Source organism: Vicia villosa, unplaced genomic scaffold (genome assembly GCF_029867415.1).
Source record: "Vicia villosa cultivar HV-30 ecotype Madison, WI unplaced genomic scaffold, Vvil1.0 ctg.000509F_1_1, whole genome shotgun sequence".
Taxonomy (NCBI): domain Eukaryota; kingdom Viridiplantae; phylum Streptophyta; class Magnoliopsida; order Fabales; family Fabaceae; genus Vicia; species Vicia villosa.
In genome coordinates, this window is record NW_026705242.1 from 197199 (window position 1) to 269287 (window position 72089).

The window sequence follows — 72089 nt, forward strand, 5'->3', positions numbered from 1 at the left end:
TATGATGGAGATCGAAACGATTCTGAAGAACAGAGTTGTTGCAATTTGTCTCGGTGATTGTCGTTGAAGTCGTTGTGTTGTTGATATTCAGTGTTGAAGGGTGAATGAATGTTAGTGTTGGGGATGAATGTGTTGAGGAGCCTTTATGGTGGCTGCCGAGTTGTTATGAGGGAGGTCGATTGTTGGTGAGGTGTAATGAAGGTGTGTGGACAAAGGTTTGAAGGTAAGTTGCGGTTTTCAGAGAGGTGAGGTTCGGTTTCTGTGCAGAGGTTTTTGCATAGGTTGATGGCTTTGAGATTGAAGACAGATTTTAACAGAGTTTCTTATGTGATTTTTTCGTGTCCCTTTGTTACTGTGTTTTTGTTCTTCTTTTATAGAGGAATTAGAATGTGTTTGGGGAATTTTTTCCACACCTGCCACAGCTGGGAAATTATATTCCCCCACACTCTGAAATTAAATTCTCAGAATGCCACAGCGGAAATGTCGCCATTCAAGATGGAGAAAAGGATGGGCCCCATCTACTGAATGAACCATGTCCCCAATCAGGGTGGAGACATGGTGGGCCCCACCTACAAAGTGACGCATGTCTCCATTCAAAGTGGAGACATGGTATTTTCTGATTTTTTTTTCGTTTTTGTTAATTTAAATATTTTTGTTTTGTATAAATTATTTTTATCATATATATTTATATTATATAAATCCAATAAATTATTTAAATAGTTTAAAATCATTTTTTTTAATTAATTAAAAATTAAATTAATTCTTTTTTGTTTATTTAAATATTTTTGTTATATATTTAATATATAATTCGTTTTTTTTATTTAAATATTTTTGTTATAAATTATATAATTCGTTTTTGTTTATTTAAATATTTTTGTTATATATTTAATATATTTTTGTTATATAATTATGTTATTTGAATTCAATAAATTATTTAAATGGTATAAAATCATTTTTTTAATTAATTATAATTATAAATTAATTTTTTTTAACATAATTAATACTAGATATTATTTAATACGAAATCAACTTTAAAACAAAATATTAAATTAAAAACAAATATTATTAATGATAATTAATACTAAATAATACAACAAAATCTCTAAAGCACTCAAGAATGTCTAACTAGTTAGAAGGGCCTGCTGCATTTGGCCGATGCAGACATTTTTTCCGCATATCTAATCCTTGACAGATTCCACATCGTCTTTTTACTTTCTCAACGGTGTCCATTTCAGTCCTAATGCGAGTGCTGTTTGGGCGACCTTTTTTGTTTCATCGCATTCTTTCATTGTGTAAAAGAATATCACCTTGATAAGGAGTCCATTGATCTTCTTTGGGAACACCGATGAAGCTTTGTTCGTATACCTTGAAGATATTTCGAACTCTAAATACAGAAGGGATAAACATCTGATAATTGAGTCGGACATGAGAACAAGCTGCAATGGCATGCGAGCAGGGCACATGAAAAGTTTGAAATTTCCCACAGTCACATGTTTGTTTTTGGAGGTCGACGTTATAATAAGTAAGTGGCCGGCACTCGTTATTATTAACTGTCTCTTGGACGACGAAATAGTTTCTCTCACGATCAAAACTCGGGACATTATAATTGTGAGATTTTTCTACTTCTTTTTGCATCTTTTTCATGCAATTATCCGTGAAATCCTTCTTTGATGACAACATTTTTGTCCAATTATGACCTCGCCTCCCAAACAATGTGCCCATCTTGAAGTATGTTGACCTTACCAGTGCTGTAATAGGTAAATTCCCTGTTTCCTTCATCACCGAGTTCAATGACTCCACAAGGTTGGTTTTCATGTGACCCCATCGTCTTCCACCGTCATAAGCTCACGACCATTTTTCTCTTGGAAGATTCTCTATCCAGTTGAAAGCTTCCATGTCTGTTTGTCAGATTTCCTCCCGATAGTAAGCGTATGTAGACTCCGTCAGAGCATACCCTGTATATGCAATATTAAAAATATTAGTATAAAAAAATATGAGTTTAAAGGTTGAAGAACAAAACACTAAAAAATATAGAATAAATTACCCATGTTTACAACTTTCTTGCGGAGGTCTTTATCCTTGATCGCTCGCATAAAATTTTGTGCGATGTGCCTGATGCAATACACATGCACTGAAGGAGGATTTTGCCAGCCATTGTCTGGGTTGTTGTACGCACTCTTTATAGACTCGTGTCGATCAGATATCAAACATAGATCAGATTGAGGGGTCACGTGCAGCCGTAAATTTTTTAGAAAAAAACTCCAAGCCCCTCCTGTCTCATCTTGAACCAATGCGTAGGCGGTTGGGAAAATGTTACCGTTCCCATCTTGCGCAACAACCATTAGCAACGTTCCTCTATATTTTCCATACAACCATGTGCCATCGACTTGCACAATTGGTTTGCAATAGGCGAAACCTCTGATACTAGGTTGAAATGCCCAAAAAAGGCGATGAAAAATTCTTGCACCACTAATTTGTGTTCCATCATCTAAATATGCAGGCAATGTTTCCAGTTCTATTACGGTTTCAGGAAGATGCTCTCGCATGACTAACAACCATTCTGGTAGGTTGTTGTATGAAGCCTTCCAGTTTCCATAAATAGACTCGATTGCTTTGTTCTTTGCAAGCCATCCCTTTTTATAAGATATCGTGTAGTTGAAAACTGTACGAACATGAGCGATAATAGTTTTCACCTTGATTGAAGCGTCGTCGCTGACAAGATCTCTGATGCTTTGAGCGATAAGATTTGAGTCAAGCTTGTTGTGATCTTGTGACATAGCAGACGCCATGCAAGTGTGTAGTCCACCAATTCTACCAATAACCCATTTACCACGCCCCTTTTGTAATGATGCTCTACATGTGAAGCTGTATCCTTCGATCCGACATCTAACCAGGAAACGTTGCGTATCAGACTTATAAATCTCGTAATCAACATTATTTTTAATGTGATATTGACGGATTGCATACATACAACTTTCTTTGTTTTCAAAATTCATGCCCTCCTCTAAACCTCCACAATCATGACCGTCGTCTATGGAATCAAATACAGGCACATTAGAATCGAAGGAAACATGATTTCTCATGTAATATGGTGGGTTGTATAAATCAAGTACTGGAGAAGGTTGGGACACATGAATAATTTCGTCACCTGAATCGTCACTAGAACCACCAAACAAATCAAGTTGCCTGGGATCATCAGAGTCGCTATCATCATCAACCTCTTCTTCCGGAAACAATTGCTCGTAATGTTGGGTATGGGATGGCTCTCCGTGTAGGGAGGACTGGCTTTGTTGATATTGATGTGTTTGGGACGATTGCGTGGGATAAACTTCCTCTGCCTCGTGAAAACAAACATATAACTCCAATGGATGTCCACCACTGAACCTAGTGTGACAATTAAGCATTGAAGTAACATCTTCATCATCTTCGATCTTCACAGTATTGTATGTGACACTATCACGTGCTCCATCAATTATTGGATATCGATAAAATATATCTGATTTTTTTTTGCATTGTTTCTTCTATTTTTTTTGTCATGTGCGCTAAATCACATTTGCGATGAACTTTGACAAGAATGGTAGTTGTATTCTGAAAAACTACCCCAATATTCTCATGTGTAACGATATTTCCATTGAAATGAATAATAGAAGGTATTTTATTTTGTGCCATTGCAATTGATTGATATGGATTGTAAGTAAAGAAAGATGGTTATTTGTTGCATAAAAGATGGTTTGCATGCAAAGAAATAATGTTGCAACTATGTTATTTATTGTGCCATTTACTTTTCAACTATGTTATTTAATATAAATTTATGATTCAACTATGTTATTTATTGTGCCATTTACTTTTCACCCACCTACATTTATTTTTTACCCACCTATATTTACTATCCCAACCACCTACATTTTCCTATAAATACACCACAAACTCTTATCATTTCTCACACACTCAACCAACTTCTTATATCTCTGAAATTCTCTACACTTAAAAAATGTCAAACTTGCTTTGGATCGGTTCAAAACATAGAGGAACGAGAGAAAATATTGCTAGTGTAAGTATTTTAGTTTATGTTTAAGCGCTTAAATATTATTCGTAAACATTTATCATTTTAGTATTTTAGTTTATGTTTAAGTTCTTAAATATTATTCGTAAATATTTATCATTTTAGTATTTTAGTTTATGTTTAAGCGCTTAAATATTATTCGTAAATATTTATCATTTTAGTATTTTAGTTTATGCTTAAGTTCTTAAATATTATTCGTAAATATTTATCATTTTAGTATTTTAGTTTATGTTTAAGTTCTTAAATATTATTCGTAAATATTTATCATTTTAGTATTTTCGTTTATGTTTAAGCGCTTAAATATTATTCGTAAATATTTATCATTTTATTTTAGTTTATGTTTAAGCGCTTAAATATTATTCGTAAATATTTATCATTTTAGTGTTTTAGATGTAACGTTACTATTTTTTATTACAGCTAGATGATGAACATGTACAAGGGTTTAGATGTAGAAGTCACCAAAAGTTGGAGCCATATTCTGCAATCATCATGTATCTAGTTTCGTCAGGTTTATACCACGTAACAAATATACCCTCAACCCAAATCGACAATCGTTTAATTTTGGCGTTATTAGAAAGATGGAGGCCAGAAACTCACACTTTTCATCTTCCAACTGGTGAATGCACCATCACATTGGAGGATGTTAGCATGTTACTAGGCCTTCCTATTGAAGGTACGCAATTAAACGGTCCTTTTGAGCTAGATGATGTATGGCCTGCAATCGTAGGGGAAACACCACCACAAAATGCTTTACATGGTTCCGCTGTAAGATTGACATGACTTAAAGACAATTATCAAGCAGAAGCAAATAGACCAACAGAAGCTTCAACAGAAGAGCATAAAATGAGATATGCTCGAATTTATATAATGATTCTCATTTGACAACTTTTATTTCCCGACAAAAGCGGCAGCCACGTCCATCCAAAATGGTCACAATTCCTCTTTGATTTTAATCAGTGTGGCACATATGTTGGGGTTCTGCTGTTTTGTGTCACTTGTACAGGGAGATGTGCAAAGATTGTGAATTCAAAGTAAAAGAAATATCAGGATGTCTTTTACTTCTTCAAGCTTGGGCATTTACACGGATGCCTATTATTTCTCCTCAAACTGCGTTCGCTCCAACATTTCCTCATGCGTCGAGGTAAAATATTATTTAATTTCATTATTTAATTTTTTTAATTACTTTTGAATAATTTTTATATTTTTTAATTTTATTTAGATGGTGCGTTAAAGGCAAGAAATTCAATAACAACCCACGCAACTATCTCCAAGGATACATGTTTCAAATTGATCACATGCGGCCAGATCAGGTTTTTATTCATCAACTCTTTTGAGAATATATTTTGTTTTAACTCTATTTCGTTACACTAACTAATTTATTCAATTAATTATACTTGCCAGTTTATTTGGAGGTCGTATCTAGGATTTCCGCCCCCACGACTTGAAGATAGTTTGATTTGGAGTGCAAAAACGTATATAATTTGTTTCCATCTTGTTGAAATGCATCAAAGTGATCGAGTGAGACTTCAATTTGGCTATGTACAAAATATACCCGATACACCAGTGTGCCTCAAAGAACATCACAAGATGAAAACAAACAAGTCCCGCAAAACACCATGGACTGAATTCTATCGCGACGAGCAACAATGTTGGACTGATAGAGAATCATATACGTTGCAGGGAACTCAATTACAAGAGGAGACAAAACCATCAGCAGAGTACATGCATTGGTATATGTCGCTTCCATTCATATATGCATCGTACGAACACTATCTCACTGACCCCCGTTCAATTCTAAATTTGACAAACCATCCAAGTGGGTCTCAACAACAACAACCTCAACCCCAAGTATTTCAACAACAACCTCAACCTCAACCTCAATTCTTTCAACAACAACATCAACCCCAATTCTTTCAACAACAACTTTAACACCAATCCTTCCAACAACAACCTCAACCCCAACCCTTCCAACAACAACATCCTAACCCCATTTATTCCCAACAACATACTCCTAGCCCTTACGTTGACCCACAATACTCTTCCTACACACAATACACCCCATCTCGCTCTCAAACAAATTATAACTACCAAACCCAACACCAACAGACCTATATTCGTCCACCCATGCAATTCACACCTATTCCGAATTCAAACTTTGATTCCCCTTACATCCAACAAAACCCTTCAAACTCACACACCCAACCACCCACCACTTCTTACGTCCCAACCGTGATCCACCATGACCCGCCGCAAACACAATCCACCCCAAACTTAAACTTGGATCTTAATGTCAGTGATTATGTCGTCAATAATTTTGATATGATAAATCAAATTTGGTCTCCTCCTCCACCTCCAACACAAGAAACACAAGAACAAGACGACCCTGCTCAAGCTGAAGAAGAACAAAAATTACGTCATGGTGACCGTCAGCGACGAGCACCTCAATGTGGTACTGATGGTTATTTGGATCGTCACCGTCATCACTGATTTTTTATTTGTATGAAATGAGATGTATGAAATTCCGTATTTGTATTATTAGTATTAATTATGTTTAATAATATTTGCTTATAAATTAATATTTTGTATTCATCGTTGTATTAATATTATATTATTCAGTTTAAAAATATTTGTTTCTAAATTACTATTTTTTTATTTATTATACATATTAAGTTGTATTAATATTATTATTATGTTTTAAAAAAAATATTTTATAATTTTATTAATTAAAAATAATTATAACTAGTATTAAATATTAATTATGTTTAAAAGAATTAACATAATTTTTAATTAATTAAAAAAATGATTTTAAACTATTTAAATAATTTATTGGATTTATATAATATAAATATATATGATAAAAATAATTTATACAAAACAAAAATATTTAAATTAACAAAAACGAAAAAAATCAGAAAATACCATGTATCCACTTTGAATGGCGACATGCTTCACTTTGTAGGTGGGGCCCACCATGTCTCCACCCTGATTGGCGACATGGTCCATTCAGCAGATGGGGCCCACCATTTTCTCCATCTTGAATGGCGACATGGCCTTCAGCTGTGGCATTCTGGGAATTTAATTTCAGAGTGTGGCATTTGGGGAATATAATTTCCCAGCTATGGCAGGTGTGCAAAAAATTCGTGTTTGGGGGGGGGGGGGGGGGAATTTGTTGAATTTTGAACTGATTAGGTATACTGATTCATGGCTTTTTGATGCAGGGACCTGTTATGGCCAATTTGGTATAGTCTTTGGCATCTTTTGTGCAGGGTATTTGGAGTGTAATGGGGAAGGATACAAAGTGAAGTTGAGATGTGAGAAACCGTGGAAGACAAAAATTTTTTTTTGTTTATTTTTGTACTATTTTTTTGTTTGACTTGTAATAAAGCTAATAGAATAAAAATGAAATTGGACTTTTGCAAATTGGGCCAAACTGTATCTTCTTTTTTATATTATCAATAATAAACTAAAAAATGGATTTAACTAAAATAAATATATAAAAAAAGTAATAATCCTAAATAAAAATAAATAGATTAAATGATCTAAAAACCAATTTTTTTTATATATATATTTTTTATAACATTAAACTAAATTAAATCACACGTTTTTTTTATGATATCAAGAACTATGGAGTCTAAAATGAAACTTGGAAAAAAAGAAAAGAAAAAGGTAACTCGAATTAAAATATGCAAAAATGCGACAATTGAACCATGAATGCACACGAAATATGAGCGTGACATGTCAGAATGAAATGAATTTCGTAGGACAAAAATTGGGGTACGACACCCTCCCATATATTGTAAAATACTTTTTAACCACACTAACTCCTTCACTTGTAAGAATTTGTCGACAAAAAGAGACAGAATCTAGCGGCTAGCAAATGTATGCATGCTCCAAAATTGTATGTCATCAAGCTTAGCACTACAAGGGAAATCATCAACCCTGACACAAGTAATTACAAGAATAGTAAATTTAGCTAACATTTACATAAGCGCGTGAATGAAAGCAAACATAACCCAGTTATTGAAATACTACAACAACTTACACACAAAGGAATCAAAATAATGGGCCAATGTCCAGAGGAAAAATGAAAAAGACAACCATATCATATCCAGCTACTCCCTCCGTCTCAATTATAAGAGAAAAAAACAAAATCACGTTTATTAAGAAAAGTAAAAACACAATCATTTGACTTATAGTTTTCTTAAAATAAAGTGTTTTGGAAGATGTAAAAAAAATTCTAATTGGTTGTTGGTTATAGAAATGATGAGAGAGAATGTAAATTAAATGCAATTTGCATTTAATTTTACCTTGAAAGAAATGAAAGATGATTTTTTCTCTTATATTTTGGGACAAGAAAAATGCATTTTTTTCTCTTATATTTCGGGACGGAGGGAGTACATCACTAGTAGGTTCCGAAAATGTATTTCTACAGAAATTTCGAAAATGTATTTTTAGAATAAATTTAGTCATAAAAATTGAGACATGGTTAAAAAACAAATGAATTGTGTGTGTGTGTGAGGTGTGTTGATAACGGTGTATCAGTGCGCATCATTTAGCAAAAAAACCAATGAATTCGGATAAGAATTAAGCAAGTTAGAAGTATTTAAGTGAAAAAAGTTGAAAAGGTGCTTTTGGATGAAGGACTTGGTGAGAAAATTGCTAAAAAAGGATAAAAAGCAGGCTGAAGCCTTTGGAAAACATGCGCCCAAAACGTGCCCATGTTGTCTCTTACGCGTCCGCGCTAAAGTAATGATGATGCAGCACGCCCGCACTACAGCTTTTTGGTTACACATTTTCTAATTGCTTCATAAGGATAAGCAAGAGGAAAAATAAGGGGTTTAACTACCAAGACTTGAAAATAACGTTTTAGAATGATTTTGGAGCTTTTGGAGGCCATTGAAGCCATTAGAGAGCTTCTTCTTCAAGTATTCTTCATGTTCTTCGAATATACACTATTGGGATTGATTAATTTCAACATGAGTAGCTAGATTTCTCTTAGGTTATGTTTTATTTGAAGATGAACCTGTTTTGACTTGATTAAGACATATGATCAGATGATGTTAATGTCATTATTTTGAATCTTTGTTATTATTCAATTAATGATTGTGCACATTGTCTTTTGCTTGTTACGACATTCAAATTGATCTTGATATTAGTGACTACTGACAATAGGAATATTTATCTGACCTACAATGTTGCCTAGTCAGGCGTTACAATTTGCTTGAGGGATCGAGAATTGACATTTAGGATAGTGAGCTACACGCCAAGGGATTGGGTGTTGTGGTAGTGTTAATATGTCATATAATTTTGTATTCACTGTAAGTCTGTTAATGCAGGTTTCATCAATCAAGTAGTAATAGATGATTTTAATAATAAAACCTGATTGTTTTTCTCATCATCGTAATAAAACTCTTTTCTTGCATTTTTGACCAAAACAACCTGAAAAAACCCCTATTTACTGTTTTTAATTACATTGCACAACGTACCTTATTTAAAGTTTGCAATCACTATGGAGACAGATTTATTTTAATTACTTCTTTAACAACACTAGAATATTTGCTAGTAAATTGTCCATCAAGTTTTTGGCGCCGTTGTTGGAGATTGTTGATATTTTCAACAAGGCAACAGTGTGCGACGTTCGTAAATTTTGTATTTAGTTATTTTTAGTTTTTGAATTTTTGTAATTAGTTTTCCTTTTATTCATTTTAGTTTAATTTCCAAATTTATGTTCTTAACTAGTTTTATCAGCTAGTACTTTGCTACTAAGGTAATTGTCTTTTGATTGTAAGTGTTAGGTAAAGAAGGAATGTACAATGGAGATAATCTTTGACATGTGCTTTTTGTACAGCTTGATACCTTAAAAAAGCAAATTGCGAACTTGACTCTGAGTTCGGAAAATGATAATCATGTTGGATTTATACAATATGATTTATGTAGTGAAGGTTACCAAAATGGTCACTATACACCAGAGAGTTACGTTGAAGAGGTGAAAACCGGTCAGTTGTCGCGACAAATGGTAACTCATGCTAGTTAGAGTGAGGGATTTATCAGTAATATTGTGAATAACCCGAAGAATGAGAATCGTAGATCCATTGAGTCAAGAAGTGGAGTGACAAGTTCTATTCAAAAGACTAGTGGAGAGAGAAAAGAAGACACATGCACACCACTAGATGAAATTAATAAATCAGAAATAGAAAAATCTGAGGTGAAGAATAGCCTTGGGAAAAGAGGAAGAAGACCAAGAGAATATGGTCTAGTTATTAATGTAGTTTCAAAGGAAAAAATTTACTTAGGCATAGATATTCAACCTAAACATTTTCAACAACAACATATCCCCAAAAACTATTTTGGAAACAAAGTAGATGGAAGCGAAGAAATTGATATAGTATTGGACTACGTCTATGCTTTCGCTATTACTGAGTCGAAGAAGAATTGGGAACCACATCACAGATTCCTCAAGTTCATGGGAATCCAACCAAATAAGAGGAAGAAGAAGGATGATTTGTTCTTCCTATCATCCATGCCGCCCTAACTAGGAACAAACGGTTAAGTTGAGGATCTTAAATAAGCGCGACGTGGGAGGCAACCCACAATTTGGTAACATTTTTTATTTTTAGTCGAGTTAATTTAATTTTACTCAATTTTAAATTTTAGCATGTTTTGAGTTTTTAGGGTTTTGGAATTTTTAATGTGTGTGATGAATGTGTAGAAAATCTAAAGAGAAGTGGAAGTAGCAATCGACTTCGTGACTTCTGTTGCCCTGACGATAGTATATGATTTAGCAGTTTTATTTGTGTTTCTTTTTGTTTTGTTATGTATCTCGTATGTACCAAACTGATGAAGAGGGGAAGCTACTATAAATTGCTCTGCCCTTAATTTTGTACTATTTTGTTTTCCCTGATTAATGAATTATTTGTGTCTGTTTCTTTTTCGGTTGAGTTACTACCTTACCATTAAATAGAAAAGTAGTCACACAAAAAAGCGAATAAAGTGATCAAGATTGAAGTATCAAAATTGAGTGATGATTGATGAAGAAAAGGGACACCACTTATTGTACTCAACCTTCAAATATTTGAGCAAGTGAGGCTTAAGCCCAAATATTTCCATTGTTTACTTATTTCTTTTTCTTAGTGTATTCATGCAAATGTAAGTTAGCAACATTTAAGTTTGGGGCTGGGATACTAGAGAATTTGATCAAAGAAAAAGAAAAGGAAAGAGAAAAATAAGATGTCAAAAACATGGAATTTAAAAAAAAAAATGAGAAAGAAAAGGACCAGAACATTAGAAAATCTCTAGTACCCAATATGAATGAAGGAGTGATATGAAAGGAAAAAGATAATCAATAGACAAAGAGGTACCTAACTCCAAAGATTAAGCCAGTTATACAAAAGTTATCCTACCCAGACATAAGTCAAAATACAACCTTAAAAATCCTCAAATGTGTGTGCTTAAATATGATCTGCCTGATTTTGCATATAACTTACAAACTCATTGATTTTTACTCTTGTATGTGATTGAGTGAACACTCTTGCAATTGAGTGCATAGTGGTGAGTAGAGAGATATGTTGAGTATTGGTGCTGGATGAACTAAAATGAATTAGTTAAAGAAAAGCAGGGAACGGGCATCTCGATCAACAAAAGCAAGTAACATTCATGTGGTAAGGTTTCTAATTTATTTATGACAAAATTTCAATGAGGTTACTTGAGGACAAGCAACAATTCAAGTTTGGAATTGTGATGACGAGCTATCAGTGCACGTCATTTAGCAAGAAAAACCGACGAATTTTAACAAGAATTGAGCAAGTTAGAAGCATTTAAGTAAAAAAAAGCGTTTTTCGGTAAAAAAAAAGGACTTTGTGAGAAAAATGATATAAAGAAGGATCAAAAGCATGCTGAAGCCCCTGAAAATACGCACCCAGAACGCGCTCATGTTGTCTCTAACACGCCCACTTTGAAGTAATGATGACGCAACGCGCCCTCGTTGAAAGGCACTGCGCCCCCGTTGCATCTTTTCCGCTGACACATTTTTTGATTGCTTTATAAGGAGAAGAAAGAGGAAAAATAATGGGTTCGACTACCAATACCTGAAAGTGGCGTTTTAGAGCGATTTTGGAGCTTTTGAAGGCCATTGAAGTCATTGGAGAGCTTCTTCTTCCATGATTTTTCATGTTTTTCGAATATACATTATTGGTATTGATTAACTTCAACATGAGTAACTACATTCCTCTTAGGTTAGGTTTTATTTGATGATGAACGTGTTTTTAATTGTTTGGGGCATATGATTGAATGATGTTAATGTAATTGCTTTGAATCTTTGTTATTATTTCGTTAATGATTGTGCGCATTGTCTTTTGTTTGTTACGACATTTAAATTGATCTTGATATTAGTGACTACTGACCCTAGGGCTATTTATCTAACCTACTTTAACCGTTGAATTCTCGAATTGACTAGGGGATAGTATGATTAGAAATTGTGACTTAGGAATTTAAGAGCTCTGTTGTCTAGCCAGACGTTACAATTAGCCTGAGGAATCGAGAATTGACGTTTAGGATAGTGAACTACACACCAAGGAATTAGGTGTAGTGGTAGTATTAATCTATCGTATAATTATGTATTCACTGCATGTCTGTTAATGCGTGTTTCATCAATCAAGTAGAAATAGGAGATTCTGATAATAAAACCTGGTCGTTTTTCTCATCAATGTAATAATAACACTATTCTGTTGCATTTTCGACCAAAACAACTTGAAAAACCCTCTGTTTATTGTTTTTAATTACATTGCACAATGTACCTTGTTTTAAATTGCAATCTTGTAGAGACGGATTTATTTTTATTATTTCATTAACACTAGTACACTTGCTAGCAAATTGTCCATCACATGTTCGAAGATACATCTTCGTAATCTAGAAGTCTTTTTTATTTTTTTCGAGGGTGTGATAACAATCCAAAGAATGCCTTATGCAATTCCCTCTCTTCAATAATGACACCTTCATAGGTCTACTACTTCGATGCCCCATTGTATGTATGCCTGATGGTGATGAGAGTGTTTTTGACAAAGACACCTTTCGATTCAAGTTTAATTTTACGACGATGATGATAAAAATTAATTTATAAAATTGATTCAGTATAAAAATAAATTGAATGTAAATTGTTTTAGGTTTAAATATATTTATATAAAAAGTGGTTGGACAATAAATATGTATGTAAAAATCAAACATAAATTTTGAAGCTGCCATTTTTAACTTCAAATAAATATAATTCTAAAGACAACTTATTCTACTTTACAAAAATCAAACATACTAAAACTAATTATATACCTCTAAAATTACTTCTTATCTTGAATCTAATATAACACAAGTATTTGCTTAAAAACGATATGATACTTATATATATTAAAGTAAATTAATAAAAAAGATTTAATTGAAACAACTAGGTTAAAACAAAAAATTCGTAACTAAAATCACGTATAATGAATACTAAAAGATCACACACATTCTACGGTAATTCATTAAGGATGGTAGCATATGTTTTTACAACAAACTCATCTTTATGGATGTCTTTATTATGGAACAATGATGGAAGTTGAGATTTCAAGTGCTGAAATTAAATAGAAAAAAAAAAAACTGAAAATTCAAGACTTTAAGGAAAGGTAACTGCCATATAGTAGAGATCATTTTTAATATTAGATGGAAAAATATATATACCAAGAAAGAATGAAATTTCCAAGTCCTAATCAGAATACATTTATGACTACACAACTATGAAACCAAATAATAATAGTTAGAAATAATCTATACACGCCGCAACCAAGCTAAAGCCTCAAAAAGATCAACCAGGATTATTAACATCCAGGCTCTAGCAAAAAATGATCAAACAATCCAAAGAGAAAGAAACCAAAAGGAATCATCAGAACTCAAAACTTTCAATGAAGAAATCTGTAATCATTGGATAAGTAGTACCAGACTAGAAGGGATATCTTTGGTTGCCACCATGCCAGATTCTTAAAAACCCTAAAGAAGTCACCTTGAATGCAAAAATGAAATATTCTAAACTATCCAGCTTCGCCAAGAATATTTATGCCGAAATTCTCTGCTCTGTTGTTAATTGAGAGATCAGTAGCCCATTGGAGGCAAGCCATAAGGAGGCATAGGCGGCATCCCCATTCCACCCATGGGCGGTTGTGGTGGGGGAGGGGCATACCCTCCTCCTCCTCCTCCCATTCCTGGCATTGGTGGTGCTGGCAAAGCAAGTGGTAGCAACTGGGCATACATATTCTGGAGATCATTGAAAACATTGTTAATTTCATAATCAAACAAAGTAAAACTGATTGCCATTTAAAAGGAAATTTGAAAAGGGTACCTGTTGAGCAATTACATCCTTCTCTTCCTTCTCCTTAGCTTTCTCCTCATTTTGTGCTTCAATTCTATCCTTGATAAGCTCATCTACCTTGCCTGTATACTCTCGGATAAACTATAGAGCATTTTTAAAAACAGATAGTCAAAAACAAAGTGTCTGTTAATAAATTTAATTAAAAGATTCCCAAGAAAAAAACATACTTGCAAGAGATATGGGAAACAAAAATCAATCATGTTATTCATCCAAGCCAATTCAAGAGCAACATCTGGCCGTATAATATCATAGCAGACAAAGAGACATGATGCAAAACACTCTTTCTTTCCCTGCAAATATATCAAAGTTATTCCATTGTTAAAATTAATAGTGAAGACTTAATCTGGTAGAAGCAAAGATACATCAAAGTGAAGCAGGAATCAAACTCCACCTTGACAAAAGGACCAATGTAATTAGTATCTAATCTTAAAAAACAGAGTTTGATGATTTTAAGGATAAAAAGATAAACACCTTCTCAATAAAGTAGACAAGCAAATCCTCTGAGAGTTCACGGTCACCAGATTGAGAGCAAGTTTCCATACAGTCCTTGTAAAGATTGTCTTTCTTTGACAAAGCAATGGATTGCTTCCATCTTCCTGCTTTCTTATAGATGTATGCAGCAACACGCCTCATTTCAAGAAGTTCGTGCTTCTCAATCTGCACATTTGTATTGTAGAAGGCAGTAAATAATAATTCAAAAATATATACTTCCCACTAACATTTGAATCTCAAAATTTGTTAGTTCCCAAAATATGACAGAAGATAGGTGGGTGGGATTCTCAAATTCACCTTCTGTGCAAGACCTATTTGATCAAAGTTGTCATGCAGGTCTATTGATTCTCGAAGTCTGTCATAGTCCTCTTCCTCAACATAAATTTCATTTAGAGCTTCATTGACAGCAGATACATTATTGCTTTGGACGGCAATCATATAAGGCTTGATCAATTTGAGGTGGCCAGCCTAAGAACCGAAAATAAACAGATATTATTACAGAACAACATTGAAAGCCAAGTAATTATATCAGTAAGATTAAAACTGAATGGATTCGACCATTGGGAATGAGAAATGCAAACCTTCCGCATTATGTCTACTACACGAGTATGGTCCACACGAAGAGCAATCACATTTAGAAGATCATTTACTACTTCAGGATGTTCTTGCAAGTAGAAGTGAACAGCTTTATAGTAGAGTTCCACACTTGCAACTTTAACTATAATATCTTTAAATTGCATGTGGTCCCATGCTTCAGGAGAGTGATTCATAACAGTAGTTGCAGCATTATCATACTCATCATATTGGATGTACAAGTATGTAAGTTCTTTCCAGTGCTGCTGCTCATCACATGCTCGAATAACCTTTGGAATATTAAGCCGGCTTGAGAACAACTTAATGTGTTCCATTAGCTTCTCAGAGCGATATCTTGCGTAAAGAACGCCCAATTCAGTAAAGATTCCCATATGTGCACGCTCCAATCCTAGCCCACTTTCCATTAGAGAAATAAGTTCATTGAAGCATCCTCTGTTTTGATAAAACTCACTAACTTCTTCCAAATCATCCACCTACATAAAATATAGTAATTAATCAGACAACAGAAAGTTAGAGAAAGCAATCTACAGTTTCTGCCACTAGTTTATACTTTCTAGTATTTACTAGTACTTACATCCTTCAACTCGTACTTAAAAAATTACAATTTCTATAACTTTCCCATAGTGAAGTCAGGAAAATCAATCCTCATGTGGAGAAATTTCAAATGTTAAATTCTATAATAGAAAAGCATATTACCTGAATGATGACATTGAGACCACAAATCTGAGCTAAGCGGAATTCCTCAGCATCAACACAGGCGAAACAAACTTCCTTCCAAGTTTTTGAACTGTTTGCTTTTCTGGCAGCATCAACTGCACCCTGAAACTGTTGAAGCTTAACCAATGTGACTGCTAACTTAGCCCAGTTAGAGATAAAAGCAAATATAATTTTTGCAGCCTCATATAGAGCTTCATCATACAAACGGTCTCCAACAACTGGTAAATTGGCAACGTTTGGCATCAGTATAAACTCTTCAATCTCACCAAGCCGGTCAATCTTTGCATAGGCATAAATGAGCTCACTGTCCACTTTGGGCTCTTTGGTTTTCTGCCTAACCATGAGAAGATACTTTACCAGATCATGGTATGCCTCTCCATCTTCAGCGGCCTTTATAACCTCTAAGAAATGAGTTGAATCATCTGCGCGAATGAACGACTCAATTGCATCACTTACTAATCCTTCTCTCAGTTGTGCCTTTGCCACCTGGCTCCAAACAGCATCTTCTTCAACCCGGAAAGCAAATTCCACAGCACGATCGATAGTCTTAAGATTATCTAGCAGAACATTAACAGCCTGAACATTCAAATTAAATTTCTTGAAAATAATAAATGCTTCTTCATATAATTGTGCTTCCACTGCCACCTCCCCAACTGCAGGTCCATCAAAGTTATCCAACCTATTTATGTAGTCCATAACTCTTGAAGGATCTGCCTTTATAGCAGTGAGGATCAGTAAATTTTGCAGATTAAAGTTTCCATTAAAAGCAGAATTTTGTAGCACAATCTTTTCAAGAAGCTCAATTAACTCATGGGGAAGATCGGCAGTCATAAAAGCTTTCACTGCAGCTGAAACTTGTTCAGGACTCTTGCTTTCAGGCAAAGCAGTGGACACCACTTGATCAATCAACTGTCTTCTGAACTCATTTTCAGGATCAAGAACTTTCTCCCAGAGGTCAGCATCCATCCTTTCCACAACATATCTGATACAAACATAAGGAAATAAAGTTAGTGCCTTGTACCAGCGTTATAAAATATACAGCGATATCTTCCTTATAAAGGGAATTCCATGACTATGTACCTTGCTTGGAGTTTGAACAGGGAATTTTTATTAGTAACATTAACAAGCTCATCATCGCATTGCCCTCTTCGGTAAGCAACAACAGCAAGAGTAGGATCTCGCTTCTCACAATATTTGCCAACAACACGAGAATCATAATATGGGTTGGTTGTGAGAAAATGCTCAGGATTGTTGTTGCTGTCGATGATGATTTTACCCAAGGCATTATGCACATGTACATCCTGGCTTCCTTCACTCACAAGATGCTCCAAGAACTGAGTCAGCAAGCGGAGACGATTCCTATACATAAAAGGTGAAATCAGGAAAGGATATTTGCAATGCTACTGGAGAAAGAAGGTACGAAAAACTAGCACACCTCTTCTCACACTCTTCAACTAAAGGCTCAACAGGCAGAAGAGAACGAACTGAAAGTATGAGACCTTTAATGAAATCTTCCGGGCATTCATCATCTAACAACTGTCCTACAACTAGAGGAGCATTTCCAGGATTGACCTAAAAGCAAGAAGTAAAATTAAGTCTCATTTTTAAAAACCACTAAGAAATATTTAAAACATACATATGCTAAGAATCACAAATTAAATAAAACTCTGAAAACAAAGTTACCTTTTGAACATAACCTTCAATATAGCGAAGCATATTGCTGGTATAAAGATAATGTGTGAGATCTGGAACAAAACCAAACCGATCACACACATTAATCAATGGGCGTGCATCAGGAAGTTTAGCCTCCATTAGAAAATTTTTGGTCTTCTCGGCATCATAGAAGTTTGATTCCCTAGTCACGCGCTCTACCTCCTTAATTTGTCCAGTTTTAGCAGCGGCTTCAATGTACTTGAAGTGAATCTCCGGATCCTCACTACGAAAGACAACAACCAAAATTACAATAATTGATACAAAACTAGAAAAGCAGAGCAAACTGTCCAGCGAACACGCGAAATAAGGACATGTTCATTCTCAAATAAGAAAGAAATACCTGGAGCTCAAGTATGAACCCAAGAAAAAATACAGTCCTTCATAGGATTTAAATTGCTCAAAGAGTTTAATGCATGCATCAGCTCCCAGCTGTTCAGAATATTCCTTAGCAGTCTACAAATCACGCACAAGCAAGATTCTCTTATTAACAACTTCCTTGGGAGAAATAAAAATCTTAAAGGCAACATTGTCCATGAATAGTACCTGAACAATTATCTGAAGATTTCCCCTAAGATTCACCAGTAAAAGATCTTTCATACACTCAAGTGCCCATTCTCGAGAAAGGGTTCCAAAGAACTCAACTAAAGACTGGAAAGAATCATATAGTAAGAATCCAAACAACTTTATGAAGGATTAAGACGTTGGAGTAATTGCAATCCAAACCTGTGGCTCAATGGCATGTGTATTCACAATGACACGTTTGATATCTGGCAACTCGCCATAATGCTGCAAATGACACGGACACAAAGATCTTAGAAATCAATTGGACAAGAGAGGTTTACTAAGTAATCAGAAAATTAGAAACTAGGAACCTGAAGAGCACGTATGAAAAGGCCAGCCTTTTCACAGAGTTGTCCAATACGTGGGCGATCGTAATGACTGAACATGCCATTGGCCAATATAGCATCAGCAACATTTGGAAACGTCACAAGATTAATCTCCAGAACCTAAAAATAATACAAAAAATCGCCATTTTTATATAAGTAAAAAAAAACTACATATAATACCATTGAGTTCAGAGACACAGACAACATGACATTAAATATAAAAACCTTTGTTTGAAGATATCCATGTTCAGGTAGGTTTGGCTTCAGCACATCCAACAAAAATGCTGTTGCCTCGCGGATCAAATTCCTCTGAAAATTAACATTAGAAATATATAAACAAAATTTCCAGCACTCAAATAAAATTGTCAGTTATTGAAATTAGAGGAAAATAAATTGGCCAAACCAAGATATTGTAAGTAGTATTACCAAAGGCAATTTCAGGATAGTAAGGAATGGTTTCATATCATTATTAGCATTTCTAGTTTTAAATTATCCAAAAAGAAACAAAAAGAATACAATGGAAAGAAAAGAGTAAAGGTTGTAGACATGATTCTGTGTTTTTAAAATCACATCTGACTTATAAATGATACGAGCACCACAAACCAGGCATCTTTCTAAGTTTAAACAATAACAGTAAAATGCAAATAAACCTGAAGAAAGAGATCAGTTATTGTGTTGTAGTCCACTGGGCAACCTCCCTCCATTTGAGACATCATGAGAGCAAAATTTACAGCACCCTGCAATCAAGCAAATTTATAAAAAAAAACAATGATGCTGAAAAGAGAAACAATTCAGAGTGGATTAGCTGGATATAAATGTTGCTGAAAGGAAAACATCATAAGCATGAAGAAACCATTTCCAATTTGGACTATTATTTTGAGCAAGTTCGGGTATGCTCAAACTTTAGAACAAAAATCACTATATCACAAAAGTGAAGCAACTCAGATGGTAAGGCATCAGTTAATAAATTTTGTTCAGAAAAACCCTGCTTACCTGCGGGTCTGTCCGTAAAATTGTTTGCAGAAGGAACATGTAATCAGGTGTATATCCAACCTTCAGCAAAGAAAAAGAAATACTACATTAGAAATATACTACAAAACAAAAAAGACAACATTAAACTGTGGTAAAGTATTATATAAGAATAAAATTATAGTACCTCTAGTTTTATGTTTCTACTTGGCCTAATAAAAAATTACCTGCTTGGAATAAATCAGGATCTTGTCAAACTCCCTCCTCTCCGCAAAAGCTGCAACAACTTTCGGTGTAGCTCTAGCTTTAATATAGATTTTCAGTGCAAGGTCATTATCAACTGTCTGCATTATATGCAAGCCTTATACAAATTAGGAAGGCAAAAGAAAATAAGTACAAAAAGAAATCAGCAAGGTCAGCAATTTAAATTATAAGTTCAAATGAAAAAGAGATAATCAATTTAAATTTCTGTCAGGACCTTCACAAGGTCACCAAGCTCCTCGCTGCATTCCAATTTGTCCTCTGCTAGCCAATTTTCTAACAGATTCTTTTTGTTCTGATTTACGACCAGGCGTGATAGTTCCAACGACTCAAAACCATTCAGTTTACCCCTGGTTAACAGAGTTCCAAAGTACTGCAACAGTGGTGGTGTTTGTCCAGCTTGCACAGGTACACTCTGAAGCAAATTACAGAGGCAAATAAAAAAAAAAGATATAAAGGCAGACTCCAAACCAAATGCATTAACTTGAACAAAGCGACGAATATAAATGTAATTGTGTGGCATGATCATATGTTTATAAGTGGTGACAATTCTCCCTTTACAAGCAGGCAGGTTTTGTAGGGATAAGTTAGGTCCAATTACAATTCTAAGATGGTATCAGAGCCAAGTTCAAGACTCGGATCTCACATCAGACAATATGTCACAAGATCCGGTGAGGGGGTGAGTTAGGTCCAACCACAATTCTAAGAGTAACGATAGTTTAGTGCAAGATATACCTGAAATTTAGCAACTGTATCAGGAGTTCGAAGTATTCCACGTGGAGATTCTGCAGCAAGCTCTGCAGCTTCCTTATACTTGGTCTGAGCAAATAACTCTTGAAAACGCTGAACAACCTGGAAAAGAAAAAGAGAAATTTTACAATCACTAGTGGATAAAATGAAAAGAATATCTATGTTTTTCATTGTTCAAATTAACTAGGTGGAAAAGAAAGTGCATAAAAATATATCTACTGTACATATATTATATTTCACCAACATTAAACTTTTCTGCACGTGCTTTTGATCAAATTTCACTCTTTAAACTGTCAAGAGTGCATTTCAGATACTCTCTATAAGAATAACATCTATGCAAGATACCACATGATGGATAATATATTGTTCAATCATTATCTTGTACTTTTATGTTAATCTCCTTGCTGATATTTGTTCTATTCTGAACAACACTTCTGAAACGCTTTAAGAGCAGCTACAATCTATTGAAACAATAGAAAATGGAACAAACAATATAATAGTTAAGTTACCAATTCTTCTGCACCCGGGAGGTTTCCTCTTTTAGCAAGATTAACAGCAAGTTCCAAATTGTTTAGCTGCAAAATGCCCAAAAAAGTATTAAGTAGATACAAAAAGAAAAGCATTCTTATTTAATCAAAAACACGGTGTAACACATGAAATACCTGGCCACTAACAAAAGGTACAATGGTTGCCTCATTCACAGTAGCTAGCAATACTTGGCCACGTCTATTTATGGCATAAAATCCCCCTTCTGATGATGCTTCTGAGGTCAAAAATATAGGATCGGGACTGATTCGATTTCTGTAAACTGCGGTGGCAGTCTCCATATCATAGACAAATAAAAGACCAAGTTTTGTGATAACATATATCAAGCCATATTTATTTGAAATCTGCACAATAAAAAATAAATAAATATTCAACATAATATCTATTGGGAGTAGAGAATCCTAAATGAAGTTTACACTTATACCTGCATTGATACAGGAAAGTCATCAGCAAAGTCTGGAGGAAAGAACAGATCTGCTTGTTTTTTACTAAATGATGGCTTGCCTGATATCAAACGCCACAATACACCCAGAAGGTGGCAAGAAAAGCATAAGAAGGAGGTACTAATAACGTATACTTATAATAATAGACAATCCATGGAAATCTTATAACAGTATTTTATGTTAGTCTATTTGAAAAACATCTTTACCCCATTTAGAAAGGGTGTTCATATATGTATGATATTTAATGATTCTAAATTAAAGTCACTTAATATCCATTATCTCGTATTTATTAAGTAAATTGATGATAAAAAATCTCTTTTTGTTTTATTTTTATACCAAGTAGGAATGTGCCATTTTGTTGTTAATTGATAATCTAGCCATACTTATACCTGGCTGGGCACCAAGTTCAATGACATGCATCTTTGATGTAACCTGTCCAGCATTAATGCTCTTGGATGCAAAACAGATAAGAATCGAATCCTTATCATTTCCGGTAACCTGCATATTGCATGAATTACAATACAAAATAACATTCAACCTACAAGCCACAGAATTGCAATCAAAATAAATGAATCATAAAGACAGGCGTACTCTAAAAGAGGCAAATGAGGCAGCATGTGCTTCAAGAGCCTGACTCCGTTGTTGATCCACTGCAAAGAGTTGCATGTTTCCTTTTACAAGTTGTGGTCTCTATAACCAAAAAAATTAAATAACATTACTCCAACAATTAATGATTTCAGAAACCTTGATGCTCTAGAATCTGAATCATGGCAAAAGATGAAGTATCCAGAAGCTATTAAACAAGGAAAAGTAAACAGGAAAAGATGTGCGCAATTTCAAATCTTCAAATATAAGTACACAATCAGTTAACTTATAACAAAAAATAATTTCATTTAGGTATGGAAAAAACTGGAGAATAACATTTGAAAAGTAGCTTGAAAGCAAGAGTACCCAAAGTCTTGAACCTTGGTATATTGTGCACATAGTAAGGAAAAACATCAAAAAGTTAAAATGGAAAAATTATATGTAATCTGCAACCTAAAATAGGTTAAGTAAAAATGATACAAAATTAAAGAGCATGGGAAAATGTAGATTTGCACCATCAATTGAATAAGCAGGAAAATAAGCTCAATTAAATTTATTTCATATAAAAAGCATTGATATTTTTATATCTTAGTTTGTATAAACTACCCATAAAAATGACAATAAAAGGTTAAGTAAAATGAAAAATCTTCAAATCAAATTATTTACAACTGAAAGTATTGATACTTACTTTCTGAGTGCTTCAACGTGAAATTCATAAACAAGCTAACGAGCTATATTCTATAACATATTTTGGCATCATATCAACTACAAAACTACCTACTTGCATTTAGGGGTGGGAATAGGCTGGGCCGAGCTAGGCTTTGCCAAGCCTAAGCCTGGCCTGCTATAATATTCAAAGCCTAAGCCTGGCCTGTAGCCTATCATAGGCTTATTTTTTTGGCCTGGGCTTGGCCTTTTTGAAGGCCTGATTGGCCTATTAGCCTACTTAAAAGCCTATTTCATTTGAACATTTGTAAATAAGTCATTCAACTCGTCTTTATATAGACTAACAAATTAAAAGATCAATGAGATTAAATGTTTGTTTGCATTAGTTTATTTGAGTTTACCTAGTAGCATAAATTTTGTGATATTATTTGTTTGAGAGAACTTATCGAAACAACTTGTGACACTGTTCATAAGATTCTTTTCATCTTATTTTCATAATTTCTTCAAGATAACTAAAATTTATTTTTATATTTTTAATTCAAAGTAAAAAATATAATATAATAATAATAAAATTATTCATATGTATTTAAATAGGCCGGCCTCTTAGGCTTAAAAGGCTTTTTATGTGGCCTGTGGCCTAGCCTTTTTAGCTAAATAGGCTTATAAAAAAGCCTAGGCCTTTTCTATTTATCTAAAAAGCCTGGCCTGACCTAGGCCTATGTAGGCTGAGTCGTAGGCCCCTGTTAGTCGGCCTGGCCTATTCTCACCCCTACTTGCATTACACCCATGCACCCATCACAAATATCTTTCTAGAGCATAACATATTGTGGTGAGAATGAGGGGCCGGCAATAAGTTACAACCCAAGATTTTGCAAAAGTGCTTCCACAGGACAGTCAACCCTTGATATAACATAAGAGTGGCAGAATTTGCAACTTATTATTTATAAGTCAACTAACACAAATGCATGGATATTAGGGGGAATCACAGATAAGCCAAAGTGAAAGGCACGGAAAGCTACGATAGGAAAGGTAACACATACCTCAGGAGAACCAGGAGCAATTCCAATCAAAACCAACCACTTTTCACTAGGATCACAACGATAATTGATGATCTGGTTATTTGCCAGATTAGCTGTTCGATCAAACACCTTCACTGGCTCACCATCACCTGAAAATAAGAATGGTAAAAAAAAGTCATAAATTGACTGTTCAAAAAGTTCCAGTAACAGTACTACAAATTTAGAGTCATATCAGAATCAGGTAGAATTTACAAGCACAAAAAAGAAATTAAATAATATGTTTTCACCTTCAATTGACCAATGATACACAGATGTCTGAGTGACTATGCCTAACATCTTTGCGGTTATCCACTTCCAAAACACAACCTAAAGAAAATGAAACACATGATAATTAATAATAATCACGGATATAATTCAACCATCCAACATCCAAATCCAAATCATTTACAAATCCGCACCTGTTGAGTCATTTGATACGATTTCATCTTCGTTTTCGTTTCAATATTAAATACTTGCAAATGATCCTGAGTAGTTCCAGGAACTTGAGCTACATTGACAATACCGCATTCAAATTAAATCAAAAAAAAAAAAAATCCACATGGATTTATCAAATCTAACTCCCTATAGCTAACCAAATCATTTCCTATCACAATTCTAGGATCTACAAATCTAATCAACAATCACAACAATTGAATCATTAATCACATTATCTATTACATAATCCGTAAACGAAAGCTGGCAACATGAATCGGAGCGGTAAAATGTATACCTTTAAGAGCGAGAATTCTGGTATTAGGGTTCATAAGAGCAGAATCAGCAGTGATCGGTCGTCTCAAAGGCTGCATTGGCATATTCATATCAATCATAACAACACTATTGGAAGGACCAGTTTCCCTAACACATATAAACTTCTCAGATTCCATCGTCACGTGAGTGAACGTGATGAATTGCGGATTGATTCCAACGCTTCCCAACTGCAATATCCAAAAACAATCAATCAATAAATTTGAAAATTAATAAGGTGACAATGCTGATTGGAATTGAGATCTGAGGGAGGAAATGGAGTGGAATTGGGTGAAATGGACGAACCGTTAAGGCCTCCTTCATGGTGATGGGGGCATTGGCAGCCATGATTGCGGTGGTGGAGAGATCAGAGGGGGGATTGATTTGGGAATGTGAGAGGGCGAGACTCTGTTACGCTGCGAGATCTGAAGCAGCGAAAGCCCGAGAGAGAGAAACGGAGAAAGGGAGAATGAGAGGGAGAAGAAGAAGGAGTGTGCGTGGAAGAAGCACAGAGAGAAGAAGGTGGTGGTGGTGTGTAATGAAGAGAAGTGTCCTTTCTAAAAATGTTTTTTTCCTTTTTTTTCTGTTATTTATTACGTACTTGCTTACTCGTCATAAGATTCGGACCGAGATAAGAGTTGGTTCGAAGGATTTGGACCTTGGGCCTTAAACCCAATTTAGATGGCACCCGTCAAATTAAACATGACACTCCTCAAATCTATGGAAAAACCAATATGTCCAACCTTTTTCATTATCATATTTTACCAAATTTACGTGAGGAACCGGAGATTTCAATTTTTTTGATGATACCGGGAATTTCGAGTGTATATCGGAAATTTGGCAAAAACAAATAAGTCTATTTTTTTTTGAAATGTTTGATATTTTTAACCAGAAATTTTAAAATTTACGGTATTTGCTACCGGAAAGTGTGATTTCCGATATTTTCATTTACCAATTGTCATACCGGAATTTTGAAATTTCCGGTGCACCGATAATTTCAAATTTTCCAGTAATTTTTTTTTGATCATGCTAACATGTGCCCACATAGGATACTATAATTAAAAAAAATTAAATGTAATAAAGTCATATTTAAAGTTGCACGTCTTCCAACAAAATATTTTTATAAATAGCTTATTAACTTGTGCCCTTGGGGCACATGTTAGCTTTTTCCGTTTTTTAAAATTGTCATTTTTCTTATATTTTTAAATTTTGCAGTGAAGACAAAAGGCAAGGACGGTTCTGTTGTGAGACGAGCCACAGATAGAGCAGTGCTCTTGCTCGAGCTGCTGATGGGGCGCAGGCCTCGGAGTTACGTGTTGGACGCCTTCCTCCGACCGATTCTAACTAGAAACGGATGGCGGAGTAGTAGGCGGTGAGGGGGTTTCGCGCACCTCGTCGCCAGACTGGTAGAGTATTCACTGTTGTGGAGGAACAGGTGGTTCAGGTTGAGGTGGCAGAGGTTGAGGAGTCGGTGCCTGAGGTTGGGGAGCCAGTGGCTGAGGTTAGGGAGTCGGTGGCTGAGGTTAGGGAGTCGGTGGTTTTGGTTCAGGAATCGGTGTTTGAGATTGAGGAGCCGGTGGTTGGGGTTGAGGTGGTTGAGGATCAGATAGGTCAGGAGCGGGTGGTGTAGGATACAGACACCACCACCGATGCATCTATAGAGTCATCAGTACACACTGATGGAACTTTCCTCGTAGGACCTTCTGACATGTCTGTGTTGACAAGATACGCTGACCATGTCGCTTATAGGATATGGAAGGGCGAGGTATGTAACATTGCTTAAATGCTTAACTTTTATAACGTGATTTGATTTATAATAATTTGTTTTAATTGCATTTTTGTCAGGAGCGCCCAGTGTTGAAGGCCGTTTCTCACGGGTTGAAGTTGAAGAGCTTCCCCGAGAGACCGATGCCAGAGCAGGTGAGGAGGATAGTTCGGAACTTCCATCTAATAGACTTTACTGGATGCTTCCTGACGATGCTGGATACTTATGCTGATAGGTAAGTTAAAATAAGTCAATGCAAACAAATTTTTAGTCTCTTACTTCTTTAGTTAGTTAGTCTATTTAAACATAATTTCAATTGCTTATTTACATATGTATAAAACAAATAGGCTTTTATGTAGGCTAACCAGGCCTTTTAAAAGGCCAGGCTCAGGCTTAAAAATAAGCCTATGAAGGGCTACATGCTAAGCTTAGTGTAGCAACCTGCCTAAAAATTTAGACTTTTAGAGTCGCCACCTATTCTACCAAGGCGAATAGGAAACCTTACGTAGTTGAGAGATCGGGGTAAGATACTATATTCAGGTCGAGGGAAGGTGTTAGGCACCCTCAGCCCTTTCCTAAAGGCTAACCTTTCAAAGATTAGGGTTTCATGGCAGGGTTTATAAAGAAATGTGGCAAACAGAATTGTATTGTGTTAAGATGATTAGAATTTTGAAGAGGGGGACTCGCCTTGTTGCCAAGTGCCTACGTACCTCCTTAGGGAGGATCAGAGTCCACGTAGTTCGGGGGACGGGTTGTACGCCCTTAAGGTTTGAAGTTTGATTTGAAGGTTTGAAGGCTTTGAATAGCCTGTCGTAGATAAAAATCTGTATTTTGAACTTGAAGTTTGAAAGACGTTTGAAAAGTGTTTTGAAATATGGGCGTACAACCCTGATTTGGCACAATTAACCGCAATGATCAATAGGTTTGATCACCATAGTTAAGAGATTAGGGGTTTTGCACCATTACCAATTCAAATCGATTGATTCGATTATCACTAATAACGGATTATTGTATTTTATTATTTTTGTGAATTTTGTTTTGTATTGTTACCCCTCATAACCGATTAACACGATTACAAATAATAACAAATTGGAATTTAGAAAACAGAAAAGTTAATCATCACAACTAATAAAATAGTTGCAACCATTTAACTAAATAGAAATTATTTGTATTTTATTTTGATTAAATAAACATTTTAATTAAAATTATTATTGCCCATAGCGATCAATCGATTTAATCGGCACGAACAATAAATTGCATTTTTAATATAAATATCATGTACTAATTTATTTGTAAAAATAAATATTATTACATAAATAAATATATTAAAAGAGATTTAATCAAAATAAATATTTAATTAAAATTATTGTAGTTTAATAGAATTTGATTCAGTGTGATTGTTGTTAGGGTGTATAGCATGGGTATTAGTCCTGCGACGTTGGATCATGGGCAAGTGGATATTGAGGGTCAGATCTTGAGGGACCATGGTGGGCTATAGAAGTGCAGGCGCATGGGATTTAGAAACATGGCTATTCAATAAAAATAATGTGGGAGATGGGGTTCGAACCCACACCCTCTCCCTTAACAACATCTTCGCTTACCATCCCAACCAAACACTGAACGCGTTAAGAGGACGCACTCATGATAATAAAAACAAACAGAGAGACCACACATTAAAATGCGCGCGGAGATTCAAATTAACAAACCAGACGATGACACATCATCTTCTTCTCCAACACACCTGCAAGAAAACTGGACAATTCGCTACGAATTTGCTACGACTTCGTTCGTAGCAGAAGAACTTGGAAAATAGCGAATCCAACATGCCTGCATATAAACTTTTCGCGATACCCCTATCTCATTCGCCTGAACCATGCGAACTCAACCATATGAGTAATTTGATCTAATTTTACTCCTAATGAGAAACCCCAATTAAGAGCTCCTAAAACCCTAAGCGGCCAACAATGGTAGCTCTCGATTAAACCACGCAAACCCCAATTAAACCACCCAGAAACGTTCAGGGCATCAACAATATCCAGGATACATACTTAAATTCTAATGAGAATGCATAAATAGTCCTCACCGATCCAAAATCGAAAACGACATACCTTGGCTTGTATGGAGGAAATCTGGGGTTGTTGATGACGCGTGATGATCCAGGAACGTTCAAAGGCCTTCAAGGAAACTTTTGTGACCCTCAAATTGCTTTGAAGACTTCCAATTCTCTGAAACCGATCATGAGTTTTGGATGAAATTTTTTGTTCTTGGCTATGCGCTCTTTGGCCAGAGTTGCGTCCCCCAATCCTATGGCTCGTGTTTAGTACTTATAGGAGGACAAAATTAGGTTAAGAAATCATGCCCAAGGTCTTTGAATCAAATCTTTCCATGTTTGAAAATTTGATTTTGTTTCTTGAATCTCAAGCTACTATTCTTGGCCCAAAATTGATTTTTTCTTCCTTAATCCAATTACCACGAAATTGATAATATATTTTGTCATTAACATTGATTTGAAATCAACAAAATATATTTTCTAGCAAAATATTTGATTTTCTCATTTATTTAAATCAATAAATCAATTTTTAATGAAATAAATATTTTAAAAATTCAAATAATATGTTTAATTTCATGGCATCTTATTTTGGGCATATTAATAACTTGTGGACCAAGTTTGCATAAGAAAACCATGGGCCCATTTGCAAAATTCCTTAATTTGAACCCTCCTTTTTCACATTTTACCTCCAAAAATCACCTGACTTTGATCAAGCATATCTCCTTCATTTTTTAAGCTATGAGGGAGTTCTAATACTTTTTAGAAACCTTAAGAGGTCCTCTACAAGCCACTTTGGAACATATTTCTCATTTGAAGCTTTTATCTTGATCATATCCTCTTTGGGAAAAAACTGTTTTTTGAAGGATGCCTGAAAATGACCTGTAATCTTTTGCTTTGTATCTCTTAAATGAAGCAGTTCTAGCTTTGGCTTGTGAGACACAAAGTTGTAGAGAATTCAATTTCCTTCAAGATAGGCTTTAAGTGGGGCATTTTTGATGTTCCATGTGAAAGTTATGCCCAGTCAAAGTTGGGTTGACTTTCTCCTAAGAAACCCTAATTTGAACCTTTGTGTATTTGTTCATCTCTGAGTTTCTATTAATGGAATCATGATCAATCTTTGATCAAATGATGGTTGTACTTCACATACTAGATGTTGACCAAAATTGGGAAGCTTTGACTATACTCTGGTGATGGTTGACTTTTTAGGTCAAACCAGTTGATTATGGATCATCTGGACTTTGGAGTGAGTGATCTTTGGGACTGAACCTTGAGCTTTACATTATTGTGAACGGAATATGGGAGGGCAAATTTTGGGGTATGACAGCTGCCCCTGTTCAATCTTCTTGAACCTGAAGAGGTAGAAGACGATTGGACACTAAAATGCCCTGAAATTTGCTTGCGTAGGGAAGGAGATCTGTGGGAGATGGGCTTATAGATGCCATCCATTCACCTGGTAAGGTACTTGTCTGAAGCATATGCTTTTCAGCCCTGGATTATTTGATTGTATCCTGAGGAGAGAGAGTAATGTCTTACATAAGACTACCTGAAGAGATTCCTGAATAGGGTGTATTGAAGGTTGACGCGGAGAAGCATAGGCTTTGAACAATGCTTAGGAAGAATGCCTTGGAGAAGACTAACTGAGGAGTTCTATAAAAGAACTAGGTGTATCTTAGAAAAGATTGGATAAATATTTTAAGAAGGCTACCTAGAAAGGCATGGTGTGTCTTTAACAAGACTGTCCTAGATAGGCTGAGATGTGTCTTAAACAAGATTCACTTGGAGAGGTTTTTAGACGGAGATGGGATGTCTTAAACAAGATTAACCTAAAGAGGTTCCTGGAAAGGAAATGAAAACGTCTTAAACAGTATTACCTAGAAAGGTATGATATGTCCTACACAAGACTAACCTAGAAAAGGTTTTTTTTTTTTTGAAAAGGATGTAATACGTCTTACACAAGACTCACTTGGAAAGGCTCCTAGATAGGATACAAGATATCTTAAACAAGATTTACCTAGAGAGGTTCCTATAAAGGATAAGATACGTTTTAAACAAAACTAACTAGAAAGGTTTCTATAAAGGGAATGATGAGTTTTAAACAAAACTATCTAAAAAGATTCCTATAAAGGATATGAAATGTTTTAAACAAAATATCTAAAAAGATTCCTATAGAGGATATGAAACGTTTTAAACAAAACCATCTAAAAAGATTCCTATAAAGGATGCGAGCGTTTTAAACGGAATTACCTAGAAAGGTTTGGGATATGTCTTAAACAAGACTGCTTGGGAAGGTTAGGATAGTTATCTTGGACAAGACTACCTGGAAAGGTAAGAAACTGTTTGATTGCTTCTGGATTGCCTTTGAAGAAAGACTTGGAATGAAGTATTGGAATTGTATCTGTTAAGATTGAATCGTTGATACGATCATGTTTGCGTGGTAATTTGATGATAACATCTTTTTGAAGTGAAGTGACCTGAAAAGGTAGCGTTAGTTTTATGCAATGTTATGATGCATGTGTCATGTAATGAGATTCTCAATGAGAATTATGCATGTATGCCTATCCCACACTGCGGGATGTGAATGGTACAGGCGTGAGAAGATCAAATATGCAACAATGCTCTTTGTATGATGCCAATGTGACTTCCCGAATATTGGAAATTTTGAGAGACGTGCCCCTTAATCTGAAGGAGGGACCTTTCGAGGGAACTCGAATTTCACCATGTCTTGCCTGATATGCATTGCCCCAGTGTTTGAATTCTTGAAAGATATGCCCCACAGTCAATAGGATTCTGGATTGTATGCCCCTGTTCTAGGAAAACCCTCTGAACGTGGTTTCCCCATCTAAGGGTTTTTATCAGGAATGATCGTCTTTGATTAGACCAGTTTAGAGGTCTCCTTGATGCTAAGTGTTGGTTTGAATATGAAGCAGATGCTGAGTCATGCGTTTCGGTCGCGCCTGACGGATAGTGATTTGCTGGGTACTCAGAATGAGATGATGTCTTTTATAAGATTACCTGAAGAGGTCCTTGGAAAGAAACGTGAACTTGTCTTAAATAAGACTGAGCTTTAAACAAAGCTCGAAGGGATGTGTTGTGTAAAGGGTCAGAAATATTCCTATAGAGGATAAAGACTGTTTTTAGGAACGCGAGGTTTTGAACAAAACTCAGGGAAAACATCTTGAAGAAGACTACTCTAGCAAGAATGGTGAACTGTCTTAGAAAAGACTCTGTACTTTAAATAAAGTTTGACAAGGTTTTTGGAAGCGTAAGAGCAGTTTGAATATGTCTTAAAAGACTAATTGAAAAAGTTAAGAGATGTCTTATAGAAGACTACCTAGAAAAGGTTCGTAGAAAGGAATGTGTCTTAGAGAAGACTGTTTGAAAGGGTTTGAAAATAGAAAGGATAAGAAGGTGGGTCTTTTAAAAGACTGTCTGAAAAAGGGTCCTAGAAAGGGTGAAGAGTATTTGAAAATGTCTTAAAGAAGACTATATGGACAGATTGAGAAATATCCTTAAAAGGTTCCTGGAAAGGATGTGAGAGTGGTATTGACCCCATCTGATACTGAGTGATCTTTGCAACGTGCCCCCAGGTAATGGGCTTGCCCCATGGGCTATTCAGCGTCTTTGAGAGATTCCATGAATCTTGATTAGATTGCTCCATGTAAATGGGATGATGACAAGTTATGCCACAAGTACACATTAGCCATCCCAGTCATGTGTGAGGGACGTTTCTTCTTTTGACAAGCTTTTAAAAGCTACTTCGTCAGTCGGTAGGATTTTTAACCATTAGTCATGCCCCATGCAATTTCTCCCTGATGTTTAAACATCTGAATCCACATAGACAAGTGTACTTTGTAATGAAATTCATAGGATGCGAATGCATATGTCTGTCTTGAAAGTTTAAAAACATTTTTTTTTAGTAAAACAAAGTTTTTTTTGTAAGAAAGTGATATCAACTCAAGAGTTATAGTAGACCTTAAGGAGTCGGGATACCTTTGGTAACGGTATGCTTTCGAACTAACCATGCTTCAGTTAGGACTTTTAAGGGTTGTAATGTGGCCTGGTTCACGGTTTAGAGAAACAAAGGATAGAGGCTCAAAGTTTATTTTTACCCATCCCCATCTTCGTGATGTTCTCCAGTCCTATGCTCGGTTTAACTATGCATTTAGTCTCCAAAAGAGTTTGGGAATTATGACATTGGCATTTATGATGGTTCAAAAACCAAAGGTTTATCTGCAACGGCAGTCATTATCTTTTTTTCTAATATTTCCCTTTTGTCGAAGGTAAATAGTAACCTTTTTGACTTTGTTATCCCTAACTTTTTCTGAACTGTTTGTTTTAAAACTACAGTCAGCGGGATGCCCCAATTTTGCCTAAGTCTCCTTAATAGGTTTTGACTTAGCAGGCCCTTGTAATGCTTTTTTTTGCTTTTTTTTTTCTTTGCGGATATTGACTGCCGGAATTAATGATGACGGGGAACCATCGGTGATTATGTTCAAAGGAACAACTTGGAATAATTAAGTTAACTGAGCAGCTACCCTACCCCAGGTTATATATTAAGGGTTTTATTTTATATGAAGGAAAACTCCTACTTCTTTAGGCTCAAAGGGGTTGCCAAGGGATTAACATCCTTATATCTCCACTGTTTGGGAATTGAAACAATGCCTGTACATCGTCAACACGGTCTGTTCAAAAGCATAATGTATGACATTGTGGTATCGTTTTCGTCATTCTCCCTCTAAAGGTATAAAACTTTTCACAAGAGTTGAATATCACAAATAAGAAAACCGAGTAAAAACAACAGTTTTAAATATAGTGAGAACACTAGAAATAAATCAAGACAAACGTAAGCAATGCATTAATGATTTTTGAAAAGTACATAGCATATGTCGTAAGACTAATGTTTAAACAAACGGAAAGAAATTGCGAATGAAAACAAAACTAATGATCTTAGGAAATCCTCATTCTAGCCACCTATGGTATTAGACTTGTGAGGATCTTCGAACTCAACGAGCCATTCTTCAATCAAATCTTGGATCTTATGCTTTAACGGCCCACAATCCTCTGTATCGTGACCAGGACTATCTGAATGATAAGCGCATCTAGCATGATGCTTGTACCCAGGAGCGGGGTTAGCTGGAGCTGAGTATGGAGGCAGCAGAGTTATCAAGTTCTGACTGAGCAGACGTTGCAAGGCTTGAGCCAATGGCATGTGCAACGGAGTGAATGATCGTTTTGGCTTGGACCTCCAGGTGCGCTGGCCAGCCTGTTGCTTTTGCTGATCCCTTTGTTGTGATACTAGAGTCTGATTACCCATGACTGCCCCCACAATGTTGGATTCCTTCTTTGCGTCATATGACTTCTTTGGATGGTAGGAACCTGAGGGTGCCCCTTGTATCTTCCCATTCTTGATTCCATTTTCAATTCTCTCACCAATGACTACCAAGTCCGAGAACCCTGAAGATATGCTTCCGACCATCTTGTCGTAGTATGGTCCTTGCAAGGTGCTCATAAATATGTCCACCAGTTCTTTTTCCATTAGGGGAGGTTGGACTCGAGAAGCCATTTCCCTCCACCTTTGGGCATACTCCTTGAATGATTCATCCTTCTTCTGTGACATGTTTTGTAATTGCATCCGATTGGGTGCCATGTCGAGGTTGTACTTGTATTGCTTCAAAAATGTGTTAGCTAGATCATTCCAGCTTCTGATATAGGATTTCTCCAGTTGCATATACCAGTCAATAGATGCTCCGCTTAAACTTTCTTGAAAGAAGTGTATCATCAGTTTTTGATCGTGAGCATAAGCGGCCATTTTTCGCGCATACATGCGCAAGTGATTCCTCGGACACGTGAGCCCTTTGTATTTCTCGAAGTCGGGAATCTTGAACTTGTGTGGGATAGTCAAGTCTGAGACCAAACTCATTTCGAAGGTATTCACGTCAAAGACATCGTGTCCTTCTACCACTTTTAGTCTCTCTTCTAGCGCCTTGATTTGTTCACTACCCTTGGAGTCTTCCCTAGAGTTGGGATCAGACTGCTGTGTCTGAGGTGCTTGGTCTGTGTTGTCCACCTCTTGCTCTCCGTATTGTAGATCCAGGTAATCTTCGTCCTTAGGGACATTGCTAGCAGGAATGCGAACTGTGCGGGTTGTCCCTTTTGTTTGTGGAGTGGGGACAAATCCTTCTTGGGAGGCCTCTCCTTTCTCTTGGAATTGGATAGCCCTTCTGACAGATCGGGCCTGAGGTTTGTCCTTATCCGGGCCAAAGCCTGAAACAAATCCTAGCAGCGGGTTTTTGCCGTTAGGGATCTCATCCTGAACCAGGGTATCCCCAGACTGAACCTCTTTTGCTTTGTCTTGTTTGTCTAGGAGGGCCTTCATGAATTCTAGCATCTGAGTCATACCTCCTTTAACCTCTTCCATGCTAACCTTTAGTTGATCCACTTCCTCACGAAGGGCGACTTGATTCTGTTCCAGCTGATCCATTGATTTCTTCTGCTGAAACCTTGTTTGATAATATGGTCGGGATGTTAGATTATCCTCCCCAATGGTCCTTTATTCTGGAGATAGAAGAGGAATCTTCTCTTAATGTCATGAAAATGATGTGTATGCCATGCATGACATGCATGATATTCTTTTTTTCTTTCTTTTTTTTTTTGAATAAAATATGATGCAAGAATGCACATGATAAATGATGAATGAAAAAAGAAATAATAAAAATAATGATCAACACAATATATACATATAGCACAAATCACATAAGTTCATAGGTTCGACGTAGCGGCTCTTGGGAGCCAACCTTTTAATAGGGGGTGTTCTAGAAGGTCTCATGGGGTCGTTCGTAGCCTCCGAGACTTTTTCGTCTCTTCGGATTTTGGAACAACTCATTTTATCCATGAGGTTCGAATTTTGGGGTAGGTTCCCGGAGAGATCAGCTAAGTATCCAGTCCAGCCCTCCACAAAGTCAAGCTTCGTTTCGGACCTTTCCAAATACCTAACCCACTCCGAGTGGAGTTATCAGTGAGACTCGTAAGGCGATTCATGTCCCCTTTTGGTCTCAAAGTTAACTCCCATACTTAGGGTTTTAACATTACATAATGCCAGCAGTGTATATAAAAATATAACAGATATTCCAAGGCAGACAAGTAAACATTTAAGAAAAACCAGAAAAAAAACAAAAAACAAATAAATTAATATTCATTGAAAATATGAACCTTCCCCAAACCCTAAAAATGGCTAGTTTGCCAAACCCTAAAAAGCTGCCAAACCTAAACCCTGCCAAAACCTAAAACCTATAGGAGCAAAGTAATTCACCGAAATAGTTATCCCCAGCAGAGTCGCCAGCTGTAGCAACCTGCCTAAAAATTTAGACTTTTAGAGTCGCCACCTATTCTACCAAGGCGAATAGGAAACCTTACGTAGTTGAGAGATCGGGGTAAGATACTATATTCAGGTCGAGGGAAGGTGTTAGGCACCCTCAGCCCTTTCCTAAAGGCTAACCTTTCAAAGATTAGGGTTTCATGGCAGGGTTTATAAAGAAATGTGGCAAACAGAATTGTATTGTGTTAAGATGATTAGAATTTTGAAGAGGGGGACTCGCCTTGTTGCCAAGTGCCTACGTACCTCCTTAGGGAGGATCAGAGTCCACGTAGTTCGGGGGACGGGTTGTACGCCCTTAAGGTTTGAAGTTTGATTTGAAGGTTTGAAGGCTTTGAATAGCCTGTCGTAGATAAAAATCTGTATTTTGAACTTGAAGTTTGAAAGACGTTTGAAAAGTGTTTTGAAATATGGGCGTACAACCCTGATTTGGCACAATTAACCGCAATGATCAATAGGTTTGATCACCATAGTTAAGAGATTAGGGGTTTTGCACCATTACCAATTCAAATCGATTGATTCGATTATCACTAATAACGGATTATTGTATTTTATTATTTTTGTGAATTTTGTTTTGTATTGTTACCCCTCATAACCGATTAACACGATTACAAATAATAACAAATTGGAATTTAGAAAACAGAAAAGTTAATCATCACAACTAATAAAATAGTTGCAACCATTTAACTAAATAGAAATTATTTGTATTTTATTTTGATTAAATAAACATTTTAATTAAAATTATTATTGCCCATAGCGATCAATCGATTTAATCGGCACGAACAATAAATTGCATTTTTAATATAAATATCATGTACTAATTTATTTGTAAAAATAAATATTATTACATAAATAAATATATTAAAAGAGATTTAATCAAAATAAATATTTAATTAAAATTATTGTAGTTTAATAGAATTTGATTCAGTGTGATTGTTGTTAGGGTGTATAGCATGGGTATTAGTCCTGCGACGTTGGATCATGGGCAAGTGGATATTGAGGGTCAGATCTTGAGGGACCATGGTGGGCTATAGAAGTGCAGGCGCATGGGATTTAGAAACATGGCTATTCAATAAAAATAATGTGGGAGATGGGGTTCGAACCCACACCCTCTCCCTTAACAACATCTTCGCTTACCATCCCAACCAAACACTGAACGCGTTAAGAGGACGCACTCATGATAATAAAAACAAACAGAGAGACCACACATTAAAATGCGCGCGGAGATTCAAATTAACAAACCAGACGATGACACATCATCTTCTTCTCCAACACACCTGCAAGAAAACTGGACAATTCGCTACGAATTTGCTACGACTTCGTTCGTAGCAGAAGAACTTGGAAAATAGCGAATCCAACATGCCTGCATATAAACTTTTCGCGATACCCCTATCTCATTCGCCTGAACCATGCGAACTCAACCATATGAGTAATTTGATCTAATTTTACTCCTAATGAGAAACCCCAATTAAGAGCTCCTAAAACCCTAAGCGGCCAACAATGGTAGCTCTCGATTAAACCACGCAAACCCCAATTAAACCACCCAGAAACGTTCAGGGCATCAACAATATCCAGGATACATACTTAAATTCTAATGAGAATGCATAAATAGTCCTCACCGATCCAAAATCGAAAACGACATACCTTGGCTTGTATGGAGGAAATCTGGGGTTGTTGATGACGCGTGATGATCCAGGAACGTTCAAAGGCCTTCAAGGAAACTTTTGTGACCCTCAAATTGCTTTGAAGACTTCCAATTCTCTGAAACCGATCATGAGTTTTGGATGAAATTTTTTGTTCTTGGCTATGCGCTCTTTGGCCAGAGTTGCGTCCCCCAATCCTATGGCTCGTGTTTAGTACTTATAGGAGGACAAAATTAGGTTAAGAAATCATGCCCAAGGTCTTTGAATCAAATCTTTCCATGTTTGAAAATTTGATTTTGTTTCTTGAATCTCAAGCTACTATTCTTGGCCCAAAATTGATTTTTTCTTCCTTAATCCAATTACCACGAAATTGATAATATATTTTGTCATTAACATTGATTTGAAATCAACAAAATATATTTTCTAGCAAAATATTTGATTTTCTCATTTATTTAAATCAATAAATCAATTTTTAATGAAATAAATATTTTAAAAATTCAAATAATATGTTTAATTTCATGGCATCTTATTTTGGGCATATTAATAACTTGTGGACCAAGTTTGCATAAGAAAACCATGGGCCCATTTGCAAAATTCCTTAATTTGAACCCTCCTTTTTCACATTTTACCTCCAAAAATCACCTGACTTTGATCAAGCATATCTCCTTCATTTTTTAAGCTATGAGGGAGTTCTAATACTTTTTAGAAACCTTAAGAGGTCCTCTACAAGCCACTTTGGAACATATTTCTCATTTGAAGCTTTTATCTTGATCATATCCTCTTTGGGAAAAAACTGTTTTTTGAAGGATGCCTGAAAATGACCTGTAATCTTTTGCTTTGTATCTCTTAAATGAAGCAGTTCTAGCTTTGGCTTGTGAGACACAAAGTTGTAGAGAATTCAATTTCCTTCAAGATAGGCTTTAAGTGGGGCATTTTTGATGTTCCATGTGAAAGTTATGCCCAGTCAAAGTTGGGTTGACTTTCTCCTAAGAAACCCTAATTTGAACCTTTGTGTATTTGTTCATCTCTGAGTTTCTATTAATGGAATCATGATCAATCTTTGATCAAATGATGGTTGTACTTCACATACTAGATGTTGACCAAAATTGGGAAGCTTTGACTATACTCTGGTGATGGTTGACTTTTTAGGTCAAACCAGTTGATTATGGATCATCTGGACTTTGGAGTGAGTGATCTTTGGGACTGAACCTTGAGCTTTGCATTATTGTGAACGGAATATGGGAGGGCAAATTTTGGGGTATGACACTTAGGCTTTAATTTTTTTGACAGACCAAGCTCAGGCTGGGCAAAGCCTAGCTCTGCCCAGCCTATTTCCACCCCTAGTACTGGGTATTTCCAAAAACGTGTATGTTATATCACAAATCGATCATTTTAAAAGTGCATTTTCTTACCCGATTTATTTATTAAAAGCAAAATAATACGATAGTGCAATAAGTAGTGGTTTTTTCAAATCAACTTTTAATTACTGTATTTTTAGTGGGTCATGCAAATATCTGGTAGTATTAAATGAACAATTGAGATTTTGTCGACAGTTTTGCGAGAATATGATTGCACCCGGCATTTTGTTAGTCTATAATGAATCTAGAGTTGTATAAATATGAGTCATGTGTTGTTAAGAAAAATATCTAACAATGCCTCAGCTTTTTGTTTAAGGTATACGTGTATTTCAACAGGGTGAAACCACCTGTAGAGTTTCGGCTCCCCAAGGGCACCACATGTCTCACCCTTATGAAATCCAAGTTGAATGATATGTTGTCAGACATCGAGAACATAAAGGTTTGTTAGATCGGGTTTCGTAAATACTGGATTGATATTGATGGAAAGGTGAAATACAACCTTATTAAATTGAAGATCGATGAAGATTTAAAAGTTATGTGGATAACATATCACTATAGGATAACTAAGGGATTGGTCGAGTTCGATGCGACGATTTCTAGATCTGTCAACGACATAATCAAGATTTTGAAACATCCAGAATCATCTGATAGTGTTTAGGTTGTCTAATTTATTATTGTTTTCTTAAGCTATGTAATTGTCTGTCTAAGTTTGGTTAATAGCTATTTTCTCCCTGCCATATGGGCGAGTTTTGAAATACCTCCCTGTAAAAAAAATCCGATTCGCCACCTAACATATGAAGATTCATCTATTTTGCCCCCTCAAAAAATTCAATCATAAAAAAATGGCATGGTAACCATTTTTTTTTGTAATGACATGGACTATCTAGTTGTCTTTTTTATTATTTTTTTTAATGCCACATGGCTTTTATTTATTTCTCATTGTTTAGGCTTGGATTTTTTAAAGATAAATAGTCAAAATATTTTTTTGGAAATAGGATTTGAACACAAATTCATTCCCATAACAGCCCAACATATTACCACTGAGTCATGTTAATTGTTTTATTATTTTTGCTCACGAAATTTATATAATATATAAATTTTTTAATCTGTACACCAACATAAATATTGCACAACTTTTCCATCACCATCTTCATCTCAAGAACAACCTCAAAATCGCCCTAGATCTAACACAGTTCATACTATTGAATTCAGATTCATACTTTTTTTGGCTCACCATTTCGGATTCATGTTCTAAACTATGACTTTATTTCTCATCTTTAAATTCTGCCAACAAACTGTAGTTCCGTTTTCATTAATTTGTGAAAGCTTCAATTTGGATTCAACTTTTTGAAGAAGCTTCTGTTTGTGTTGTTGTTGTGTTTTGATATTTGAAGTTTAAGCCAAATTGCTTGTATTAAATCTGATTCAATGTTATTTGTATTAGTGTGAGCATTATGATTTCCACTGCGTTATGGTTTCGAGAGTTCGGTCAGATCTGCCATTTTGTTGAGAAATTATTTGAGAGATCGGTCAGATCTGACATTTTTTTGAGAAATTGTTTGAGAGGTTCGGTCAGAAAATGCATTTGGTTGAAGTTAGAAGTGGAAAGGGTGAGGTAACCGGTTACATGAACTTTTTTTTTTGAAAAATTGTTATGATACTTTTGAGGTAACCGGTTACATCTCTGAGGTATCCGGTTACCACTGAACCAGTGACACTTTTTCATACATTTTGTGATCTAAACAAAATTCATTTTAAAACCTTTTACCATTACATTGATTGATCAATACACACCCTTTCTGAATGGTATGATACTCTTACTAATACCATACATTTCTGAATTCAATGCTACACCTTTTTCATTATAATTTATCACTTTTTTGTCACATATTTTCATACAAGTGTTTCATATTTGAATTTTCATTAAAAAAATTCTGCATATTGTTTCATACCAATTCAAAAAAGTTATCATTCATTCATAAACACTTGAGCACTATTATATCATTGTAAACTGTTTTGCTTGAAAGAGAAGATCAATCCTATTGATTGATATATGTTCATCAACTTCTTTACTTATATAATTTCCAAATTTGTTTGTAATACCTTGTTGTCAAGGATTGTTGGAAACAAGAGAGTGGAAAAGAAAGAATTGTTTTCTTTTTCTACTTGATTGGTTTGTATACGTTTCTGTCCAAGATTATTGGAAGCAAGAGAGTTAAGTTTGAGAGAATTGTTCTCATTTCAACTTGGTTGATCATAAGAGGATTTTTCTTGGTGATTTTGTTGGTTTTATATAGTCCTAACAATAGTAAAATTTCTTTCATGTTGAAAGGGACTTGAGTACTCTCGGATTGTGAGGGAAACCAGGATACATTCTTATGTTCTTTATCTTTTCATGTACTTTATCATTTTCATAAACACCTTCAAACTAAAAAATAAAGTAACTTACCACTAAAATCGAAAATTGACCATAGCACCTATTTCAACCCCCCCCCCCCTCTTATGCGCACTTTTAAACTTGCAATTTATTATTCTCTCTCCTTTCAATTATGTAATTTTTTCTTCCACATGTCAATAAAGAAGGACAATTTTGTAAAAACCTTCAGAATTTCTCATTGTTATACAACAATAATTATTTTTCTTAATATGTGTGAAAATTCCAGAATGACTTAGACTATGAACAATGGTTTATAAATTCAACACCCTTCTTTTTCACTTTTTATATTTCACATCATCTTCTTTTTCTTCCACCTAATAATTCAACACATGTTCAATTTTTACTCACTACATTGGTTTTGTTTAATAAAATTCAACACCCTACTCCACCACCATTCACAACACACTAAAAATCTAAATATTCACAAAAACCAATAAGAATTTACAAAATATTTTATGTGGTCCCACTCTCTCCTCATTCAACATGTTGAATGTTTTCAACACCAATTAATCCACCTCACTTTCAACACTCAATTCAACACCTCATTGCAAGCATTCAACTATTGAAAAAATTATTCAACACCTCCATTGTACATAGCCTTATAATAAAAAAATAGAGGTAGTATAAATTATATCGTATCAAATGAATTTACTCGTACAGCTGCACAGGTATTTGGCTAGTATACGATATAGTATATGGTATGTATTAAATTATATGTTAAAGTGATATTAAATTTTATTATTAAAAAAAAGGGTTAAATAAGTTTTTAGTCCCTATAAATATGCCACCCTTCAGTTTTATCCCTATAAAAAATTTCTTCAAACAATCGTCCTCAGAATATTTTCCGTTCCTACAATTGATCTCTCCCGTAATAACGGGGGCTTACGTGGCATGACATGTGGAAGAGTTTTGATGACTGAAAAATGATTTTACCTACGGACAACAAATAATTGTCTCTAAAAGTTCAACCATACCCTCGCATCTTCTCAAACAGAACCAATGCTTCTTTAATAAACCCAAACCCAACCATACCTCCCTAAATCATCATTGTCCAACACATAACATCTCTTTCCTCCATCATCTCAAAAACCATCGCTTCAACTTGTAGATGTTTTATTTCATATCATATACCTCATAGGTTTGAGACATATACTTCTATTCGAAATCTCAACAAACATACATTCATCCTATAAGTAGAATATTTAATCTCTAAAAAAATTCTTACATTTACTCTTTATGTCACGTAGGAGTTTAATACAATCACGATAAAATTATGTACTATATGTGATTTTATGATTAAAACCTTGCGAATTTTTCATAAAAATATGATGATATCATTTTTGGTGTTGATTTGTCCGTCTACATTTGCATTTGGGGTAGGAGAAGATGCATCTAGGCTATAGTGACAATCTCTAGGCTATAGTGATGGATTTTGAGTTTTAGACATGAATCTTCATCTTTTTAAATTCTCCCTCAGGTCCCATTTATAAGAAAACGTTCACTTTTTAAATACATTGATTAAATAATGTATTTAGACAACATATTTGACTAGATACATTATTTATTCAATGTATCTAAAAAGTGAATCTTTTCTTATAAATGGGATCAGAGGTAGTAATTTTACTGACGGTTTATACGCTATAGTGACCGTTTCTGGGTTTTGAAAATGAATCTTCATTTTCTTAAATACTTTTAGTGACAGTTTTAAGACTTTTATTGACGGATTCTGGATTTGATATGAATCTTCATCTTCTAAAAAAATTCAGTGACAATTTTTAAGCTTTTAGTGACGAATTTTGGGTTTGATATGAATCTTCATCTTCTATCATAGTTTTAGTGACGGTTTTTGGGCTTTAGTGACGAATTATATGGGTTTGTCATGATTCTTCATCTTCTAAGATAGTTTTAGTGATGGTTTCTGACTTTTAGTGACACACATTCTCTCATGTGGCACACAATAATACATAATTGGTATGCCATGTAAGCCTTCGTTAGTGAAATCTAACGGAAGGGATCAATTTTAGAGACGGAAAATATTGTGAAGAACATTATTTAAAAAAAAAAATTGTAAAGACTAAAATTGAAGGTTACCATATTTATAAAGATCTCATGCATATTTATCCATTTAAAAAATAGAAGTTACATAAACAAACATCTATTTTGTATACCAAAATGCTAATAGTGAACATTAAACTTCAATTTTTGTATGGAAGCAACCAAACAAAATATGTTCATTAGTTCATTAAAAACATAATGGGAAATTATAATTTTAAAAAATATATTGCAACAATTAAAAATACAATATTCTTAATGACATGCTAAGTAATCTAATTTTACACTAATATACTTAAGTCAAGTCAGATAGATAAAATTACTCACTGGATAATGAAGTTGGCCCATTTAATATTACTATCAACTTCTTTAATCTTGATGATTTAGTCTATGATCATATATTTAAAGGACGGAGTAACCTATTAAAAAGTGTTGGCAAAATGTCTAAATGTTAATAGTGTGGCTGTCCCCAAACTCGGTCAATGCCTTTACAAATCGGTGATATTTGGTTCAAATTGAATAATTGCATTCTCACTAGTTTAAACTATTTTTCATAAAAGAATTAATCAATTGTGCCTATTTTCAATTACCAAAAACAAAACAGGAACTATATATAATACTCCCATCGTTTCATATGGAGGCTTTATATTGACTAGAAGAAAACTAAAACATTAAGGCTTTACCGAGTCAATATGTGTGTGATCGAGGAAAAAGTAATCACTCACACTAACAAGCTAAAAAATTATACACAATATATAAATTTATATTCTCAACATTTCACTTTCATCAGCAGTTCATAAACAGAAAGAAAAGTACTATGCACATGTTCAAGCCAGGATATACCATATTTGAAGATTATGTGTTGTACCAACATTATTTTTCTTGCTTTCCAATAACTATCCAACTTAATTATTTTGAAGCTATAATACTTTTGTTGCACGTAATTTACATAAAAGATTGGGTTGAAAAATCTACAATACTCTTTTGTACTAAAAAAATGCTTATTATTACATGAAGATCATTCTACAAAAAATTTACTTTATACATCTTGTTATTTCCTGAGCTTGGTTACAAAATTTCACCAAATATATACGGATTGAAATTTAGGTACTCTTAATTTCAGGGAACCTTATGCTACTGGTTTTGGTGTAATTTGGGTTGACATCTCTTATGCCATGTTAATAATATTGACCTTTCAAAAAAAAAATTCAGGGCACCTTCTGCTAACTGTACTGCAGAAGGTTAAGAATGAAATGAAAGAATCCCACACTCTCAATTTACATAACACCGACTCTAAAATTTGAAGGCATATCTGGTGTCTGACATGTGTCAATATCAGACATAGTACAACATTGACACGTGTAATGATATTCAATTCAATCACTTCCTTCTATCCGTCTATTACTGACGCGTCAATGTCATGTCTGATGTTTGTATTTGTGTCGGTGTTTCATAGCTTCGAGTTAACCTAGCTGGCTGGCTTCTTTTGTATTGAGGCTTCAAATATATTTCTGTAATTTGATGATCATAACACTTGTATCATCGATAGAGCCTCGCGAAGCTGATAAATCGACGAGTTTCTTACAAGCTTGAAAGGGTCCTTGTTTATTGTTCCCTACACAAAAAGGACGAGCTATATCTACTGCTTCCTGATTACTAACCTGAACAAGATTGAAAGAGAAACTTAATCAGTCAATAGTACTATAATCAAACAATGATACAATTAAAGAATTTCATTATATCATTGCAATTAGTTGTTCAAGCTTTATACCTTGTCCCATAATCCATCTGAAGCTAAGATTAACAAGTCATGATGAGGTTCAATTCTGAGAACTTTGGTCTCGGGTTCTGCTATCACCCATTGTTTCAGGTGTCTATCTCCAATGCTCCTAGAAACAGCTAGAGAGCCTTGGATTCTCCACACACCACGGCACATATCGACATATCCACCCTATAAAACAAATCAAAATTTATTAACAACATTCAAGAGACACTAAACAACAATATTGCTATCATCCTCACAAAGCTAATTACCTGAGTTTCAATCCTTTCTTTTTCGTCTTTCCTTGAAGGTTTGTGATCAGATGTTAAGGCCTCAGCAATACCTCCTCGGCTAATAACAGCGCGACAATCGCCTGCATTGGACACGATAAGATTACCGTTCTTAATCAATGCTGTTACACAGCAAGAACCACCATGAAGATCCTCTTTTAAGAAATCTGAATCTGTTTTGAGGTATCCATGTTTCAATGCTTCCTCAATATCATTCTCATCTCTTCTCATTATTTCTTCTAACACATTCTTCTCCATGTTATCAGCTGCGAATTCCGAAGCTTTTGCACCTCCATGCCCATCAAATATGCCAAAAAAAGCCTGTTTTGTATCTTCATGAAGATCATCAGATGCCGAATAACGATCCTCCATATGTTTCCTACTTCCCTTCTTACAATACACAGAAAAACCATTTCCCTCCACCTCAACGACGTCCTTCTCCGGTGCCGGAGTCATTGCCGCCGGCAGGACTTCGATAGTCAGAGAAGCAACGGGTATATGAAGCTTAGCCGGTCTCTTTCTCTTCAAAACCGGGGAGGAGAGAGAAAAATGGCAAGGAGAAGGGAGAGAGAAGACATTAGAATTTGAAACTACAACCGAGCAAGACATGGTTGTTTCTTCTTTTGTTGTTTTGAATATGAAAGTGTTTGTTTTCTGTTTTTGGTTTGAATGGGAAATGAGAAAAGGAGAGAGAGACAAAGAGGTATTTAAAGAAGAGAATGTGTGCTGTGACGGTGGGTCAACAAAATTGATGAAAGAAGAGAAGGTTTGATTAGTCAAACGTTAATGTTTTTTATTTTTGATGAAAGTCAAACGTTAATGTTTAGTAAAAACATTGTATGATACCAGATAATTTTGTGGCTGTTATTTTCGGATAGATTAAGGTAAATTAACCACGTGTGTACGTAGTATCCGCTGTTCATGCCGGTTTCTACTTTCTAGAATTTGCATCACACACACGAGGTGGACTAGACTCATTCGGTGTTTTGTGAAAACTAATTGCATGGGATTTTCTATTTTTATCAAAGTGATGAATGTGTAACTTTCAAAAGTTGGAACTATTGTGATTTACAGCAGTCTCATTTTACTGGTAAAAGTAAAAGTAAGATGTTGAATTATTACTAAAAATATGTATAGAAAAATGTAGATATTTTATTCTTTTTATTAAAAATTTGTTTGACCTTTTATTTTAATTATTCTAAATAATATTTCTATGTGATACATTGTAAAATAATTTAGACGAAAAATACATAGTAATTAAACTCAATTAAAAATACAAATTTATATTTTAAGGATATATATATCCTTGAACGAACGCTCATAGCAACAGTACTAAGACAACAGTACTCTGATGAGCGGCCGGAGGTGGGAGTCACGGAGCGGCGAAGGCTGGAAGGAAGTCAAAAACAACCGTTTGTTCAAGAACTTGAAGCCTGGGTGGGATACGTTTCCGCTGGGACGAAGAAATCAGAACCATAACAACCATGATTCCAAGGTATCTTCGTTTTACATCTCGGAGTTCCCAGACCAGTCGATTGCAAAGGATCTATTTGATTTATTCAGGTGTGTTGGTGGTATTCTAGAGGTGGTATGTTATAAATTATAGTGTTGCAGGATTCTGCAGAGGAAAACTAGTTTTAGTCACTTTTTGCACTATACTTCCACTGGTGGATGAATGTTGAAAAACTGCTGATTTTATTGAATTCACCATCCACTTCTATATATTTCTTAGCAATACAAAGCCTTTATATAGGCTTGAATCAAAACTGACATAGAAGACAATAAGATGATAATTAAGATGAGGACTCTTTGGTTCTCTCAATCTTAATGATACAACTTGTTGTGAATTCAATACCAAGAACAAAGTATAATCCAAGGGAAGAATAAAGGACAAGGAAGAAGAGGAACACAAGAATTGGTTATAACTGCTATTCTTTCACTTTCTCTTAAAACAAGATTACAAGTTTACAAGAATAACAAATAACCTCTCTCACCCTAAATTAGGATTTGCAGCTTAGCAATGATGAGAGACTAGTATGCTATTTATAATAAAACCTAACATACTAACTAATGGGCTTTTTCAGCAAGGCCCATTACACAAGCCAACTTAATAAACAAGCTAACTTAACAAATTAGGGTTTAAACACTAAAACCTAATTTAACATGCTAACAACCCTAGCATCTTCGACATCTGCATGCTAGACCCATCTTTGACTACAGCATGCACACTTCGACACCAGCATGTGAACAATCCTTCGACTTCATGCTTAACTCTATCGAACTGTCGAACCAAGAAACTACCCTTCGACAATACTAGAGTTCGATCCAATATCTCACACAACTCTAACATAACTCTAAATAAAGACAATCATTATAATGTGATGGTTACACTTCTTTCATAATGCTTACTACTAGTGGTGGTTACAACACATTAATTTTAACACTCTCCCTTAATGTGTTGCTCTTTAACTCCCATTGCTTCTCTAAGTTGCTGAAATCTTCCCCTTGGTAGTGCTTTAGTAAAAATGTCTGCAAGCTGCTCTTGTGAATTGCAGAACACTAACTGCACATCGCCATCTTCGATCACACTTCAAATGAAGTGGTGTTTTATATTAATATATCTTGTTCGACTGTGGAAAACAGGATTCTTTGCCATGGCTATTGCTGATTTATTGTCACAGTGAAGCAGCAGACTTTCTTCTTGCTTTTCTCCGATATCTTCAAGTATTCTTCTCAACCATAACGATTGTTGTGTAGCCAAACCAGCTGCCAAACATTCTGCTTCAGCTGAAGATTGCGCTACAGTGTCTTGTTTCTTCGAACACCAAGAAATTACTCCTGAACCCAGGCTGAACACATAACCAGAAGTGCTTTTCAGGTCATCAACACTTCCGGCCCAATCACTGTCACAGTAGCCTTTAGCTTCAACTTTAGAATTATTTTCACACCCGATTCCATACTCCATGGTTCCCATGACATACCTTAGAACTTGTTTTGCTGCTCCAAGATGTAAATGACTTGGTTTACTCATGAACCTTGAGAGTAAACTAGCAGCGAACATTAAGTCGGGTCGTGTAGCTGTTAGATAAAATAAGCTTCCAACCAAACTTCTATACATGCTTGCATCTACTAATCTTCCACCATCTTCCTTTTTTAATTTTTCATTCACCACTAAAGGAATATCAACAGGTTTGCAGCCATTCATCCCAAACTTTTTCAAAATATTTTCAGCATATCTCCTTTGACAAATAAAAACTCCATATTCATCTTGGTAAACCTCAATACCAAGAAAATGATGCAGCAAGCCAAGATCACTCATCTCATATTTTTTCATCATTTCTATTTTAAAATTTTCAACCATTTTCTTGTTGTTACCCGTATACACCAAATCATCAACATAAAGGGAAACAAGAAGGATATCATCTTTACCTTGATGCTTCACATACAAGGTATGCTCACTCTGACTTCTTTGAAATCCTTGTTGAATAAAGTATCTGTCAATTTCACTATACCACGCTCTAGGGGCTTGTTTCAACCCATAGAGAGCTTTCTTCAACTTGTAAACTTTTTCTTCTTGGCCTTTAGTCACAAAGCCTTGAGGTTGCTGCACATATACCTCTTCTTTTAATTCTCCATTCAATAAAGATGACTTCACATCAAGTTAATACAGGTTCCACCCTTTCTGAGCTGCTAATGCAATAACTGTTCGTACAATATCCAATCTTGCAACTGGGGAAAAAGTTTCACTATAGTCAATTCCAGACTGTTGTGCATAGCCTTTTACTACCAATCTAGCCTTGGCTCTTTGAATTGACCCATCTGGATTATGCTTCAATTTGTACACCCACTTTACTCCAATAGTTTCTTTGTCATTTGGCTTTTCAACTAGCTGCCATGTTTTATTTTTCTCAATGGCATTTATCTCTTCTTGCATCGCATTCCTCCAAACATCTTCTTTGATTGCTTCATCAAAATTTTCTAGTTCCACAACACAATAGTTACATCTTGCATAAATATCACTCAAATCCCTCAATTTTATTGGAGTTGAGCTGGGAGATGATGAACTTGAACTTGGTGAACTTGGAGAGGATGAGGAACTTGGTGTACATGGGGCTATTTTGTAGTTGTAATATGATTTCAGGGACTATTTTCTCCTTCATTTGGTCTTCCCAATTCCAAGAAGCGTTCTCATCAAATACAACATCCCGGCTAATGATCACCTTGTTTGTCTTCAAGTTGTAAAGTCTATAGCCCTTTGACATGGAACTATAGCCAATAAAGACACATCTTTCACTTGTTTCTTCCAGCTTTGTCCTCTTTTGTTTAGGAATTTGAGCATAGTAAACACATCCAAAAAATTTAAGATGGTTCACCGACGGTGTTCTTCCACTACAGGCTTCAAATGGAGTCTTTTTCCATACGGCCTTTGTTGGACACCTGTTCATCAAATACACAGTAGTGTTAACGGCCTCGGGCCAAAAGGTTTTAGGCAAGCCTTTCTCAAGTAGCATAGATTTCGCCATCTCTATCACAGTTTGGTTCTTTCTTTCAGATACACCATTTTGTTGAGGTGTATATCCAACAGTGAGCTATCTTTCAACACCTTCTTCTTCACAAAATTTGTGAAATTCATTTGAGGTGTACTCCTTTCCTCGATCACTTCTCAGAATCTTTATAAATCTGCCACTTTGTTTTTCAACTACTGCTTTAAATTTCTTAAAGATTACAAACGCTTCAGATTTTTGTCTCATGAAATATACCCAAGTCATGCGGGTAAAGTCGTCAATAAATAAGATAAAGTACCTGTTTTTTCCACGAGACAAAGTATTCATAGGGCTACACACATCTGTGTGTACAAGTTCCAACACTTGTTTGGATCTCCATGCACCTTCCTTTGGAAATGGTTGCCGCAAGTGTTTGCCAAGGACACATCCTTCACATACACCAGATTTTTCTTCGATTCTTGGCAGCCCATACACCATCTTCTTTTGATAGAGTAACTTGAGACTTTCGTAATTCAAATGTCCAAGTCTCTTGTGCCATAAACACGAGTCATTCTCTTCTCTGGCCATCATGTTTACATTTTTCTCATAGTTGAAAGATAGTGGAAAGCTCCTGTTGCTAGTCATCTTCATAACGGCAACACTTTTTCTTTCCGAGTAAAAAATTATGCACTCTCTATTCTCAAAGTTTAGAGAATAGCCGTGCTCCAGAAGTTGTCCAATGCTAAGCAAATTTTTGTCTAATTCCGGCACATAAAGCGTGTCATGTATGACTTTGCTTCCTTGCTTCGCGGTGACTCCAATGCTTTCTTTCCCTTTCACTTCGACATGTTCTCCATTTCCCAATTTAACTTTTGAGCCAAATGAAGAATCAATGTTTATAAATGCTTCCTTCTGTCTGGTCATATGGTTGCTACAGTCGCTTTCTAAATACCAAACATTTTTACCATGCAATGCTTTTTTACAAGCAAAAAACAAATTTCCTTCATCAGATTCTCCTTCTGCGTACGAAGCATGTTGCTGATTTGCAAGACGACAATCCTTTTGAAGGTGCCCGAATCTCTTGCAATTGTGATATTGCGGTTTGCCTTTGTTCCAACAGTCCTTCTCGTCATAAGTGTCGCTGTTACAAATTTTGCACCATTTGTTTGATGCTTCATTCCATCTTCCGCCGTTTGCGCCTCTTCCAGATCTGCCACGTGAGTTTCGACCTCTGCCTCTGCCTCTTCCAAATCTGCCACCTCTAGAAGACCCACCTCTAGTTTGTATTTGGGGTTTATTTTCACCATTGTTGGGCTGAATGTTGAGTTTAGATTTGTAATACGGTGGGAGAACTAACTTTTAGAAATGTGCGGATAGCAAGAGACGCCACCGACTTTTATTTTATCTAATTTATAGAAAGGCTAAAAGAACAGGAAAAGACCTTTTAAAAAGATTTTGAGTTCGGGGGGTAAGTTATACAAAGGGAAGGTACAAGCACCCTTTGTATCCATGGTTATCCTTGGGCTCTTAATTGCTTAGCTCACTTTTTGTTTTCAAAATGTTGAAGTGAATAGAAAAAGGATTTGAATAAGGACTTTAGCTTGTAAAATAAGCGTAGCCTTTTTGAAGGTTTTTGAAAGAAAGGAAAGTTGAATTTAAACCAGAGCAAGCAATTAGGAGCAATTACCATAAAATAAAAAGTTTCTGTTCTTTAAGACTTTAAGGGGAAAGGGCTATCCATACCATAAAGAGGAAAGGTAGTCCTTTCATTGGATTTTGAAGGGTCATCGAAGTTATCGTTCGCCATAAGACTGACCCTACCATAAAGAGGGCAGGTAGTCTTTAGGGAAGGATATAATAGTCATTTAATCTTTTAGGCAACAGGCGAGGATACCTTAGCAATTGGGACAATCATCATGGTTTTTCGAGGCAGCATCAAGGGACTAGATCTCATATGATGATTTCAATCTTTAAAGGCAACCTTTGCTTTTGGTATCCTCGGAATCGAGGGACTTGACTATTTTTCACAAACAAAGGCAACAAGGCAACGAAAATGGTTACCCTAAAGGTGTGTGTGTGGCACAATCACGTGGTTCAATTCAGTTATATTTATCTTATAATTTAGGAAAACTAAATTTATTAGTAGGCTTGCACTCCCTAGGATTACTAACCACACAGTTATGTTGTACATAAATTAAAGGTAGAGAATATAAGTTCCTACGCTATTACAATAAACACCTGTGGGCAGAAAATAAAGGCAGAAATTATAAACCTAAACTATTACAAAAAAACCTTTTGCAAACCTATACACATTTTCTAGAATTGAAATGACAGAATTTAAATAAATAAACAAGTTTTACCCACAATTCGGGAATTAGCACAAGCATACGACAATCACAGAATATGAGGTGAGAAGAGAAAACCGCGAATAAAAGTACAGTTAAGAAAATTAGGGTTTAAAAGACCTACGGTAAAAACCTAAGGGTAAAAAGCCTTGCGCAAAAAAACCTGATGACAAACCTTGAGGGTAAAAACCTAAGCCTACAGTTTAATAGACAACCCTTACATTATTGATAGTCTCTGATTAAAGGCTAAACCTGATTAATTAAAAGTTAAGACTAAATTGATTAAACTAATTAACCTAAATATTATTTAACCTAATTAATCTAAACATTATTTAACCTAAAATATTAATCCTAATTTCTAAGATGGTTAGACTAATTAACCTAAATAAACTAACCTAATTATTAAATTAAATTTTACTAATTTATAAAAAAAATGTTAATCCTAATTAACTAAATAGAAAAACTAATCCTAATTATTGAAATTAAATCTTGACCTTAATTATTTGATTGATTGTTAGTGAGTTGATCTACTAATTAGTGATTAAAAGCTAAGAATTAAATTAATAGCTAATTAATTAAGAACAAACAAACAAAACTACGAACATCAAAAAAAAGAAAAGAAAAAAACAAAACCTGGCGCTGGAATCTGGTGGAATCATTCCTTTGAGGAATCAAAACGCGCGCGGACAACTTTCTTCTTCGTTGGTTTTTTTGTTCTTTTTTCTATGGCTTTGCTACAGTTCTTCTACTAAAAACCATTGGTAGCTAATTCCTGCATATTTCAAACTCACAAAACACAACGAATAAATGTCAAATGACACCATGATTCAACTGGGAATAACGTCCTGAATATGATAGCATCATTAAATCGGTCCAATTTTATCTATTTTCGAAAGCCCCAATTCAAAGCTTAGAACCCTAGCCATGGTGAATCATAAAATCTGCAACCAAACTCAAATTAAACTGCCCAGAATGCTTGCAAGCATTGTTGTGAATACAAATATGCCGTCTGTGGACCTCCGATTTTTTTTTAATACCGGGCCATACCTCTGATCTGTAGAGATACGTGAACTGACTCTTTTTTGTCGCTTAATGCTTTCGCATTTTTTGAAAATTCACAGAGTCGCCACCGACCTTTTATTTTATCCAATTAAGGAAAGGTTTATAAAAGAAACAGAAAAAAGACCTTTAAGAAATTCTGGGTAAGGGGGTAGGTTATACAAAGGGAAGGTGTTAGCACCCTTTGTATCCATGGTTATCCATGGGCTCTTAAGTTTGCTTAGCTCACTTGTTTTTCGATCACTTTTCAATTGCTCTGAAATTGCTCATATGTGGTTTCAAATACTTTTGTAAATTGAATTTTGTAATGATCCGTGTGTGGATGTATACAAAATGCTTGTTTATCTTTCGAAAGATGTTTTGAAAAGAACGTTAACTTTGTAATAACCCGTGTTTGGATGTATACAAAGTATTGTCTTTTTTTGAAAGTTTTGAAAAATCAACAGTGTATGAGAATTTTGTTTGTTTTGATTTGAGCAAGCAAACTAGGAGGTCTACCCTGAGTTGTAAGGTCTTTATCCTATTTCCTTTAAAAATCTATCCTTTCATCGGATATAAAAGCAAGGTTCGATTTTGTACTCAAAACAGTGGAATTTTGACTTTGATTTTGAAAAGAATGAAAAGGGATTTACCTTAAGAGGTGCAAGTGTGATTGTGATTGGATTCAGATATTTATCTTTGAAGTTAGTGATCTAACGGTTCAATTTTATCTTTGACATACACGCAGTTTATATTTGCTGGAAATTAAAGTGCGGAAATGTAAAGTGCAGAAAGTAAATCTACGCTATTACATCGATTATGCAGGAAATGTAAACTAGCCTATTTACATGAACTTGACATCCTATACATTTATCTAGGAATTTTAAATTGCAAGAAAAATAAAAGGCATGTTTTTGGATTTTTTATGATTGATTTTAATTATAATTAATGCATGATTAATTAAATTAAAATGAAGAAAAAAGATGAAAATAGATTTAAACCTAGAAATTAAGTTTAAAATATGTACAAAATATTTGTTGATTAATTTTAAAACAAAACTAATTTTTTTGGAATTTTTGAAATTGATTGGAAATTAATTTAAGTTAATTAAAACATAATTATGCAAATAATTATATAAATAATTAAAACTTAAAAAGAAAATTATTCAAAATATGTACAAAATTAGCTTATAATATATAAACAATATTTTATATAAAGAACAATTTTTTTATGATTTTTTGATTGGTTAGAATAATTAAAAAGCAAATATATAAATATATACTAATTAATTATGCAAAATATTGAAATTATGAAGAAAAATAAAATATTTTTACTTCAGAAAATAATATATTATTTTAGAAGTCTAAAAATATTTTTTGTGTATTTTTTGGATTTTTAAAACTATTTTTAATTAATTTAACAAAGAAATTAAAATAAAATAGAAAATAAAATAGGAAATAAAAGGATACTGATCCTGTGTGGTGGTTTATGAGGGAGCATGATAAGCTGTGTAATCTGGTGCGTTAGATGAAGAATTGATGGAAATCGATGGCCCAGATGCGTGGGCACATGGTATACATGCGTGGGAGTGATGACGTGGGATCACAAAGACTTTCAACAAGTCTGTTGGGCCCCACCATGCACATGTGGCTAGCGAGACTTGCTGACCAGCGAATGGGAAGCGCCAGAAATGCCACGCGTGCTGGTCAATGTTTCCAACTCACTATTCATCTTCTTCAACCTCTTACCTATGGTTTTAGCTGCGGATTTAGCTGCAGCATTACCTGCGGATTTTGTTTCAAATTTCCATGCTTCTGAAAACCTACAAAAACAACCATGAGCAAAAACAAAAGGGACCCAGATCGACTTAAAATCACCTCCTGAACACGATGGTGGTGTTAGTTTGGCTATTTGAGCGCTGTAGCTATGGATTCGAAGAGATTAAAGTTTGAACATGCATGAACATTCATCAATGGTATTAAGCAATATTCACGTGGAAACCAACATGTTAAAGCCCAGACCTGCCTTATAGGACCTCATTAACTTATTAGAATGATTAGTTTATATTGAGGTTAATTAAATATATGAAAACGAAAGTTGATCATGTATGAATATGAACAACACTTATGCATGTGATACGACTCTCATGGGGCCACACAAAGAGTTTATTCTTACTTTATATGATCTTAGAAGATGATTGGAATGATTGTTAGGTATTGATATTGATTGGAATATGGAAATTGAAAATTACAAAGTATATGGAATTTTTGAGAGATTTGATGAGTTTTCTTGCTATACTCTTGCTATATTTCGTGGGTCTTCTTGTTGTTGATGTATTCCACTTCTTTTATAGGCCAAGGGCTGCTTGGAAGTGAAGCTAAGAGCATTGATTGCTTTGTTGAAAGTTTGATTTTTAAATATTAAAAATCTTTGAAAACTTGACCAAGTCTTGCTCTCCTTCAATGCACTTGCCTTGTACTTCATTTGGCTGCAGAAAAATGGAGATTCTTTGATGAGTCATGCTTGAATTGTAAGCTACCATTTATCCATGCATTTTCCTTTTAATTTTAATCTTAAAATAAGATAAAATCATGCAAAAAATGGATAAAAAAGGTATGGGCTTAGTCTTGGTCGTGGGAGGCCCATAGTAACATGGAAATGATGTTTGAATGCTGAAAACTTGGCCCCATTTGGAAAAAATGCCATTTTGAACAATGTTGATTTCATGTATTTTCCCAAAATTTAGCCAACTTCAACAAGGTGTAAATCCTTCAATTTTTGTCATATGAAGGAGATCTTGCACTTTTTGGAAACCTCAAAGAGTCCTCTAACCAATGCCTTTGGTATCATGTCAAAATGATTTTTGAAGCTCCTTGTGTGTCCTTTTGAAAAAAGTGTCTTTTTGTTGACTTTGAAAATGACCTGTAATGTCTTTGATCATATTTTTCAAATGGTGAATCCAATGACCATGGGATCAATGGCATTTGAAAGATAATTGAATTTCCTTCAAAACAAGCTTTGGTTTGAATTTTTTGGATGAAGGATGAGAGAGTTATGATCAGTCAAAGTTGAGTTGACTTTTCAGGCAAAAACCCTAATTTTGAATCTTAGGGTTTTGTTGATTTTTGATCTTTCCTTGATGAATTATGATCATACAATGATCAAATGATGAATCCTTTGACAAAATATGGACTTTGACAAAAAATTTCATTTTTGACTGTCTGTTGACTTTTTTGGTCAAACGGGTCGTCTGTTGACTGTTTGAGCTGCTGACGGTGCGTCTGAGTGATTTGAAGTTTGAAAATTTGTATGATGGTACTTTGAGATATATGGATGTGTATGAAATCCATTTGAGCTCTCAAAAACTTGTTGCTCCTGTAAAAACAAGAAAAACCCTAGTCAGGGACTGTTTATGTAGGAGACAGTTAAGTGTACCTGATTTTTGTGCAGTGTTGAGTCTCTGCTAATCGCGTGATATTCAGAAGACTTCTAGAACAAAAATCTTGGAATTTTGAATTGTGAAAGATTGATTTGATTGATGGTACAAAACACTGAGAATTGTACTGCCAGCAGTATGGCTGTCAACTGACTGTTCAGGTATTGATGTAGCAGTTAGAGTGAAAAATCAACAGTCAAAGTTAATTTTCTTTTTTGTTGTTTTTTGTTTTTGTTTTATGTAAAAAATGAAAGTTTATTTACATGACTTGTTAGAAAAACACAGACATAATAAATAACTAATATTTACGGTATGCGGGCAAAATTACAAAAAAAAACCTGAAAATCATTTAATGCACAGAAATAGGAATATTTGACTGGCAGAAAACACACAAAATATTATCTTAGTAATTAAGCAATATTATGACAAATAGTACAACATTTAATACTGACAGTACAAATATCACATACTATATTGAACAGTACGACGAATAAACGGTACATTTAAGAAATAAGAAACACGACAAATTTTAAGAATGACGATTGATAACCCATGCTATGAACAATAACATGTAGATGATTGGGAGCATAACCATTGCAGGTCCACACTCCTCAGGACTATGCAGGCAGAAGAAAGTCATGATCACCGTAGCAATGGTGATGACTGTAAGAAGCAGTGTCTCTATCCACTTTGCCATTCTTGTTAGGGAAGAAGAGAAAATAGATATGAGGTAGGAATTTGAAAGATGAGTTGGAATTTGATGTGAGATTTTATGGAAGAAAATGAGAGGTATTTATAGAATGGAAAGAAGGAAAGAGACGTTGGGGAATGATGTGATTCCGTACAAAAGGAAAATTTGAGTGGAAGTAAGATTTGAAAGAAAGTGTATGATAGTGTTGGAAAAAAGAGATTTGATTTTTGAAAAAGAGATTTGAAAAGATTTTTGCAAATAATGGAATATAGTACAAAAATTAGTGGGAAACAAAAGATAATAATAATCTACTTGTTACCAGTACAGTCTGAGTTTCCTGATTCTGCGCCTGCAAAAAGATTTAACTCTGTACCAATTGTGTCAGTACTATTTATCTGTAAATAAATAAATAGCATGTGTGAAGTAATAAACAGTATTTGGTGTTTGCGTAAGAATAAATTCAACTTCAAGCCAAATTACTGTATAAGAAAAATTCTAAAAACTAAGTACTTCATATGTCAGGATATTTGTTGAAATAAAAATCCATGATTATATGAGACCCTTAATTTTCAGATTGGAGTTTTCTTGAAAAATATGTGGGCAAATTTTGGGGTATAACACCGTCGAATTGTGTTAAATATGCATGAGTTATTGAAATCGAAATTGAAAATAAATCATTAAACCGTGGACGGGTTTGGATGATTCTGAGAGTATTGAACGTCTATGACGATTGTAATTGCTTCAGAGAAACTCCAGGAAAGTGTTGGGATCAACGAAACTCCTTGAATCAGCCTCCAATCTTCAATTCGTCCTCTCACTTTTGCTTGAAATTTCAAGAGTCTCACTCTACCCTTGGCTGCCTCAATCCTCTCCAATTCGTCCCCTAATGCTTTGGTCATGTTGTGTTTATATAACAGAACAAATTAGGGCAATAAAATTGGATTGAATCTTGATGAATCCAAGATTGAAAATTTGAAGAAATTTGATTTATGAAAGTTTCCAATTTTGGCCAATTTTGATCAAATCTCTTCTCAATATTTCCAAAACCAAATGTCTTGAAATTTTCACTTAATATTGGATATTTGGATGATTATATTTGATTATAATCAAAGCAAATCAAATTTCTTTGTATTTCCTTTTAACTACTTGATTAAATTGATTTTAATGAATAAAAAATTCACATAAAAATAAAATAATCACAAATAATTCGTGGCAATCAGATTGGATCTCCTTAATGACTTGAGGAACAAGATTGGACTACAAAAGAATGGGTCTCTTTGCAAAAAAATCCAATTTGAACCTCATTTGCTTCACATTTTCCACCCAAAATTGTCCAACTTTGACAAGGCATATCCCCCTTAATTTTTAAGATATGGAAGAGTTCTAGAACTTTTTGGAAAGCTCAAGATATTCTCTACAAGCCACTTTGGAACCTTTTTTGCATTTGAGAATTTTATCTTGAAGATATGGCTCCTGATAAAAAACAGCTTTTTGCGATCTTCTAGAAGGACCTGTAATGTATTGGCTCATATCTCTTATGCGGAAGCATTTCTTGACCTTGAGCCCAACATCAAAGTTGTAGAGAATCAAATTTCCTTGATAATGAGCTTTGTTTGGGAAATTTTTGATAAAGTATGAGAGAGATATGATCAGTCAAAGTTGGGTCGACTTTCCTCTTAAAACCCTAATTTAGAAACTTTATCTTTTGATGATTTTGGATCCTCTTCCTGTTGAATCATGATCAAATGTTGATCAAATGATGAATCTAACATTAAAATGTTGATGTTGACCAAAAATCAGGAATTTTGACTGTGATTTGACCATAGTTGACTTTCAAGTCAATTTAGTCGATTGTTGACTATCTGAACGACTAACTGAGCATTCTTGGGAATCAAGGATTGAAACTTGGCATAGAGGTTCTTTGAATCATATGAGAGTTCATGGAGTCCACTTGAGGTATCAGAAGTTGATTTCTCCTTGAGAAGATCAAAAACCCTAGTTGGAGGGTTGTTGTTCGGGAGAGTGCTTATTCAGTCAAGTCTTGAGCATTTGACATTCAGATGAGCATGAATATGAAAATATGGCGGGAAAATTTTAGGGTATGACAGCTTCCCTGTTCAATCTTCTTAAACCTGAAGATGTAGTGTGGTTTGTATGCCAATCGGAATTTGAAGGTGGAAGAGGATTGAACACTAGAATACCAAGAAATTTGCCCTTGCTGATGTAGGGACCTTTTCTGGAGATGGGCTTAAAGATGCCATCAGTTGATGTATTGAAGTGTGTTAGAATGAGTCATACGTTAGACTGTATATGTGGTGTCAGAATTAAATTATTGGATCGATTGCCCTGAGCGTTGGGATCATATAAGTGAATTGATTGAGATGGGCTTAAAAGATGCCATATGGATGCTGGGAGTATGAAGTGGGCTTAAAGATGCCACCTGACTTGATAGGTTGAAAGTCAGAATGAGTCGTACGTTAGACTGTATTTGAAAGGATATACTTAGGATGAGTCGTACGTTAGACTGAGTCCAGTTTTCATTAAATGTCTGGAAAGCCATACGTTAGGCTGAAGGATAGGTCATACGTTAGACCAGATCCAATTTATTTTGTTAAATGTCTGGAAAGCCGCACGTTAGGCTGAAAGATAGGTCGTACGTTAGATATGATCCAATTTGCATTGTTAAATGTCAGGAAAGCCGCACGTTAGGCTGAAAGATAGGTCGTACGTTAGACCGGATCTAATTTGCATTGTTAAATGTCTGGAAAGCCGCACGTTAGGCTGAAAGATAGGTCGTACATTAGAGCGGATCTAATTTGCATTGTTAAATGTCTGGAAAGCCGTACGTTAGGCTGAAGGATGGATCGTACGTTAGACCGGATCCACTGTGTTGATAATTGTCAGAATACACCGTACGTCAGGTTGTATCCTAGGATGAGTCGTACGCTAGACTGGATCCTTTGTATTGAGAAGTACCAGAATGAGCTGTACGTTAGGCTGTGTCTGAGCTCGATGTATTGAGAAGTGTTTGTTGGAGATTGATCGTGTCAGCACCGTACGTAGTAACTGAATTAGATCTTGGAAAGATTATCGTGTCTACACCGTTCGTAGTAATAGAATTAGATCTTGGAATATTGATCGTGTCAGCACCGTTCGTAGTAACTGAATTAGATGTTTGAAGGATGATCGTGTCTACACCGTTCGTGATGATAGAAATAGATATTGGAATATTGACTGTGTCAGCACCGTTCGTAGTAACTGAATTAGATCTTGGAAAGATGATCGTGTCTACACCGTTCGTGATGATAGAATTAGATCTTTGAAGGATGATTGTGTCTACACCGTTCGTGATGATAGAATTAGATCTAGGAAAGATGATCGTGTCTACACCGTTCGTGATGATAGAAATAGATCTTTGAATGTCTCTTTATTATCTCTGAACTATCTCTGGAGAATACCCAGAACTAAGTATCAGAATTAAATTACTGTCTTGATTATCTCTGAACTATCTCTGGAGAATACCCGAAACTAAGTATCAGAATTAAATTATTGTCTTGATCATCTCTGAACTATCTCTGGAAGATATCCAAAATTATGTATTATAACTAAACCTCTGCCTTAATCATCTCTGAACTATCTCTGGAAGATATCCAGAACTAAGTATCAGAATTAAATTATTGTCTTGATTATCTCTGAACTATCTCTGGAAGATATCCAAAATTAAGTATCAGAACTAAATCTCTACCTTGATCATCTCTGAACTATCTCTAGAAGATATCAAAAATTAAGTATCAGAACTAAATCGTTTTCTTGATTATCTCTAAACCATCTCTGGAAGACATCCAAAATTAAGTATCAGAACTAAATCTTTGTCCTGATTATTTCTGAACCATCTCTGGAAGACATCCAAAATTAATTATCAGAACTAAATCTCCATCTAGAATGAGTGTCAGAATTAAATTGTTGACTTGATTATCTCTGCACTATATCTAGAAGATAATGTTCATTTGACTGAAAAAGAAACATTAGTTTTATGCAATATCGTGGTGCATGTATTGTAATATTTTTTTTTGAAATGAATGAGAGTGTTATGCATATGCCATGGGGTACATGATGTATGAATGCATGGACATGATTTGTCCTTCCTAGAGTATATTAGTATTTTCTTCTTGATTGAGAAAATAAATCTCTATGACATTGTGATTCTGATGCCTGGTCTTGTCTTGAAGATATACAGCTGGGAATTTATGATTTCTGCGTGGGGATGAAAGCAATTTGAATGATTGATCCTTGACGCACCCTGACTGGGGATAAGAGAGATGAATAGACCTTGTTGGAGGAGGGATTGAAGATAGCTATTTGAGGAATACTCTGTGGAGATATGATCTTGTGAAACCGGCTCCGTGGGAAGACATGGGTGCCTTGAACATTGCCCCCAGTGTTTATAGTGACTTCCATTCCTGGGCTTGTGTTGATTGGGATACACCAATGAGTATTGATCGAAGTGTCAAACAGGCCTTGCCTAGCTTTGCCCCTGCCAGTAGGGACTCTGGAGAGATTCACCTTGTGAGGACCTTCTGAGATATATACTATGGGTGACCTGCCCTTAGTAATAATAAACTGAGGATGATGCCCCTGACTGGTCGAGAGGTAGCTTCAGACCCACTTGGGTGCATGCCCCTGATTTTTTGGCATTCTTGAGAGATTCTTGGAATCTTGGCTTAATTGCCCCAGATTGATTGGACAAAGCATGTCATGCCCCTTGTATACATTGCTTCTGGAGTGATCTTGTCTGTCGGGATAACTGTTAGTCATTAGTCGTATCCTGTGCAGATTCTTCTTGTTGCTAACATTTGAAATTATGTAGCAGAATATGTTTAATAATGAATTCATGAGATGTAATGCATATGTCTGTCTTGAGTTTTTGAAAAACATTAAAACATGAGATGTAAAAGCGTGATATTTGTAAAAACATGATGTTTGTAAAAATGAAATATCAACTCAGCATTTTTGGTAAACCTTAAGGAGTCAGGATACCTTTTTGGTGACAGTATTCTTTCGATGATTTGGATGATTATATTTGATTAGAATCAAAGCAAATCAAATTTCTTTGTATTTCCTTTTAACTACTTGATTAAATTGATTTTAATGAATAAAAAATTCACATAAAAATCAAATAATCACAAATAATTCTTGGAAATCAGATTGGATCTCCTTAATGACTTGAGGAACAAGATTGGACTACAAAATAATGGGCCTCTTTGCAAAAAAATCCAATTTGAACCTCATTTGCTTCACATTTTTCACCCAAAATTGTCCAACTTTGATAAGGCATATCTCCCTTAATTTTTAAGATATGGAAGAGTTCTAGGACTTTTTGGAAAGCTCAAGATATCCTCTACAAGCCACTTTGGAACCTTTTTTGCATTTGAGAATTTTATCTTGAAGATATGGCTCATAACAAAAAACAGCTTTTTGCGATCTTCAAGAAGGACCTGTAATGTATTGGCTCATATCTCTTATGCGGAAGCATTTCTTGGCCTTGAGCCCAACATCAAAGTTGTAGAGAATCAAATTTCCTTGAGAATGAGCTTTTTTTGGTAAATTTCTGATAAAGTATGAGAGAGATATGATCATTCAAAGTTGGGTCGACTTTCCCCTTAAAACCCTAATTTAGAAACTTTATCTTTTGATGATTTTGGATCCTCTTCCTGATGAATCATGATCAACCGTTGATCAAATGATGAATCAAACATTAAAATGTTGATGTTGACCTAAAATCAGGAATTTTGACTGTGATTTGACCATAGTTGACTTTCAGGTCAATTTAGTCGACTATTGACTATCTGAACGACTAACTGAGCATTCTTAGGAATCAGGGCTTGAAACTTGGCATAGAGGTTCTTTGAATCATATGAGGGGTCATGGAGTCCACTTGAGGTATCAGAAGTTGATTTCTCCTTGAGAAGATCAAAAACCCTAGTTGGAGGGCTGTTGTTTGGGAGAGTGCTTATTCAGTCAAGTCTTGAGCTTTTGACATTCAGATGAGCATGAATATGAAAATGTAGCGGGCAAATTTTGGGGTATGACAAGATTGAAAGGCACTCTCAATTGATTTTTCAAAATTTCGTAACATCCTTTGCTCGTAGGATCTCAAAGACCCCATCAACCCTTGAACAATCAAGGTTGATAGATCCTTTGTTTCTTCTATCACACCCACCATTGGGTCAAATCTTGCTGTCAAACTGATCAGAATTTTGTCAACAATTCTGCGATCTTTTATCGTATCACCATGCGACTTCATCTGATTCACCAACTCGGAGAATCTGTTGAAGTACTCATTCAGGCTCTCGTTCTCCTTCATCTTTTCATTTTCATAATCTCTCTTAAGAGATTGAAGCTTCACCGTTCGCACCTTTGAGTCTCCTTCGAACTCTTGTTGTAGGATACTCCAGGCTTCTTTCGATGTTTTAGGTCTCATTATCCTTGGGAAGATGGATAGAGAGACTCCTATTTGAATCATTCTCAGAACTCCAACATATGTGATCTTCTTCTTCTTCAACTCTTCAAGCCGTTGGCTTGATTCTTTAGCTTTTTCTTTTGATTTTTCAGCCTCCGTTGGTGCTGGTTCTTCAAATCCGTTTTTGACATACTCTAGAACATCCAAAGATGTGAATAAAGTCTCCATTTTAACAGCCCAAAAATCATAGTTCTCTCCTTCAAATAGAGGAACTTTAACATTGCTATAAGTTGCGGAAGGGTTGTTTGTAAAAGCCATAACTTTTGTTGTTTTTACTGCAGCTGCAAGGATCTGCAGCTCTGGTACCACTCTGTTGGTGGTATTCTAGAGGTGGTATGTTATAAATTATAGTGTTGCAGGATTCTGCTGAGGAAAACTGGTTTTAGTTACGTTTTGCACTATACTTCTACTGGTGGATGATTGTTGAAAAACTGCTGATTTTATTGAATTCACCATCCACTGCTATATATTTCTTAGCATTACAAAGCCTCTATCTAGGCTTGAATCAAAACTGACATAGAAGACAATAAGATGATAATTAAGATGAGGACTCTTTGGTTCTCTCAATCTTAATGATACAACTCTAACATAACTCTAAATAAAGACAATCATTATAATGTGATGGTTACACTTCTTTCATAATTCTTACTAATAGTGGTGGTTACAACACATTAATTTCAACAGGGTGTGTTGGGAGAGTGGTGAAAGTCTCTATTTCACCAAGGAAGACAATATTGGTAAGAGATTTGGATTTGCACGTTTTATTGAGGTGGAGGACGAAAGGTTGTTGGCGAGTCGGTTGGATAATATTCAGATTTTGGGGAGAAAAATCCACGCTAACATTCTGAAATTTCAAAGGGGGGCTAGTAGAGAAGTGGAGGATGAGGTGGAGTTCAAATGGGGAAGGCAATTTTATGGTATTGGGGCTTTTTCTGGTGCGAAGTAGGGGGTTTTCAGAAAAGGGGGTTTTCTATTTCGAGGAGAGATAAGTGGAGTTTCCTCGAGGTGGTGGATAATGCATCTACGCTATGGGGTACCAAGTCGGAGGAGAGAGTTGTTTAGAGGTTCACGATGATATAGGAGAATAGGTCGAGATTCAACAACGCGTTTAAGGGTCGTGTAAAATTCCTGGTTCAACTTATGACATCCAAACTCAGTTTGAAATGGAGGGATTTTGTTGTGATTAAGGTAACACCGCTAGGAGGCAGTTTATGTTTGCTTGAGGAGTCGGAAGAAGGTTTTGTTGAGGATCTTATCGAGGATGAAGAATCTTAGTGAAAAAGTTGGTTCGAAGATATATCTAGATGGAACAATGAGGTTGTCGATAACAGTAGGGTGGTGTGGGTAAAGATTTTTGGAATTCCGGTTTTAGCTTGGAATGCAAAATTCTGTAAGGAGTTGGCGGCACGGATGGGATTTTTCATCTGCGTAGACGAACACACAACTAACGGGGACTGTTTTGACATTGCGAGAATCATGATCAGGATCGATATTGATGTCAAGATTGAAGAGCGCTTGAAGGTCGAGATTGACGGAAAGGAGGTCATTCTGATTTTGCGGGAAGATAGGTTCGATACACTCAGGATCAATCCAAGTAACTGCAAAACTCAAATTATTGGCCCCGAGTCTTCAGACTCGAATGATCATTGGTCGAACGATAAGCATGTGAGGGAAGAAAATTCAGTGGAGGATAGGTCCGAGGATAGTATAGAATACTTTTCTGATGATGATATTCTATCGAAAACAGAATACAAGGTGGATTTTCGAATCGGCAAACAAGACAGAGAGGATATTGTGATTGGGGATGATAGTAATTTGTGGTAGCGGAAGGGAGTAACAAAGGATGGCTTGGTGCAGTTTTTGCAAGTCAGTTTCATCTTTCTACTTTAGTACCGCCCAGGAAGCATATAGAATCTGTTCAAGATGGTCTGTTTGACAGTATCCTCTTGCAGTAGAATGTAATAAACGAAGGGAACGCATGGAAGGGCCAAGATTTGTGTAGTGTAGATAAATTTGATCAGACTGTTGTCAAATGCAGTTTGGAGAAACGGTTAAGTTTTTCAGGCACAAAAAAGCTGAAGGTGAGGAGTTTAAATAATTGGGAGGGTAAAGGGAGTAAAAAGAAAGGCAATAGTTCGAAAGCGGGGGTTGGTAAAGTGTAATTGGATGGTAAGGCAGCAACGACTTTTCCTCTTAACAGAGAGCGACATTCTTTCATGTCAGTTTCATCGAATTCTAATAAGGGGAGTGGTGATAGTAAGACGGATTGTTATGGAGAGCACAAAGAGGAGTCAGACATTTATAGAAACAATAGAAGACAATGGAAGTTTTTGGAAGGTGATTTTGGGGGAAAACTTTTATCGGCGATAATAGCTTTGGGTGTGGTGGATGTGGAGGGTTGGGGTAATTTGGAGGGTAGGATCGAAATTTTGGAAAACGGAGGTAAAAATGGGAAGGAGGCAAGGAGGGAGAACAATAAAAGTTTGAAATTATTATTGGTTCGATGAATATTATAGGGGGTGTTAACGCGCTTAAAAGAAGGAGGATTAGTGCTTTGATTAAGAATGGGAAACGCGGAGGTTTTTTTGATTCAAGTGACAAAGATTACTTGTTTAAAAGAGGAGGTGGCGAGAAGCTTTTGGAGTCCCATGGATATTGGATACTCTTTCTCTAATTCTGTGGGAAGGTCGGAGGTTTCTTGATTTTGTGGAAGCAAGGTAACTTGGAAGTTGTTTATAATTTTAGAGGGGAAGGCTTTTTGGGTATTAAAGTATTTTGGAAGGGTAATACATACTATGTTGTTAATGTTTACTCCTCATGTGATTTGCATAAAAAGAAGATTATGTGGAATGAGTTGTTGAGGTTGAAGGAGGATTTTAATGACAGTGAGTGGATTTTGGGAGGGGATTTTAATGCTATTAAAGATAGTAGGGAGAGGAAAGGGAGATCGAGGGTGGAGAATCATCTTGAAGTGGAGCTATTCACGGATTTCATTAACAAAAGTAACTTGGTGGACATTCCGTGCAAAGGGAAAAAGTTCTCGTGGTATAATGGAAATGGGAAGTCGATGAGTATAATTGATAGATTCCTCTTATCGGATAATATGGTGAACAAATGAGGGGTAATCGGCCAATTGATTGGGGATAAGGATATCTCTGACCATTGTCCGATTTGGCTTGTGATGGATAATACTAATTGGGGTCCCAAACCATTCAAATTTAACAATGAATGGTTCTCTTTTGACTCTTTTATTCCTTTTGTGAAGAAGGAGTGGAATAATTTTAAGGTAAATGGAAGAGGTGATTATATTCTTAAAGAAAAACTAAGGCTTTTAAAGGAGAAGTTACAGGTGTGAAATATAGACATTTTCGGGGTGTATGACTTGGAGGTGGAAGAGGGAGTTTGGGATCTTAATTTGGCTGACGGTAGATTGGAGGTGGATTCTGATATGTCGATCTTTGATTTTGTTGAAAAGAGGAAGGAAGCGTCTAACCGTATTTGGAGGAATTTGAGAATTAAGGAAAACATGCTCTTACAAAAAACGAGATTGAGGTGGATCAAGGAGGAGGATGCAAATAGCGGTTTTTCCACAAGGTTATGAAAAAATAATGAAGAATTAATCATTTAGGTCCTATTTCTACGGAGGGGGTATGGTGGAATCGGTGGATGAGGTGAGGGTGGCGGTGTATACTCACTTTGGTAATAAATTTGTTGATTTGGAGTCGAGAAGACCTTTGTTGGAAGGTGTTGAGTTTGAAAGTCTTAGTGAGGAGATGGTGGGAAATCTTGAAAAACCTTTTCTTGAAAGCGAGATAACGGAGGCGGTGTGGGGTTGTGTAGGAGATAAAAGTTCAGGACCATATGGTTATACTTTTCTTTTTATTAAGAAGTGCTGGCCTTTCATTGAAGAAGATTTTATTCGTTTTCTCGACTATTTATACTCCGAAAATGTTATTTCAAAGATGATTACTTCCTCTTTTTTGACGTTGATTCCGAAGTCTAATAATCCGCTAAGCTTTGACGATTAAAATGGTGACTAAACTTTTGGCGGGAAGATTAAAATGTGTTCTTCATAGAATCATTTCTTCTTGTCAAAATGTTTTTGTGCCCGGAAGACAATTGTTGGATGGTGTTATAGTGGCGAATGAGGTGGTGGATATGCTAAAAAGGAAGGAAAAGGTTGCTTGATTTTTAAATTAGATTTTGAAAAAGCTTATGATAAAGTTAGTTTGAGTTATTTGAGGTACATGATGGAAAGAATGGGTTTAGGGAGGAAATGGTTGGGATGTATGGAATTATTGGTTTTTAATAGTAGAATGTCGGTTCTTGTTAAAGGAAGCCCTACTAAAGAATTTGGATTTTTTAGAGGCTCGAGACAAGGTGATCCTCTCTCACCTTTTCTTTATTTTATGGCGGCGGAAGGGCTTTCGGGGCTGGTGAGGAAGTCCATTGAAGTGGGGGAGTTTGGAAGATTTTATATAAAAGGTTCTTGTTGGGTGGATGTCCTTCAATTTGCGGATGACACTTTAGTAGTGGGAGAAGGGACTTGGAAACATGTGTGGGAAATCAAGTCGGTGCTTCGGGCGTTTGAACTTGTTTCGGGCCTTGGAATTAATTATCATAAAAGCAAATTTATTGGTATTAATTCAAGGGGTTCGTTTTTGGAAGCCGCTTCCCTTTTTCTCGCTTGTAAAGTGGAGGAGAACAATTTTCACTTTCTCGGTATTTCAATTGGTTTTGACCCTAGGAAGGAAATTAGAAGGGGTCCTTTATTGTTGAAGATGAAGAATCATTTGGGCAGTTGGAAAAATCTCTTTCTAAGTTTGAGAGGTAGAATTACTCTTTCTTTGGCCATTTTTACTATGTCTTTCTACAAGATGCCTTTGAAAGTGGTGAAAGAATGTAATAGGATCCAAAGTAATTTCTTGTGGTGGGGAGGGGGTGGAAGAAAAGAGGAAGATACATTGGGTTAGTTGGAGGAACGTTATTCTACCTTTTGACAAAGGGGGACTAGGGGCGAAAAACATTACTGATTTTAATTTAGCTCTCCTTAATAAGTGGAGATGGAGAATTCTTCAAGGGAAAGACTCGCTTTGGTTTAATGTGTTGAAGTCTCGGTATGGTGACTTATCGTCTTTAGTGTTTGGTAAAAGTGGCTCAAAAAATTCTTTTATTTCTTCTCTTTCTTCTTCGTGGTGGGGGGATATTGTGAATATGGTAGGTGTTCTCATAAGGATCCTATTGTTAATTGTTGTAGTTTTGTAGTCATAATGGATACAATACTCCTTTTTGGGAAGCTAATTGGTTCGAAGGGATTTTTTGGAAGGATGTTTATTTGGATCTTTACATGGCTTCTAAATTGAAAGGGGTGTCGGTTGCGGCTATGGGAGGGTTGAAAGATGGTAGTTGGAAGTGGGGTAATTTTGGGATTTCCGTGGCCATTGAGGAGGAGTTAGGCATTTCAGAAGGTGTCTTGAGGTTTGGGGAGAGATTGGCCGATTTCGGGGGTACAGAGGAAGGGAGAGATTCAGTTTCTTGGACTTTAAATTTCAAAGTGGATTTTACGGTTGCTTCATGTTACGCGTTTTATGCCAAAGCTTTTATTCCTTTTGGGCCTCCAAATAAATTTGATGAGGCTTTCGGGCTCGTGTGGAGGGTGGAGGTGCCCTTTAAAATCAAGGTGTTTGGTTGGAGGTTTCTTCTTGATATGCTACCAACCAAGGATCTGTTGGAGCATAGAGGTATTTCTTTTCCGGTAGATAAATTAAAGTGTATTTTTTGTGGATATGATGTAGAGAATAGGAATCACTCTTTTTTTGATTGTGGGGTGGTGGAATTTTTTTGGAGTGTTATAGCTCTTTGGGTAGGTAAAGAGGACACTTTGGAGGATGATTGTTTGTCGAATTTTATGGATTGACATTTGTTATTCCGGAAAAAAAGGTTAAAAATAGAAAGGTCGATGTTGTTTGGCTCGCAACCACTTGGTCTTTATGGTTGGTTAGGAATGGGGTTTTCTTCTGAGAGGAGAGTTGGAACTTTAACGACACGGTTTGGAACATAAAGCTTGGTTTGGAAGTGGGCTTTTTGTAGGAAAATTACACATTCCAATTTTTTATTTTACGAGTTTTGTAAGGACCCGTTGTTCTTTCTCTCGTAATTGTAATTGGTTGTAATTTTCTCTTTTTGTGTCGGATTTTCCCGTCTCTTTGTGTAATCGGGTTGGAGAACCCTTAGTTCTCACTTTAATATATCTTGCTTACACAAAAAAACAATCATTAAAGTTTGGTGCAACGGACAATCACCAATATTTTTTGTTGAATATTCTATCTTAAATTTGAATTTGAAACCTCAACTACATATAAAACAAATTAATATATAAATATTCTTTTAAAAGATGTGTTAATTGTGAAAGAATGACTTAGTAGTATATGAAGTTAGTTAGTTGTTCTTACATGTCATAACTTCCTTGCAACCAACTTGTAACTATTTAACAAGTTCTAAGAAATTAGTTATAACAATTACTTGCTACCTAAGCAATCTAGAATCTAACATGTTTTATATAAGAATGAGTTGCTGTAAAACATCTTTGAATCACCTCTGAAAGTTAATTCAGTGAGATTACAATTGTATTGAGTAAACCGAGAGGGTGATTGAATGGATTAAGAGATTCGAGTTACACGATAGTAGTATGCGTGAACTCAATAGTGAATGTCTTGCTTATCCTTCAGACGGGAGCCCTTATTTATACCTCTGTATTGTACAATTGAAGCCTTTATCAAGCGACTCCTAGAAACCCCCAATAATGGCAACAATCGTAACCTCCGCCGTCCTCTTTAAGAAGCATAACTCTTTTTGTAATGGTCTAAGCGTCCCCTTGCATCTGTAACCGTCGCAACCGATTAGAGATAATCGACGACTGAGGTGGTGATTCGATTTCTCATATTCAGTTTGTAGATGATACTTTATTGATGGGGGAGAAAAGTTGGGCTAATGAGAGGGCTCTCAAAGTCGTTTTGTTATTGTTTCAATCCATATCAGGTTTAACGGTAAATTTTCATAAGAGTATGTTGGTGGGTGTTAATATTCATAATTCTTGATTGCAAGAGGCTTCTTTCGTGTTAAATTGTAAGCTTGTTGTTATTCCTTTTGTGTATTTGGGGCTGCCCATTGGTAGTAATCCTTGAAAGTTGAACTTTTGACAACCGGTGTTGGATATCATTAGAAAAAGGTTAATGGGATGGAAGTGTCGTAATCTTTCTTTGGGAGGTCATTTGATTTTGTTGAAATATATCATGTCCGCTATCCTGGTTTACTTTCTATCCTTCTTCAAAGCTCCCGCATGTATTATTTCTTCGCACGAATCTTTATTTAATACGTTCTTTTGGGGAGGGTAGGAGGAGAAGAGGAAGATAGTATGGTTTGATTGGGATACTATTTGTTTTAGTCAGGAGAATGGTGGGTTTGGGAGTAAGAAAGTTAAGGGAGTTTAATGATGCTTTATTGGGGAAATGGTGTTGGAGGATGTTGGAAGAGAGGGGTAGTTTGTGGTATCGGGTGTTAGCCTCTCGGTATGGTGAGAATGGGGGGCGGTTGAATATAGGGGCAGCAGCGGGGTCTGGGTGGCAGTAGAGTGTAAATAGAATTCGTCAAGGGGTGGGATCAAATGTTAGTGGGTGGATGCGTCATAATATTGAGCGAGTACTTGGTAACGGTGAGAACTCTCTGTTCTGGAGGGATCCTTGGTTGGATGGAGGGGTGTTGATGGATAGATTTCGGAGGCTTTTTTACTTGTCGGAGTATAATGAAGCATCAATAGCACAAATGTATAATTAAGTGTGGAGAGTAGGAGGAGAGGCTTGGTGTTAACGGAGGTGGTTGTTTGCATGGGGGGAAAAGTTGGCGGGGGAATGCATTAAGGTGTTGGAGATGGTGGAATTGCAGGAGGCGGTGGAAGATTATTGGGTTTGG

The 72089-nt window shown here is 35.6% G+C and overlaps 4 protein-coding genes across 4 annotated transcripts; all 4 read right to left on the reverse strand.

Moving 5' to 3' along the window:
• Window positions 1-1905: 1905 nt before the first annotated feature.
• Window positions 1906-2789, reverse strand: LOC131629112 (uncharacterized). The gene is made up of 2 exons (XM_058899916.1): window positions 2045-2789; window positions 1906-1955 (listed from the first exon to the last, which is right to left on the reverse strand). The coding sequence occupies exons 1-2, from the start codon at window positions 2787-2789 to the stop codon at window positions 1906-1908; spliced, it is 795 nt and encodes a 264-aa protein (XP_058755899.1).
• Window positions 2790-13765: 10976 nt separating this feature from the next.
• On the reverse strand, window positions 13766-25447 carry LOC131629104 (clathrin heavy chain 1-like). Its single transcript, XM_058899907.1, has 30 exons — window positions 25185-25447; window positions 24865-25069; window positions 24554-24642; window positions 24383-24461; window positions 24117-24244; window positions 22417-22515; window positions 22215-22323; window positions 21807-21886; window positions 21499-21726; window positions 21346-21411; window positions 20822-20938; window positions 20304-20501; window positions 20053-20169; window positions 19850-19909; window positions 19507-19593; window positions 19082-19165; window positions 18842-18976; window positions 18693-18755; window positions 18513-18617; window positions 18310-18422; window positions 17940-18192; window positions 17692-17828; window positions 17337-17615; window positions 16236-17238; window positions 15527-16012; window positions 15243-15413; window positions 14925-15110; window positions 14621-14743; window positions 14424-14534; window positions 13766-14338 (listed from the first exon to the last, which is right to left on the reverse strand). Exons 1-30 carry the CDS (start codon window positions 25224-25226, stop codon window positions 14177-14179), a joined length of 5115 nt encoding a protein of 1704 aa, XP_058755890.1. The 5' UTR covers window positions 25227-25447; the 3' UTR covers window positions 13766-14176.
• A 19161-nt stretch (window positions 25448-44608) lies between these two features.
• On the reverse strand, window positions 44609-46351 carry LOC131629122 (probable protein phosphatase 2C 25). Its single transcript, XM_058899925.1, has 3 exons — window positions 45590-46351; window positions 45327-45506; window positions 44609-45216 (listed from the first exon to the last, which is right to left on the reverse strand). The coding sequence occupies exons 1-3, from the start codon at window positions 46214-46216 to the stop codon at window positions 45055-45057; spliced, it is 969 nt and encodes a 322-aa protein (XP_058755908.1). The 5' UTR covers window positions 46217-46351; the 3' UTR covers window positions 44609-45054.
• Window positions 46352-48197: 1846 nt separating this feature from the next.
• On the reverse strand, window positions 48198-48812 carry LOC131629113 (secreted RxLR effector protein 161-like). The gene has a single exon (XM_058899917.1). It carries the CDS (start codon window positions 48810-48812, stop codon window positions 48198-48200), a length of 615 nt encoding a protein of 204 aa, XP_058755900.1.
• Window positions 48813-72089: the final 23277 nt, after the last annotated feature.

What these genes read in the sequence shown, in the direction of transcription:
- LOC131629104 (XM_058899907.1), bottom strand. Translation starts at nt 25,226, where the DNA reads ATGGCTGCCAATGCCCCCATCACCATGAAGGAGGCCTTAACG. An exon ending in CGTATCAAATGACTCAACAG is followed by an intron (nt 24,462 to 24,553) that starts GTGCGGATTTGT and finishes CATTTTCTTTAG; the next exon opens with GTTGTGTTTTGGAAGTGGAT. An exon ending in GTATCATTGGTCAATTGAAG is followed by an intron (nt 24,245 to 24,382) that starts GTGAAAACATAT and finishes TCTTATTTTCAG; the next exon opens with GTGATGGTGAGCCAGTGAAG.
- LOC131629112 (XM_058899916.1), bottom strand. Translation starts at nt 2,789, where the DNA reads ATGGCGTCTGCTATGTCACAAGATCACAACAAGCTTGACTCAAATCTT. An exon ending in CAAGAAAGTTGTAAACATGG is followed by an intron (nt 1,956 to 2,044) that starts GTAATTTATTCT and finishes TTGCATATACAG; the next exon opens with GGTATGCTCTGACGGAGTCT.
- LOC131629113 (XM_058899917.1), bottom strand. Translation starts at nt 48,812, where the DNA reads ATGAATGGCTGCAAACCTGTTGATATTCCTTTAGTGGTGAATGAAAAA.
- LOC131629122 (XM_058899925.1), bottom strand. Translation starts at nt 46,216, where the DNA reads ATGTCTTGCTCGGTTGTAGTTTCAAATTCTAATGTCTTCTCTCTCCCT. An exon ending in AAGAAAGGATTGAAACTCAG is followed by an intron (nt 45,507 to 45,589) that starts GTAATTAGCTTT and finishes TTTGTTTTATAG; the next exon opens with GGTGGATATGTCGATATGTG. An exon ending in CAGATGGATTATGGGACAAG is followed by an intron (nt 45,217 to 45,326) that starts GTATAAAGCTTG and finishes AATCTTGTTCAG; the next exon opens with GTTAGTAATCAGGAAGCAGT.